Source organism: Acomys minous, assembly GCF_964271855.1.
Source record: "Acomys minous genome assembly, chromosome: 14".
In the NCBI taxonomy this organism is placed as follows: domain Eukaryota; kingdom Metazoa; phylum Chordata; class Mammalia; order Rodentia; family Muridae; genus Acomys; species Acomys minous.
The window spans coordinates 3,825,527-3,895,347 of record NC_140496.1 but is presented as its reverse complement, the minus strand read 5'-3'; the positions used below and the strand labels follow the sequence as shown (position 1 = coordinate 3,895,347).

At 52.3% G+C, this 69,821-nt stretch overlaps 1 protein-coding gene and 1 long non-coding RNA gene across 3 annotated transcripts; one reads left to right on the top strand and one right to left on the bottom strand.

Annotated features, from left to right (window-relative positions):
• The first annotated feature begins 31,208 nt into the window (after positions 1-31,208).
• On the top strand, positions 31,209-61,648 carry TRIM67 (tripartite motif containing 67). Of its 2 annotated transcripts, none has more exons than XM_084756302.1 (10): positions 31,209-32,267; positions 45,712-45,807; positions 47,414-47,536; positions 49,620-49,730; positions 51,057-51,210; positions 52,862-53,007; positions 54,442-54,580; positions 56,557-56,860; positions 59,927-60,089; positions 60,921-61,648. In XM_084756302.1, the coding sequence occupies exons 1-10, from the start codon at positions 31,257-31,259 to the stop codon at positions 60,984-60,986; spliced, it is 2,313 nt and encodes a 770-aa protein (XP_084612428.1). In that variant the 5' UTR covers positions 31,209-31,256; the 3' UTR covers positions 60,987-61,648. The 2 variants fall into 2 exon arrangements, with proteins under 2 accessions (XP_084612428.1, XP_084612427.1); XM_084756301.1 differs by having other exon boundaries at positions 51,057-51,216.
• A 38-nt stretch (positions 61,649-61,686) lies between these two features.
• On the bottom strand, positions 61,687-64,983 carry LOC311582970. Its single transcript, XR_014774336.1, has 2 exons — positions 62,231-64,983; positions 61,687-62,149 (listed from the first exon to the last, which is right to left on the bottom strand). It is a non-coding gene; the product is annotated as an uncharacterized lncRNA (long non-coding RNA).
• Positions 64,984-69,821: the final 4,838 nt, after the last annotated feature.

Here is a 69,821-nt window from a genome sequence, read left to right as displayed (position 1 = left end):
CTGACAAGAGCAACAGGAAGCGGAAGCATTTCAACTGCATCTGAGGCACTGATGTACCTCCTTCTGAGGAAGGAAGGCGGAAGCAGGCAGAAAGGGGGTGGGGGCAGCTAGAAGACAGCCTAGGGCCGCTGGTGTCAGGACAACCCGGTCAGGTCCAGTCGCAGGGTCTCAAGGCAGGCCGTACCTTCTGGCATGTACTCCAGGTAGTGAGCATATTAAAACCCCCATCGGAAAACAACACCCTGAGATGGATAGAAATCTCGACAGAATTTACCCAGTACTGATAAGGACGAACATGAACAAACCAGACACAGTTATGCAACAGTCGACCAAATATTTTGACAGCCCTGGGGAGTGCCAGCGCTTGCTTGCTTCACTTTTTATTTATTTATTTATTTATTTATTTATTTAGCCGTGCCAGGGATTAAATACTACTTGTACCTGCTGGAAGACTCAATTCTCCACCACTGAGCAATGTCATCAGACCATGTGTGTATGTGTTTGTGTGTGTGTGTGTGTGTGTATGTGTGTGTGTGTGTGTGTGTGTTAGAAGCCAAGGGTCAATGTCACGTGTCTCCACTGTATGTTGCTTTATTTTTGTGTGTGTGCACTTGCAGAGGTCAGAGGACAGCTTTTAGGTAGGCCACTGTGTGGTTCCCAGGCATTAAACTGAGGTCGTCAGGCCTGCCACCGGGCACTTCCACCTCCACCTTTTCTGAGACAAGGCCTCTGACTGGCCCTGGGCCTTAGCGGTCAGCTGGTCTAACTGGCCAGCAAGCTCCAGGGGTCCTTTTTGCCTCTGTCTTCCCACTGCTGGCTTTATGGGTGCTAAGGAATCCAAAATCAGGTCCTCTTGCTTATGTGACAAGGACTTTACTGACTGAGCCCTGCTCTTGGCCTCCTCCTACTGCCTGTTTCTAACATATGTGCTTATCAAAGGAAAAAGATAGTAAGGTAACTTCCGAGACTACTGGAATATGCGGCCTTTGCTTTCATCTCCTAGGACGCCTCGGTTGGCTGGAGGTGCTCTAGCTAAATACCTCAGGCTTGGTTACTTAGTAACAAGCAGCTTTACACTCCTAGTTCTGAGGTTGGGCATTCCCAGTTCAAGGCATCCAGAGAGCCCATGCCTCACACAGTGTCACACACAGAGGGCCTTGTGTGTGTCCTCGCAGGGCAGAGGGCGCTCCCTGGAGCCTCCTTCATGAGGACACTAGCTCCATTCATGAGCTTTCACCCTCAGAACTTAGTCACTCTGTATAGGCCATCCATCTTGCCCAAATACTACAGGCGTCTGCTCCTGAGGCCACCAGTGTGGCCACTGTCCTCTCAGGGAACAGCAAGAGCAAACACGGTCACATGACCAACCGGAAGCCCTACACTGTTGGTGATCTCTTCGCCTCCCTACTTTCTGGACACCAAGAGCTCACAGTGATTTGCTCAGGAGGCCAGGTGTCAGAAAGGCGTCAGTCAGCTGTGCTTGACAAGTCCTGAGCAGCCCCAGGTTTCTTCCCAAAAGTACCTCAGCTCGAGCTGGCTGCTTTCAAAGCTTCAGTTTGGTTTGTGAGCGAGGCTTCACACCCTGAACAACAGCAAGCTTTAACCCAGCTGCAGTTTAACCCTTTCCAGGGAAGCTGTACAGACCCAAAGGGTTAAAGCCTACAAAAGGCATAGCACTGTCATTTTCTATATTGACTTTCACCATTTTTGTTTGCCTTTATAGGGTCCTAACTAGACAAAGCTATTTAAACCTTATTGTTTTGTTTATGTCACCAAGCCCACCTAGAACTCACTGTGTGGCTCCGGGTGGCCTGGAACACCCCTTAACAGTGCCAGCAAGGCACTCTCACACCCTGAACTTCCACTTTTTTTTCTTTTTCTTTTTCTCCCCCCCCCCCCCAGACAGATTTTCTTTGTGTAGCCTTGGTTGCCTGGACCAAACTGGCCTTCAACTCAGAGATCTACCTGCCTCTGCCTCCCGAGGGCTGGGATTAAAGTTGTGTGCCACTGCCCGGCTGAACTGTGACTCTTCACCTATTTTCATTTTGTTTTTGTTTTTGTTTTTTGTTTTTTGAGACAAGGTTTCTCTGTGTAGCCTTGGCTGTCCTGGACTCGCTTTGTAGACCAGGCTGGCCTCGAACTCACAGTGATCCACCTGCCTCTGCCTCCCGAGTGCTGGGATTACAGGCGTGCGCCACCACGCCCGGTGAGTCTCTTCACCTATTTTCACACCCATACTCTTCTGAACTCTTGCCCTCTAAATTAACGACACCATCACCCACCATGCTGGTGATCATGGCAACACTGACTGCGTTAAGACTCACTATGCTCTGTGTGCTGTGTGTTTTGCAGGCAGCATCTGGTTCCCTCTTCGCGGTGCTCCTTGAGGTCTGTGAAATGATTCTCATTTGTACTTGATGAGACTGAGTTGAGAGAGCAAGCCTCCCCGGCCACGGCACTCCCAAAGCCATCGCCGAAATGGTAAGCAAGATGGGCCGAGGACGGAGCCGTGTGCGGGAGCCGGTGCGCTCCACGCTGGCAGCAATCTGCTGGTTCTTATCTCTTGAGTGTATTAGCTGTCGTTCGACTGTGCACAATGCGGGCTAAAGAAAAATGCCCCAAACGGAACCATGCAAAGTGATGGTGAGTATCCAGGGGACACAGCTGAGTCCCAGAGATGTGGCCGGTTCCAGTGCTGCACACGACTCATGGTGGTCATCAAACATAAGATATCTCCTTAACACCTTTTTATACGGGTGGCATATTTTAATGCTGTTTAGAAATTCTCAATGTATATTTTCATCTCATCTGCCTTCTTTTAGTAGGTCCAGTTTCTAGTAAGAAAGGCTGGGAAGTCACGCAGGGTCCGTGTAGGAGCCACAACTGTGAATGGGGCAGGCGAGTGGATGGTCTCAGGGCTGGGGGCACCTACGGCAGGACGCATTCAGAGATGTGAGAATTACCCTCAGACTCTGCCTGTTAGCATCCTCTTTTTAGAATCCCAAATGAGAGTCCCGTACAAAATCGAAGTTGTTCAGTTGACCCAAGGCCAGTCTTTGAAAAGTCCCCTCACTGACTACTTACTGAGTCCAGCTATGCTTTAGATATGTGACAACCCCTGTTCAGGTAACAGTTTTGCAGAAACTGAAAGCTTGGAGTTCCCCACCAGGCACCACTCACAGTTTCAATGAACGCCAGTCAGGTTACGGGGACAAATGTCCCTAAACAGGAGAAGACGGAGGAAGGATGGAAGGCCCCAGCCCCTGTGCACAGCGGAGGCACACTAACGCTTCCAGCATCCACCCATTGAGAATTTGCACACCGAGGGAATTGGGCTGTGAATAGAACTGCAAGGCTAGACAGAATTTATTCAGACGCGGTAATCAGAGCCCCACATGGCAAAGCAGAGGAAACTGTGCCCTGTGCAGTTCCACGGATTAGCCAGACTGGACTCAGCTGTCAATCGCTGGTGACAACAAAGACCTACGTGACTCGGCAAACAGGTGTCCATGGTTTTCATTCTTCTCCTTAGAAGTCTGATTAACGGGATTGGGGATTTAGCTCAGTGGTAGAGCGCTTGCCTAGCAAGCACAAGGCCCCGGGTTCGGTCCTCAGCTCTGGAAAAAAAAAAAAAAAAGAAGTCTGATTAACTAGTGCCCTGGCTAGTTTTGTGCCAAAAGATACTCGCTAGAGTCATCAGAGAGGAGGGAGTCTCAGCTGAGAAAATGCCTCCCCATAAGATCAGGCTGTAGGCAAGCCTGGAGGGCATTTTCTTAATTGCTGCAGGAGGACCCACACCATAAGGCGGGGAGGGGGGCAGGGGGGAGCCGTCCCTGGGCTGCTGGTCCTGGAATCTATAAGAAATAAGCCATGAGCCAGGCGTGGTGGCGCACGCCTTTAATCCCAGCACTCAGGAGGCAGAGGCAGGCGGATCGCTGTGAGTTCGAGGCCAGCCTGGTCTACAAAGCGAGTCCAGGACAGCCAAGGCTACACAGAGAGACCCTGTCTCAAAAAACCAAAAAAAGAAAAAGAAAAAAAAAAAAAAAAGAAAGAAGCCATGGGGAGCAAGCCAGTAAGCAGCAGCCTCCATGGCCTCCTCATCAGCTCCTGCCTCCAGGTTCCTGCCCTCGCTGCATCATGAACTGTGAGTGAAATAAACTCTTTTCCTCCCCAAGTTGCTTTGGTCGTGATGTTTCACCACAGCCTTAGTGACCCTAAGACAACTTAGCGAAAGGAAAAGAAAACTAAAGAGACTATTAAGGTCAGATGTGACGGAGAAGGAGCGGAGGGGCGGGGGGCATTGTCTGAACTCACTAATGTGTTTGTGTGTTGTGCCGGGTGAAGGTTGGGATCTTTTGCCTTTGATGGGACCACCCATGCCTCACACTGAGCAAAACATAGAAGGCAAAAGCTCTTATCTGGAAGGTAAAGAGCAGCGAGTGGCTGGGCTTCCTGACAGAATAGGAACAAATAAAGTCCACCCTACCATGTGTGCTGACTTTTTGCCTGGAGAGCCACCCCACCCCAGAACCCAGGTAGAGCCTGCAGGGATGAAAGGCTGTCCATCCCCCCCCCACACACACACACACACAGGAGCGGGAAAGACCTGAGCAAACACTCCAGGAACCTTGGGAGAAGCCAGGCTGACTTGTTAGCAGGGCCCTGGTGTCCCAGTTAAAAACACATGATGCAAAAAGTGAACCAAGTCTCCAGGAAGTGGCTCTGTTTTTAGGACCACAAGAAATCCAATTTATATTTTTCTCTTTCTGAGTTCACAGCTTAGCTGTTTCTGTCCTTTCTTACTTTCTTGACTTGCCTCCCCACCCCGCCCACCCCACCCACCCCTGCAAGGTCTCATGTATCTCCATCTGACATCATATTCACTATACGACAAAGATTGTCTTTGAACTTCTGATCTTCCAGTCTCTACCTCCCCAGGGTTGGGATTACAGGTGTGTACCATCACCCTGGGCATCAAACCCAAGCTTCCTGCATGCCGGGCAAGCACCGCACCAGCTGAGCTGCACCTGGCCTCTAGGCTGACTATTTTCTGTGTGTTCAGATAAACATTCTTACAGCATCAGTTGGAGATCTAAAATTAGCAATTTTTTATTTTATTAGAAAAACAGCCAGGCAGGGGTGGCGCACGCCTTTAATCCCAGCACTTGGGAAGCAGAGGCAGGCGGATCTCTGAGTTTGAAGCCACCCTGGTCTACAAAGTGAGTCCAGGACAGCCAAGGATACACAGAGAGACCCTGTCTTGAAACACCCCCCCCCAAAGATAAAATTAGGGCTTAACATAAAAATAGAACTTTCTTTCTTTCTCATTCACTCATTCATAGACAGAGTCTATGTTTCTCTGGCTGATCTAGAACTTGCTGTGTTGACCAGGCTGGACCTCAGCCTTGTGGAAATGATCTCCTGCCTCTGTTGTTCAGGAGTAAAAGTGTGGACCATCATGCCCTACTAAAAGAAGATTTTTAAATGACACTTAATATGTTTGTTATTACGTACATTCTTTGAAAAATATGTACCTTTTTTTAAATTACTTTTTTTTTAAAGTGCTGGTCACAAATAACAGGAAGAAAGCAAAGGCGGCCTGTACCATCTGCATGCGTGCAGCCACTCCTCGGTCCCGATGCGCTTTTAAGGGCCACTTTCCATGCATTATCTCCGCCGCTCATCACAGTAATGACGGGAAAGCACAGTGCAGGCTATTATCCACATCCCGTAAGTGAAGTTATGTGGTTGTCTGCGCGCACACAAGATTTAATGGCTGGGAAACTAGATCTGGGTCCCAGACACCCTGACTACAGAAGCTTCCAGGCTCTGGCAGGCACAGCCCCCAGGGGAAGCAGCCTAGACTGTCTTCGCTTGGCCACGCCCACAAGGTGCAAAGAGGCCGAGAATAGCAATTGAGCCCTTCAAGGGTTCCGCGGAAACTCTGAGGAGAGCATGAAGAAGCATCCTTAGTGAGCCGCTGCTGTGGGTTAACTCTGAAATGTCCCCACAGGCTCAGGGGTTGATTCTTGGTCTCCAGCTGGTGGCACCTTTTGGGAAGGTTCTAGAAACTCTTGGATGTGGGGCTTTACTGGAGGATGTAGGTGCGCGGGGAGGCCTTCTGTGGTCTCAGCGACCATCTCCTGTTTTCTGCTTCCTGGTCCTCCCTGACGAGACTGTCCTATCGCACACGGTCAACTCTGTGAACTGAACTGATGCACCTTGCTGCCCCCTCCACGACAGACGCATGCGCCTTGCTGCCCCCTCCACGACAGACGCATGCGCCTTGCTGCCCCCCGCCCCCCCCCCTCCCCAACACACGACACACGGAAGCCCTCCTGTCGTTGTGAGCCTGTATAAACTTTTCTGCCGTTATTTCAGTCAGGCGTTGTGGTCACAACACCGAAGCATCTAACACAGTCATCTTTCTCCAAGTCAAGCAGATACTGAGTCCCCTGCTCTTCCCCGTGGGAGATGCCCAGAAGGGCCAGAGGATAATACAGTTTAAACACAGGCCGCCCGGGGTGTAGCTCAGTGGGAGAGTGCTTACCACAGTGGCCCTGAGCCAGATCCCCAGCACCCCTAAAAATCACACTGAGATAATTTGGGGAGTGTCACAAGTTATCTGATAGGAGGCTCTTGGTATTTAAATGGAATTTTAGAAGTCTAAGAGAACTAGAAAATCTCCAAAACTGCATAAAAAAAAACTTTTAAGTTTTTAAAAACAATTTTGTGCACATCTGTAATGTAACATAGGCATATTCCTTCACATTCCATTACCCCCCTCCTTCGTCCCCTCCCCGACTAGTCCCTTTGTGCCCGGGACAGTCTCACTTCTACTTTCAAATCTGCTTTTTAAAGCTCTTTCAAGTCATTCTTTTAATAGTATTTAAGTAGAATTTTAATCTTCATGACCTTTGAAGTACAATACGGGGAATTCTGAATACCTCAGGTCCTTCCAAGGCTGTGGTTTAAAAAAAAAAAAAAAGACAAAACAACGATTTGTTTGTTTGTTTTGAAGTCAAGGTTTCTCTGTTGTAGCCTTGGTTGTAGCCTCTGTTGTAGACCAAGCTGGCCTCTGTCTCAGAGATCTGCCTACCTCTGCCTCCCAAGTACTCAGATTAAAGGCGTGGGCCACCACCACACAGCAAAAAGATACATTTTTACTATTGAGTGCTTATGTTTGTGTGTATGCCTGTGCCAATGGGTTCAGGTGCCCACGGAGGCCAGACAGGGCAGCAGGTGGGTGCTGGGAACCGGACTCTGGTCCCTCCGTGTTCTTGACTTCTAAGCCTTTTCTCCAGCTTCAAGCCGGTGACGCTTTAAGTACTTAGAGCCTAAAACAGGTTCTCAACTCGTGAGGCTATGCTGCCAGCCAGCGTGAGTCAGTTCACAAAGGCCACAGAGAGTTTCAGCTCTCTTCAACCACTTCCCCTCCCCTCCCCCGCCGAAGCACCATAAACTAGCAAGCCCTTAGGTGGAAAGTCAACAAGTGCCCTCTGCTGGGGTTCAAGGTCTCCACGTCCCCCTAGACTCCACTACCCGGGGCTTCTTCCATACCCACAGACTAACCGACACGTCCTCTGCCTCCCGAGGAACGCCGGGATTGCAGCGGAGAGCCACCGTGACTGGCCCACTGGAATCCTTGCTACAGGTTGGAAGTGGCCATGGATGAGGACTTTTTTTTTCTCCTTTGTTTGATTTTCAGCTTCTGGCTTTAGTCTTTCTCTAGCTCCTGGTGTAACAGAGAGTCAGATCCAGGGTTCTCGGCCTCTCTGACGTGGGGACCCTGTAATGGGGCTCCTCACGTTGTGGTGACCCCCCAACCGTAAGATTAACTCGTGCTAGTTCATAATTGTAATTTTGCTGCTAATATGACTTGCTCCTGGGGTTTTATGAGCCTGAATAGAGAAGTGTCATCAAGAAGGAAAACAAGCAGCCGGGCGTGGTGGTGCACGCCTTTAATCCCAGCACTCCCAGGGATGTAATCCCTTCAAATCCCAGGAGGCAGAGGCAGGAGGATCGCTGTGAGTTCAGGGCCAGCCTGGTCTACAAAGTGAGTCCAGGACACCCAAGGCTACACAGAGAAACCCTGCCTTGAAAACTGAAAGAAGAAGGAGGTGGAGGGAGAAGAGGCGAGAGAGAAAATTAATGTCTCTGAAGCGGAGGCCCTGCCACTCACAGACAGACTCACAGACAGACATCTGTTCAGACCCACAAGCTGCAACTTCTGAGCCTGGTGTGCACATCGGGTGGCTTTTCCAGGCTTTCTGTCTGCAGAGGCCTTAAGTGCTCGCGGGATCCACTTAGTCTTTATCCAATGTTTCTCTGTGTTCTATTGATTCCTAAGTGTCAACAGGAAGTGATATGAGTGCCACGAGAGAAAATGCATCTCCGGGTTTACCATAGCTGGAGTCCCCCAACAGTGTGTGTGTGTGTGTGTGTGTATGTGTGTGTGTGCGTGTGTGTGTGTGTGCATACGTGTGTGCGCGCGTTCGTGTGTGTGTGTGCGTGCGCGTGTGTGTGAGTGCGTGCGTGTGTGCTGCGTGTGCATGTGTGTGTGTGTGTGTGTGTGTGTGTGTGTGTCCCTGCCCTTATGTGTGTCCATGGGTGGAAGCCAGAGATCAAGGTCAGGTGTCTTCCATAGTCATTGTCCACTTTCTGGGTCCCCTCCCTGAGCTTACCAGTTTAGCTATGCTGGCTGGACAGCAAGCTCCAGAGCTCCCCCTGTCCCTGTGTCCCAGTGCAGGGACAAGCTCTAGGGCTCCCCCGTCACTGTGTCCCAGTGCAGGAGTTATAAACATGCGCTGCCATGACCAGTTTGTTACATAGGTTCTGGACTTTGAACTCAGGGTCTTCTGTTTGCACAGCAAGCACTTCACCAGCTCAGCCATCTCCTCAGGCCTCATGCGATGCTATGACAGCTGGTTCCCACTGGACAGAGGGAAGGCTCCTCTGCTGCTCAAATGGGCTTTTGTTTTCAGCTCTCAAAGGCATGCTTCATACCAGAAAGGGCTAAAGTCAAAAAGACAGCTCAAACTTTCCTGAGGTCAGGGTTGGAATTCTATCTCCCCCATCAACTTCCTGGTGAAGTCATCACCCACTTCCTCAGTGTGGAACGGCTCTGGGAGACGGGAGACCACCGAGGTGACGTCACCCAGTAGGACTGGGGTCCTTCCGGGAAGGGGGAACTTGGGTATTGCAGAGAGAAGACCCTGTGCAAACAGCGAGGACCACCCCCTCCCCCCCACCCCCCCACCCCCCCTCCCCCCCCACCCCCCATCCCCCCCCACCCCCGCGAACATCACCATGGAAACATACCTGGCTAGGCCTGCGAGGGCGTCTCCAGAAAAGCTTGCTGAGGAAGACCCACCTGAATGTAGGTGACACCATAGTCTGGGGCCTCCGAGTGGGTAATGGGAGACAGTGAGGTGAGCACAGCGCTCATCTTCCTCCTCCTCCTCTTCCTCCCCCATCATCATCTCTGCTTCCTGACTAAAGACATCCCGCCGCGATGGATTGCGTAGCGGGGCCTGTGAGCTAAACTGGACCTTTCTTTGCTTAGGTTGCTTCTGCCTTGGTATTTGGTCACAGTAATAGGAAAACTAACTGACAAGGCTTCTGTGGCTGCGCTGGGGGTGCAGTCCAGCCGGCTATGTTTTCACAGCGTGGTCTATTCAAGGGGAGCCAGCTTAGAGATGGCCGCCTTCCATCCTTATGTGACACAGGAAGTGGCTTCTTGGGTCAGGAGAAAGACAGAGCTGCCTTCAAGGGCTGGCAGGCAGTCATCTGTGCAAAGGCCGCGGACAGAGGTGGCTGTGTTTTCAGCACAACTCTCCTCCTGCCCCAGTTCTCAGATTTCCTTCAGTGGAAGCTTGGTGACCTGTCACCTCAGAGTCTGAGCCTCATGTGAACAGGCCCACATTGGGGGGGGGGGGAAGGGGGAGGGGGGGAAGGGGGAAGGGGGAGTGGGGGAGGGGGCTGGTGGTAGGGGAGGGCATAAAGTGGCCAGTGAGCAGTGCCAAGATAGTCTCCGTATCTGCCTGGCCTGGGGTGAATACCCTGCTGACAGAGGGCTCTGTGCATCTTCTGCCTGGCGTGATAAAGTCCCTTTTGGAAGCCAAGCCGGCAGCAATCTAACTGACAGTGGCTTTCTGTGAGTGTGCTTGCTAGGGGAAAACCGGGGCCTTTGATTTCAGAAGGCGTGCACAGGTGTGGTCATCTGGGATGTAACGGTGATTCCCCTCTATGTAGTTCATAATTCTGGACTCATTTCCCTTTTCTTTTTTCTTCCTTTTTCTATCTCTTCCTCCTCTTCCTCCTCCTCTGTTCCCTCCTCCTTCCTGGGCGACTTTAACAGTCCCATCCAGAGAAGTAAGACACCACCCTGCCCGGCTTCCTGCTGTGCTGTCTTTTAATTCTGCCCAGAGGTGGGGTCTCAAAAGCAGCTGTTGCCCTTTGACCTGATGTCCCAGAATATTGACACAAAGCCCTGAGGTCTTAGGGACGCTGAAAGGGTGGTAACCAAGGGTCACTTCTGTTGTTGTAGCCATTGGGACACTTCTCTCTCTCTCTCTCTCTCTCTCTCTCTCTCTCTCTCTCTCTCTCTCTCTCTGTCTGTCTTTGAGAGAGGCCTCATGTAGCCCAGGCTGGCCTCAAACTCACTATGTAGCCAAGAATGACTTTGAACTTCTGACCCTCCTCTCTGCACCTCCCAAGTGCTGGGATGGCAGACATGAACCCCCACCCTGCTTTAGGCAACAGAGCAGGGATAGATAGACCCCAGGGCGTCATGCATGCCAGACACCACATGATGCAAAGACACAGCAGTCACATCAACGTGGATGACAGAGAGTCCATTCTGGAACCAAATATGAGTGAGAACACAGATTCAAGCTTCCCCAGAATTTCACGTTCCACCGTAAAAGGGGTCACGTAGATCATGTTGGCTATAAAAGATAGACAGTCATAAGTCAAAGTGTTTGCTAAATATATTGGTGGATGGGGGGACAGGGGTAGGTAAGTTACAGTGACACAGGGAAGTCTCTGTGGTGGTTTTGATGAGATGACCCTCCCCCCATATTCTCAGGTCCTCAGTTGCTGATGTTCTCTGAGGAGGCTTCGGAGATGTGCTCTTGCTGCAGGAAGTATGTTACGCAGGCAGGCTTTGATGTTTCAGAGTCTCCCACCATCCCGTCTTCTCTTTTGGCTTCCCACGCTTCCCCATCTGGAACTGTGAGCCCCCGTTAAACCCTTCCTTCTGTAAGTTGACTTTGTCATGGCTTTATCATGGTTTTAACACAGTGATAGAAAAGTAATGAAGACACTCGCCCTGTGGGTTCTGGGAATTGAACCCGGATCTTAACCACCGAGCCATCTCTCCAGCCCCCAATGAAGACATTCTTGTTCTAGGTTTCGGATGCTACATGATGGCCTCCTTGCTTCTGGACTGTTGGAGAACTTCCCGTCTGCTACGAATGCAACAGTCACAACAGTGCATCAGACATAGAAACAGGCAGTTGAAGGCTTTCAAAGGACTAAAAATGGCCCCCAGACACCTTGGCTCTGGTTGGAAACAGTTGAATCCCTGGAATCTCTAAGTTCAGTCATTTGATTTTATAGAATCTTTGACGTGAGTGCAGCTCTCCCTCTCTCCCTCCCTCTCTCCCTCCCTCCCTCCCTCTCTCCCTCCCTCTCTCCCTTCCTCTCTCCCTCTCTCCCTCCCTCTCTCCCTCTCTCCCTCCCTCCCTCCCTCTCTCCCTCCCTCCCTCCCTCCTTCCCTCCCTCCCTCCTTTTTCCTCTTTTCGTCCTCTATCTTCTGGCTCTTTGGTTCATATTCTATCAGCTGAGCTATATCCCTGGCCTCACTGCTGTTTTCTAATCTAGGCCAACACCCTTACCTGAGTTCTGAAACCAAACTCCTGTTTGCAGCGGCCTTTTTCAGTATTACCCCATCCCGCTCCTGGCCTTGGACGATCTCTCTTAGAACCAGGCAAAGGGCCGGTTGTGGACAGAAAGCTCCCAGGGATGACCCACGACACGTTTTTGCAGGAATGGATGCACAAGATAAAACTAAGGTCAGGCCCCACAGGACTCTGGAGGAGCCCAAGAGGGAAAGGCTCGGGCTGGGCCAGCTATTGTGAGGAGAACAAAGATCCAGGGCTGGATCCCTAGTCTGCTCTTCCGCAGAAGCCCAGCCAGCTGGTCTGAGGGACTTCCTACTTCAGTTAATGCTCTCGGCAAACACCTCCACAGCTACACCCACACCACAGCTCAGGCTCTTCCGCTGCTGGGAATAAGGAAGCCAGCCTTTCCCTGGAGATTGCACAGTGGGTTCAAGGCATTTGCCACCAAGCAAGACCACTAACTTCACCCTCCAGACTCCATCCCCAGACTGGAAGGAAAAGCGCTGACTCCTGAGAGGCCTCCTCTGGCCCTCAGATGCTTCCAGGGGCAGGTGGCATGCCCTCTCCCAAACAAACAAACAAACAAACAAACAAACCCCAGCCTTTGTTTCTGCCTCCCAACAGTGAGTGGCCATACAGAGTAAAGATAGGCCTGTGGGGAGGGAGGCCAGGGACCCACAGTACCTTGGGCAGAAAGGACCCTCAGGCAAGGAAAGACCGTGGACAGTGCAAACCTGGCCTTACTAGTAGGGGAGAGACTTGGGCATAAGCATCTTCTAAGCCGCATATGACCCCCAGATGCAGGAGAGTGAGACAGCTTTCCACCCATTTCTTCTTCCCTCTAAGGTGCAAAAGTAATGCTTAGGCTGCGCGGTGGTGGTGCACTCCTTTAATCCCAGCACTCGGGAGTCAGAGGCAGGTGGCTCACTGTGAGTTCAAGGCCAGCACGGTCTACAAAGTGAGTCCAGGACAGCCAAGGTTACACAAAGAAACCCTGTCTCAAAAAAACAAAACAAAAAAAAGGAACGCTCGGGCGAGTAATTGCTGTCCAGGCACCCTCCAGGACAGCCCAGTATTTTCTTTAGTCCCGGGTGGTACTGGGAGATTGGCACTGCAGAGGAGAGCAGCTGTAAATCCCCCACAGCCAGAAGCAGACAGACAAGATCTGTTGGTCAGTGCACGTTCTGGGCAGCCGTCCTTGTCAAGCTCCTGAGTCACCTTCACAAGTGACCAGCACGAGAACCATGGCTGGCTGGCAGCTAGTCAGATGGAGGAAGCCCTGGCCTTTCCTTCTGTAGGTTGGTTGATTTTTCTATTGTAGCCTCTGATGTCAGTTGGCTGGCTGCCTAGAGAGCTCCAGCAAGTGTTTGTGGGCGCCCCCTGCTGGAGCCTCAGGAGGATGCTGCGCTCACAACACACATCCATAGCTCGGCACTCCCCCCTCCCCCCCTCCCTGAGATGCGCAGTCAAGGCTTTCCCCTTGGGATGTAAGAGAGCGGGCTAAGACTTCTGTGTCCGAAGGGTATTTAGAATAGCCAAGGGGTTTCATATAAGTCCCGGTGTGTGCATGAGTGCAGTCAGACCTAGCTGATGTGCCAGGAGCCACTCCACTTGTGATTACCCTGCTTTCTCCGTGTGCTCTCACCAGGAGTGCTTAGTGTGTGCTCTGACAACTATCACCTCTAACATTTAGAACCACTGGGGCAGATAATTATCTCCATTCGTCCCCTGGACCTGGAGTCACAGTCCTTGTGAGCCACCCAACATGGGTGCTGGGGACCAAACTCAGGTCCTCTGCAAGAGCACCAAGCACTCTTACCCACCAAGCCGTCTCTCCAGACCCAAAAGCAAATCTTCTCTTCTTTCTTTCTTTTTATTATTATTATTTTTTTTTATACCCCCACCCCCACCCCAACCAACGCCGAGACAGGGTTTCGGTTTCTCTGTGGAGTTTTGGCTGTCCTTGCTTTGCAGACCAGGCTGGTCTTAAACTCACAGTGATCCACCTGCCTCTGCCTCCCAGGGGCTGGGATTAAAGGCATGAGCCACTACTCCAGGCTATGTTCTTTCTTTCTTTCTTTCTTTCTTTCTTTCTTTCTTTCGGGGGAGGGGGTTGGAGACAGGGTTTCTCTGTGTAGCCTTGACTGTCCTGGACTGGCTTTGTAGCCACCATGCCTGGCTCTGGCTATGTTCTTTCAGTGCAATTCTTTTTTTTTTTTTCCCAGAGCTGAGGACCGAACCCAGGGCCTTGTGCTTGCTAGGCAAGTGCTCTGCCACTGAGCTAACTCCCCAACCCCTCAATGTGATTTTTAAAGTATCAAGAGGCCTCACAGTGGAGCTTGGTGGTACAGAATGTACTTAGTGTACAGAAAGCCCGGGCCTCCCTGTGTATATGGGTGCAATTTAAGGCACATTGTGTGGATGACCAGGTAGGTGGGTGACCAGGTGGGTGGGTGACCAGGTGGGTGGGTGACCAGGTGGGTGGGTGACCAGATGGGTGGGTGACCAGGTGGGTGGTTGACCAGGTGGGTGACCCGGTGGGTGGGTGACCCGGTGGGTGGGTGACCAGATAGGTGGGTGGGTGACCAGATAGGTGGGTGGCTAGGTGGGTGGGTAACCAGGTGGGTGGGTGACCCAGTGGGTGGGTCACCAGGGAGGTGGGTGACCAGGTGGGTGGGTGGCCAGGTAGGTGGGTGACCAGGAAGGTGTTTCCAAAGACTTGGATTACAGTGCCCAGATCTCTGGTGACCTCCTAGACAGAGGCTCTTAAGTAAGTTCCATTATAGAACATTTCTGGGCGGTGTCATGGTGGTTGTTTGAATGAGGATGGCCCCCATAAGCTCACGTGTGTAAATAATTGGTCCCCAGTTGCAGAAACCCTTTGGAAAGGGTGGAGGTGTGGCCTTGTTGGAGGAGGCGTAAGTGTGGGTGTGATCCATGTATCTGCACATGCGTGTGGAAGCCAGAGGTCAAACTCAGGTGTCATCTTTCCTTCCATTTCCCCCTTTGCTCAGGTGTCTGCAGAGAAGCTCAGGACCACTCAGTGGTGGCTCCAACCCACCCGGTGGCCTGCGCTGTGGGAGCTGCTGACCAGTCTTCAGTGGTTGGCTGGGCGCTCCAGTCCTCAGTAGGAACTGCTGGATGGGTACGGAGGGCACCTGCTCACCCTCAGACCAGCCTGTGCCACCTCTGGCAGCGCAGCGGTGAACTCAGGAGATGGCGCAGTCCATTTGCCCTGAAATTCCTCCTTGGTCACGGCCTTCTCAGCAGCAGCCTGCTCCTCCTCCTCAGTCTCCTCTGGGTGAGCACCCATGGGAGGTTACGCCTGATCTTTACTTCTACAGAGACCCAGGTGTCATCTCTCACAAGCTGTTCACCTTGTTCTCTGAGACAGGGACCTGGGATTTGCCAATTCCACGAGGCTGGAGTCCCAGGGCTCCTCCTGTCTGCCTTCACAGTGCTGGGACTGCAAGTGCACAGCGCCATGCCCAGCTTTTTACAGCAGTGCGAGGGTTTGAGTTCAGATCCTCAGGCCGTCACAGGAGCCATCTCTCAGGTCCTCACGCTGTCTGTCACAGGAGCCATCTCCCGCCCTGCTACTTTATTGTGCAGTTCTGGAGGTCAGATCTGTGGGCCGGCACACTTCCGCTGAGCCACACCCCGGCCTGGGGCCCATTCTAAGGATTCTGCTTTGCTGTAGCTAAAGGAGTTCATTCCTCCCCGGTTTTCTTTCTCATCCTGGAAGGGAACTGCTGCATAAATAATGTTGCTAAAACCATCACGTGATTCCCTTTACTTCTGTCCCCTTGAAACCTCCTAACTGGGTCATCTGACTCCTAGATCTAGGGGAAATGTCATGTCAGGACAGCAACACTGGGAGAGCCATCCCCCAAGGGCATCTTCAGAGAAGACACAAAGAATAAAAGAAGGGGAAAACCCACTTGGCTCACCAGACCTGCTGCCGTCTCCCGGGTCCTCTTCCAGGGCACAATCAGCCAGTCCCTGCTGACTGCTCCTTCCGTGGCCTTGGTGGCAGCCATGAGATGCTGGGCAGGGGGGAGGGGCCTGGCTGGCAGGCACCATGCTGGGCTGAAGCTGTCTTGCATTCTGCAGCATGTTGATGGATGCCCGGATGGGGAAATGATCTTTTAAGCACCCAGATTTCTTTGGAAAGGCAGTGCAGGCAATGTGACGGTTTACGTGCTGGAATATGTGTGTGTGCGTGGGTTTAAGTGTGCATGAGTTTGGAGGAGTGTGTGTGATCATGTGTGAAGATACGTACTAGCATATATGCAGGAGCATGTGTGAACATGTCTTTGTGCAGGTGCTCACGTGCATGCACATGTATGTATGTATGTATGTATGTATGTGCACATATGTTCTTGCATGAGAGTTTGTGCTTGAACATATGTGAGAATACATGCATGTGTGCGTTTGTGTGCTATTTGGGTACATACATGTACATTGGTATACATGTATGCTTCCGTGCATGTATGTGAACATGTGCTCTTGTATATGCACAGCTATATAAACATGTATGTGCCATGTTGACCGGGCTGGTGCTAAAGTGAGAGGGTGACTTAGAGCAAAGTTCTCCCCTTTCACCTTGTTGGTCCCAGGATTGAACTTAGGCCGCAGGCTTCACGCGAGAGCCCTCGCAGGCTGCACCACCTCCCAGCTCAGCCTTTTCTCTTGGCCTCTGCAGGTGGCTCTTCAGGATTTCTCTTTTCCTGCGGACATGGTTTTGGATAAGTTTCAGTGAGAGTATGAGGTTATTGAAAATGACTCCCCAAAGGAGTAGTCACGGCCTGACCCAGGACAGTCAAGGCTGGGGTGCACTATGGAGCGCACATGCGCTCTTTTTAGCTAAGGCGATAGGCAGAGGGCCTTTTATCCTCTCATTTCAGTGTAAAGACTACATACATCCCCTGGGTATCATTTCGGGCAGAAAAAAGGAGTGGCCTGTCAATCAAAGAGAGCTTGGCTGCACACCCAGCGTCTGGCTTGGGAAGCACACTTGGCCTCCCTGGTGACATAGAGGCTGCAATTTGTCTCCTTGTCAGGAAGGTTCAGGCGCGGCTATAAATAGAACCCGGCCTCAGACAGCAGCTTCTTAATGAGGTCATCCCCCAGTCAGCAGCATTTCTTCTCTTGGAGGCTCTGCTGCTCTCATCCAGATTCGGTCCTTCTGTGATGCTGAGGCTGCTGAACGGAATCACTCCAGACTTCCCAGAACGGGCCCCGTCGTCACCCTCCTGGCCTTGGCCCGCTGTTTCCGTCTATCCCTGCCTGTGTACATATCTCTTTGTCTCTTTCTCTCTGTCTTTATTCTTGTCTCCATCTGCCTCTCTCTTTGTCTCTTTCTCTGTGTGTTTCTTTCTGGTTTTGTGGCTTTGGGAGCGGAGCTCAGGGCCTTTGCAAGCCAGACAAGCCCTCTGATGCTGAGCTGCGCCCTGCCCCTCGCTAGTTCTCTCCCTGTGTGTCCTGGCTTCTGTGTCTCTTCTCTGTGTGTCTCTATCTCTCTGAACTCATCTCATTGTCTCTATTTCTTTCTCTTTCTCGTTTTCCCGCTCTCTCCCTCTTTTAGTGTTTCTGTCCCAAGGCCTCTGTCTGTCTGTCTGTCTCTGCTCCCCACCACCACCACCACCACTTTCTCCCCCATCTGCCTCTTTCCTTTGCCATCATTTGCATACCTGCTCTCAGACTTCTGATGATGTGGGCCTGAAGGCTTCCATCACCTGTTCGACCACAGATGGGGGCCTCGCCTCATCAGGAGGCATCACAGCTGGCTTTCCCAGGACATTGTTCATGGGGCAGGAAGAAGGCTTGTGACAAGAGCGGGGAGCAGCACAAAACAGTGTAGGGAATGCAGCTGAGTGGGGAGGGCACCCCGTTACACACATACGCTGTGCCAGCTCCACACTGGGTTTCCGAGGCTCACGGGAGTCTCTCAGTCTGTGTGACCAGCGTGGTGCTGAGGAGGCCCCTCCCACCCAGGTCCCAGTGCCTACCTCTTTGGTCTGTCTGCCGTTTGTCCAATACTACATTGTTTTGACTTCTGTAGCTGTGTAGTACGTTTTGAAATTTAAAAATGTGAGACATCAAGCTGTTCTTTTCCAAGATTGTTTTGACTGCTCAGGATTTCTTGAGATTTCATATGAATTTTAGATTATTTCTATTTATGTAAAAATGCTTCTGGGTAGAGGGAGCCTGGAAATATGACTCCGAGCTTAAGAGCACTTGCAGCTCTTGAGGGGACTGGAGTTCAGTTCCCAGTACCAAACTGGGCAGCTTACAACCACCTGCAATCCTGCAATTCCAGTTCCAGGAGACCTAGCACCCTCTTCTGGCCTCCAGGGCCACTGTGTTGAACATGGACACACACACACACACACACACACACACACACACACACACACAGAGATACACGCACAGACAAATAAATAAATAAACAACAAACAAATGCAAACACAATTAAAAAAAAAAGAAATGTAACTGGCTATTGTGTGTTATTTTGTATCTTGCAACTTTGCTTAATTTCGTTGTTGTTGTTTGTTTGTTTTTGAGACAGGGTTTCTTTGTGTAGCCTTGGCTGTCCTGGACTCACTTTGTAGACCAGGTTGGCCTTGAACTCACAGAGATCCTCCTGCCTCTGCCTCCCGAGTGCTGGAATTAAAGGCGTGCGCCACCACCGCCTGGCAATAATTTTATTGTTTTTAAATAAGCAACAATTTAAACATAGCCTACTATTTAAGGAGAGAGTTAGCCAGTTATTGTGGCAGGCCAGAGAACCCAGGCAAAAGAAAAAAAAAACCCAAAACCCAACAATAACAACAACCAAAAACCTATAACTGAGCTGGAAAGTTGTGCCCTCATTTCTACGCTTGGAATAACTTTATAAAACGTTGCTATTGTCTTTTAAAAGTTTTGGTGGCCTTCAGTAGTGAGGCCACGCGGGAGTGCGGGGTCCCCGTGTCTCCCAACCCTCCTGCCTCCCCTTCTCAGGACACTGGGATTAGAGGTGTGTGCCACCAAGTCCAGTTTCTGCAGTGCAGGGGCTCCATCCCTCAGCGTCCTCCAGGCTAGGCCAGCGCTCGGCCAATTGAAGTCCATCTCCAGCCCTGCCTCATCCTCTAGATCTGAGAGTTCTGCAAAGACAGGAAGCGTGTTTGCCTCCTCACAAACGCATCTTACATGTGGCAGGCCGGCGCGCAGTTCCAAAGACTGTGTGATGGGAAATTAGAGGTGTAGGCCACACCCGCGTGTACTCAGGATAGCTCAAAGCTGAGCAGACCATTGCTGCCTCTTTCCTCCTCACTCCTGTCCGTGAAGTGGAAAGGTCAAAATCTACTGTGTGGTTATGCTAATTAAATAGTGGAAGATCAGGGCTGGAGAGATGGCTCAGTGGTTAAGAGCACTGACTGCGCTTCCAGAGGTCCTGAGTTCAATTCCCAGCAACCACATGGTGGCTCACAACCATCTATAATGTGATCTGATGCATACTGTATACATAATAAATAAATCTTTAAAAAAATAGTGGAAGATCTAGGTCAGACATGAACTTCACACCACACGCTTAGGGGAAAAACCTGTGTGTGTGTGTGTGTCTGTGTGTACAAGTGTGTATATGTACAAGTGTCTGTGCAGGTGCATGTGTGGAGGCCAGGTGTGTCATGTCAGGTCTCTTCTATCTCTCTTCACCTTATGTTTTGAGACGAGGTCTCTCCGTGACTTGTTTAGACTGGCTGGCCCGCCATAACGCCCCAGGGATACACCTGTCTGTGCCTCCCCGGCACTTAGATTACAAACATATATGACTGCTCTCCCTGGTGCCAGCCAGCAATCTATGCCAGGACCTCATGCTTGCCCAGGAAGTAGTTAGCCTCTCTCCAGCCCTGTAGGAGAATGCCTCATTGTGTCCTTAAGTGGATTTAGCCCTCACCAGCTGCCATTCTACGGTGTGGTGGTCGACAAAGTGTTCCCTGGGTCTTTGCCAGTAAAATCTTCCCCTCCCCCCTCCTTCTGGGACAAGTCTCCCGTCTGTAGGGTTTTCCTCTGTGACAATGTGTGTCTGTGTGGGTGGGCTAAGGACTCGGGCTTCTGCTACTGTCACCTTCATACATAGGCATCTGCTGAGACAGCTGGCTTACAACATGGCTTCTTGTCACGTGATTCCCATAGACTCCAAGTAGAAAGCCATTCTTGGCGTGTCAACTTTCTGGGCTCTGTCTGATCTACACAAAAGACATTCTGGGCTTTCTGGGGTATGTGCAGGGAGCATGCAGGCCCACCTGGACCCCTTGGCTTACCTGCCTGGATCTGGTCTGCAGTATTTCAGTCCAAAGGTCTCAGAGCCAGTCAGTCTGGCTCCCTGATGGAGCTTGTGACTCCATAGGTCCCACAGTGACAAGGGAGCCTAGGGCTTTCTGATTGGTGTCTGTGGAGTGGACAGGGGACAGGTGTTTTCATGTTCTGTATCATAAAGACATGGATACCTCACATTGTAAAAAGGAGCTGGCGCACAATGTTATTAATGCTTAGTTTGCGGTGAGTTAACCCCTGCAGCTCAGATGCTACTGGAGGAGTACAATTTGTCACCAGCGGGAACTAACTTGACCCATGGTTCAAGAAGTAACACAGGCACCCAAACACCCATAGAAAGAGGGAAGAGGGAACGAGAGAAACAAACAGGGACATCGTAAACGGTCCCGGCTGAGCTCTGGAGTGATGGTGCGTTTGTGTCCGCAGAGCCCTCCTCTCCTTATATGATCTGCAGGCTGGAGATGGGATTTGAGACGGAATGTGGACCTCCTCAGAGTGCAGCAACTCGGAACAAAGCTGAGTGACTCAGGTCCTGTCGCTCCTTGGCTTCTGAAGAGGCCACCTGAATGAACCCCAGTTTAAAGGAGCTCCCGGGTCGCGCCCCTTCCCAGGGCCCCTGTGAGGATGTGTTCCCCCGACACAGCTGTCTAGCTCTCCTGCCCGTTTCCTCTTCTGCCAAGGAAGTGTTGTTTGGTTGGTTTTTGCTCTTGTTGCTCTGGCTCTGTCTAATCTTGCCACCCGGCCTCTGGCTGTTGTTCATGACGTAGGCTGCATGTACATGAACTCAGGGTGTTTATTTACTCACACTTCAGGTTTTATTAAAAGTATTTCTTGTTGGTCTGATGTATTTTGATGCTATTTAATAAAAGGCTGTCACATCTGGGCAGGGCAGTGAGGTAGGCGTGGCTACAGTTCCTGGGCTTGTGGGAGACAGAATCCTGGGAGGAAGAGAGACCAGAGGAGAAGGGAGGAGGAGAGGAAGGCCGCCATGGCTTAGATGGAAGAGAAGCAGGTGGCTGGTGTGGACGGAGGATTCAGTCCTGATGAAGAGCATTAGCAAGTATATGGATTATGGATGGGAGGGAGCTTGATAGAAGTTATTAGAAGCAGATGGCGTGGGATTGGGACAGGGATCCCATAACTGCCTCACTATGGGAAGTAGTTTAGAGGATTGATGTCTGCTCTGCCCCAGGTTAACTAAGGATATTTTTAAAATATAACAGGTGTCTGTGTCTTGATTGATTGCTAGCAGGTTAAACTGCCATAATAATTATAGGCCTGATAATAAACATTACTAAGCAATAGTGGTAAATTAATAACTACAACAATTTCTTCTAAAGTCTCCTCCATTAGCCGGGCGTGGTGGTGCACGCCTTTAATCCCAGCACTCAGGAGGCAAAGTCAGGTGGATCACTGTGAGTTTGTTCAGGACAGCCATGGCTACACAGAGAAACCCTGTCTCAAAAAACAAAAAAAAAAAAAAAAAAAGAAAGAAAGAAAGAAAGAAAGAAAGAAAGAAAGAAAATCTCTTCCACATTATAAATTTGAAGAGCACACTAGGGCGCCAGGACGAACTGTCCTTCCTTCTCCCTGGTTCTGTTCAGACTATTTCCTCTATAATAGGTGCTGAATATAAATGGAAGGAGGGGAGAGAAATCATTGAAATTTTAAAATTATCGAGACTATTTTAGCATATGAACTCATTGCCCTGTTCCATATATATAAAATATGAACAAATATTAGTTGGGCAAAATTTCTTTGTGTAGCATTCTTCCACCAAATGCTTTATAGATCAATGCACACAGTCCTTAGTCCATAGATAGTGCACTCACTCTCTGTCTTCTCTGTGGTTGTGCTTTTGTTCTGTTTTATTTGTTAAAATAATTAATTCCGAGAAAGCATTTTGTGTAGCCCAAGCTGGCTCAGAACCTAATATGTAGCCAAGGATGACCTCGAACTCCTTGGGCCCACCCCATCTCCACTTTCCAAGTGCTGGGATACAGTTATCTGCTACCACACTCCCATGTCTCATTTCTTTCTTTTTAAAAATCTTTCTCCAGCGCCAGTGAACTGGCCAAACGGCTCAGGTGGAGGAATCCTATGGCCAAGGCTAAGGCCTTGGCTTCAACCCCTGGGACCCACATAGTGAGAGAGACCAGCTCTCATGGGCTCCGTGTGCCCGCTGCCTATGTACCATGACTCGTGAGCACCCTCTCCATGCACACACTAAGCAAATGCAGCAATACTAATAAACCCTTGGTCTCTAGTGTCAGAAAGTCCATCACTTCGCTGTCTTTGTCTCTCACTAGGGCACCTGCAGGAGACACTGAGCGTTTCCTGAGCCCAAACGGTCTTTTCTCCACGTCCTGACATGGCGGCCTGCCACTGGCCCCTCCCCTTCTCCCTCACCAGGTGGTTTACTTCTCCTTGACCTGGACATGCAGCACTTAAGTCACACATGGCTGTAGAACTCCAGCCATTCGGCAGCTGCCACCACACGAGTGACAGGCCTGGGGTGGAGAATTAAAAGGCAATTCCTTGCCCCCACAGAGCACTCAGGTTTGATATCCATGTTTGTTATTGTTTGCATTTCATAGCGGAGGAAGCCAGAGCTCTTAGAGGCTCAGCATCCTGCCAGAATGTTCCTGGCCAGTGAACAACAGGGCCAGAGTTCCAGTGGTCCCCACCTCCATGTCACCTCCAGACCCGGCGTAGGGGGATAGGGTTGCCAGGCTCTCAGTCTCAAGGTTTGCCCTTTGTTTCAGTGAAGGTGCTGCTGTTAGACTCAATCGCATCCTATCATCCCATTGATTTCCTGTCAGAGGACACTGAGTGGAGACAAGGGCGTGGCGAGGCCAGGTGTGGTCAGGAAGAGGAAGCCGGAAGCCCAGACCAGACCAGCAAACGGGTTTCCATTAAAGCAAATGGTCAGATGGAATCAAAGGGGAGCCAGAGAGCTGTGGGCAGGAAACAGCATAGGAGAGGAGATGGGCAAACCATGCATGAGTCAAGGTCAAAAACTAACCGAGGCAGGCTGAGCAGAGACAGACATACAGTCAGAGTCGGGTAGCTGAAGAATCTGACAGCAGGGGACCCCTCGGTTGCCTGGATGGGCGAGTACACCACCACATAACCCTGAGTAGGTTTAGGAAAGCAGGGGAGGGGAGGGGGAGCAAGGAAGAGGGGAGAGAGATCATGAGAGTGAGAGGAGGCGTCAGAGAACCCTTCATGGTCCCAGAGACAGGCAGCAAAAGGTGGCCCGTCTCTGACTGACTCAGCTAGACTCAACTGGCCACCGAGCCCCAGGAATCCCCCTATCTTTGCCTCCTAATACTTGGATAGAGGCATGCTCTGCCACGGTGACACTCCTCCTGTCTCAGCCATCCGAGAGCTGGGATTACAGTCATGCACCACCATGTCTGGATTTCCTCTACTCCCCACCCTCGTGACAGACAGCATTCTGACTGGACCACTAGTGGTCAGGTCCCCATCCATGAATGAAACCACCCTGCCTAGGTTGCCTAGGTTGCCTGGCCAGAACTTACCCGGAGTCAGGGCCCATCCATCGCCATCTCCCAGGCCAGACTGTGCTGCATGAAGATCAGACAACAGAAATGAGAGGATGCCACAAAGACACCGGGCAGGGGGTGGGGGGTGGGGGATGGGGGTGGGGGAGGGGCTACTGCAGTTCCTCTAGCCCCAGTTTGATTCCTAGGACCCACATTAAACAAACAAACAAATAGGCACAGTGACACTCTTACGATGCCAGCACTGGGGAGGTGGAGACAGGAGCACACCTGGAGCTCATTGGCCAGCCAGCATAGCTGAGTCTGTGATCCTGGGGCCAATGAGAGATCTTGTCCTTTTTTTTTTTTAAAGTAAGGGCTGGAGAGATGGCTCAGAGGTTAAGAGCATCGGTTGCTCTTCCTAAAGGTCCTGAGTTCAATTCCCAGCAACCACATGGTGGCTCACAACCATCAATAATGAGATCTGGTGCCCTCTTCTGGTGTGCAGGTGTACATGCAGGCAGAGCACTGTATACATAATGAATAAATAAATCTTTTTTAAAAATCATGATGGACTTGGGAGGCAGAGGCAGGCGGATCTCTGTGAGTTCGAGGCCAGCCAGGTCTACAAACCGAGTCCAGGACGGCCAAGGCTACAAGAGAAACCCTGTCTCAAAAACAAACAAAAATCCTCAAGATGGAGAGCAACTGAGAAAGATAGCGAGGTTCATCTCTGCCTCTGTGAACACGTTACACACCAGCTCACACGGTATGGACACATACACACAAAGCTAAAATATGATTCTTGGGGCTGGAGAGATGGTTCATCAGTTGAGTTGTGTCTGCTCATGGGGCAGTGGTGGCATGCACCCTCAGCCCGAGCCCTTGGGAGGCAGAGGCAAGCGGGTCTCTAAGTTTGAAACCAGCCTGGTCTACAGAGTGAGTTCCAGGAGAGCCGGGCCTATGCAGAGAAACCCTGTCTCAAAAACAAACAAACAAACAAAGCCAACAACAAAACAGTGTGGTGTGTCTGTTCTCAAAGAGGACTTGAGTTTTGTTCCCAGCACCCACATCAGGCAGCTCACAGCTCCGGGGGACCCAGTGCCTTCTCCTGGCACCTCCAAGCAGCTGTATTCAAGCAGGTACAGACACACATGCACACACATAAAAATTCTTAAATATGATCCTTATGCACCAGACGACAATGCTTCGGGTAAGTGGCTAGACTTTAACGTTACTAACTAGCGACTGTTCTCTGGAGAGGATGTCGGCTGCTCGTTGTGTGGACACTGATGGTGGTCCCTCCTCAGCCCTGCCAAGAGGAGCTCTTGCTTACAAGGTGCAGACATGAGACAGGCACCCATGAAGAGCTGCGGAAAGCCACTGGCTCCTGGGCTATCCGTGTCCGGTTTCCCCGAACCCTCCCACTTTGCAACAGAACCAAACAATAACTATTAAAAAAAAAAAAAAAAAAAGAACTCAGAGTGATTCTACACATTTTCACTTAAAATTTGTTTTAGAATTTAGTTGAGAATTTAGAATTTATATAGTTGAGACCACAACATCAACTTTTACTGAGAAAGCCTTAAATTCTGTTCAACTGCAGCTTGAATTTGAAAAGGTTTTGAAGGCAGCACAGTAGGGCCACTTTATCTCTACCTTGCTGTATTGGCGGGGGTGGAGGGTGGGGGTGGGTGAATTATTTAAGTCATTTGTGCTGTCTTTATAGGGGAGGTAACACGAGCCGCCTCTTGAGGGTTGTTAGGACACCTGAGAGTAAAAGCCATGGTATCTGAAGTGCTCAGAGTGGCAGCCTACTTTCCCCTCCTTTCGTGGCTATGGTTTGTGAAGCGTTGACTGCTAACATGCTCAGCCCAACTGTTCACCAAGAAATGCCCGAGATAAAAGTGGGAAGACAAGTGTGGGGCTTTGGTTCAGTATTTCTCACTGTTAACATCCATATGTGTAAAAATGCGTATATCTGAACCCTTTGGAAGGACGGAGATGCCTCCTTCTCAGATCGTAAGGACTACACAGGGTTCTGTGTGACAATGTGATTTCATACTGTTAGTCCTAGCCATGTGAATATTGCTAACTTGCCTCAGCTGCTCCAAAGACCAGACTCTTAATTTTTTATTTATTTATTTATTTATTTATTTATTTATTTTTGGTTTTTTGAGACAGGGTTTCTCTGTGTAGTCTTGGCCGTCCTGGACTCGATTTGTAGTCCAGGCTGGCCTCGAACTCACAGCGATCCGCCTGCCTCTGCCTCCCAAGTGCTGGGATTAAAGGCGTGCGCCACCACGCCTGGCTTGACCAGACTCTTAAAAACGCACTAGACCAGACTCTTAAAAATGCACTAGAAAGACAGGCTGTGGTGCACGCCTTTAATCCCAGCACTGGGGAGGCAGACAAAGGCGGATCTCTGAGTTCGAGGCCAGCCTGGTTTATATAGAGTGAGTTGCAGGACAGGCAGGGCTACACAGAGAAACCCTGTCTCAAAAAACAAACACGAACACGAGGAGAGGAGCGGAGAGATTGCACAGCGGGTAAGAGCTCTGGCTGCTCCTGCTGAAAATGCAAGCCCAGCTCCTCGCTTCCACAAAATGGCTCCCAGCTGTCTCCAGCTTCAGTTCCAGGGATACAACACTGTCTTCTATCCTCCACAGATACGGCATGCATGTGGTGTGCTCAGACATGCAGGTAAACCACTCAGACACATAAAAAGAAAATAGAGACTTTTAAAAATACACAAGTGGTGACTTGGGAAAATGGATTATAGTACCGACACTGGGACACATTTCTTTATGAAAGTAACAATTATTGTTGTTTCTATGGTTAACTGAGGTAGAATCTTACGCTGTAGGCAAAACTAGATTGGAATTCATTATATAGACCATGCTGACTTCAAATTAGCAGCAAGCCTACACCCTCAGCCTCTGGAGTCCTGGCTTTTCAAGTGGGAGACTCCAACCCTGGCCTGAAGGTAATTCTTAAAGTGGGATAAATCATTTTTTTTTAAATTCTGTGCATGTGGGTGGGCACATGCGTGTGAGTGGAGGTTCCTGTAGATGCGGGAGGTATCAGGTCCCCTTGAGTTCTGTGGAGTTCTAGGCAGTTGTGAGCAATTCAGCCTGGTGCTGGGAACTGAACCTGGGTCCTCTGCAGAAGCAGCAAGTGCTCTTAACTGCTGAACCATCTCTCCAGCCCTTGGAGGAGTCACTCTTAGAAACAACAAATACACCGAGATTCTAAAATCAGAAGAAAATGAATTCTGTTTTGTTTTGTTTTGTTTTTTGAGACAAGGTCTCTCTGTGTAGCCTTGGCTGTCCTGGATTCACTTTGTAGACCAGGCTGACCTTGAATTCACAGAGATCCACCTGCCTCTGCCTCCCAAGTGCTGCGATTAGAGGCATGCGCCACCACCAGCTGGCTTCTGTTATTAATTTTGTAAACTGAAAAGAAAAGTGTGTGTGTGTGTGTGTGTGTGTGTGTGTGTATACACTGTGTGTGGAAGCACTTTTGTGGATGTCAGAAGATAACTCTGTGGAGTTGGTTCCCTCTGTCCACCTTTCCCAGGGTTCAAAGGTTAGAGTTCAGGTAGCCAGGCTGGCTCAGCAAACGCTCCTGCTCGCTGCCACCTCACCGGCCCGCAGAAGTGTGGCGGTAATGTGTGAGACACACCAGAGCTGGCTGGAACTGCGTGCGCTGAGCTGCCCTGGGTGGGCTACAGAGTGGTGGGGACAGAGGACATGGGGAGACTCCCGAGTGGTTTTTGTCTGTTTGAGGAGTCCGGGTTCCTCTCTGTGGCCCAGGCCGCCTTCTTACAGCACCTTTCCAAACACTGGGGTTTTACAGTGTATGCTACACACTCGGCCAGGCTAGGAGTGGCCTCACACTAAGTCTTGCTTGTGCAGACACTTGGCTAGAAGGGCCACCTTGACCAAACCTAAGCAGGATGCCTTGGTCTGAAAATGACAAAGTGAAACAAGTCACTTACTATGCTTACTATGGAATCAGGAGGCCTTTAAGAGGTCTGACTTTGCTGGGCGGTGGTGGTGCACCCCTTTAATCCCAGCACTTGGGAGGCAGAGGCAGGAGGATCACTGTGAGTTTGAGGCCAGCCTGGTCTACAAAGCGAGTCTAGGACAGCCAAGGCTACACGGAGAAACCCTGTCTCGAAAAACCAAAACAAACAAACAAACAAAAAGAAGTCTGAATTCCAGTGTGGTATGGGGCTGGGCTAAGCTGGACAGCTCAGTTTAATTTTAGTATATGTGCTGCCGAAGCGAGCACAAGGACAGCTGAGTTCAGCAGAATGGATTTTTTTTTTTCTTCTTCAAGACAGGGTTTCTCTGTGTAGCTCCGGCTGCCCTGGAACTTGCTCTGTAGACCAGGATGGACTCAAACTCAGAGAGTGCTGGGATTAAAGGCCAGTGCCGGGGCTGGAGAGATGGTTTAGTGGATAAGAGCAGTGTCTGCTCTTCCAGAGGTCCTGAGTTCAATTCCCAGCAACCACATGGTCGCCCACAACCATCTATAATGTGATCTGGTGCCCTCTTCTGCCCTGCAGGTGTACATGCAGGCAGATCACTGTGTACATAATAGTAAATAAATAAAATCTTTAATAAAAAATAAACAAATAAAGGCCTGTGCTACCACCTTACGGCTGAAAGGGTTTTTTTTAAAAGGTTCTTTTTAAAAAATATTTTATTAATTTGTTCATATTACATCTCAATTGTTAGCCCATCCCTTGCATCCTCCCATTCCTCCCTCCCTCCTGCTTTCCCCTTACTCCCCTCCCCTATGACTGTGGCTGAGGGGGATCTCCTCCCCCTGTATATGCTCATAGGGTATCAAGTCTCTTCTTGATTGCCTGCTATCCTTTCTTTGAGTGCCTCTAGGCCTCCCCATCAAGGGAACATGGTCAAAAATGGGCCACCAGAGTTCATGTGAAAGTCAGTCCCTACTCTCCACTCAACGGTGGAGACTGTCCTGTCCATCGGCTAGATCTGGGTAGGGGTTTGAAGTTTACTTCCCGTATTGTCCTTGGCTGGCGATAGACAAGGTTCTTAAAGAGCCTTCAGTAGCCAATGCTGTGCTTTCCTAGGCTTTGGGTTCGATGGTGACTTTCTGCAGGGTTTTCCAATGTACTGTGACAAGGCTAGGTGACAAAAAAAAAAAAAAAAGACTAGGTGACAGAGGCTTCATCTAGAGAGCAGTTGAGGGCATCAGGACAGGGCTGCCCTGATCCCTACCTGGGAACAGCACTGCTTCCCAAGGAGCAACTGTGGCAGGGCTCCTGTGACGAGATGTCTGTTATTTAGCAGGGGCTTACCCTTCAACATGGAGCCCTCCCTGGTCCTGTAAGCTTAGAAAGCACTCCCTGGCATCCACGGGAGCAATTTTGCTCGCACACTCAAGTGTTATTATAGTATTTTCAAGAGTAGGCCAGTGGAAACAAGCTGCAGGACCCAAGGGAGTCCTGTGAAGATTTGGGCTTCATTGGGATGTATTGCCATGCCCTCCCTCCCGACCTCCCTCCCGCCACAGGCAGGCCAAGGCAGCTGTCTGTCTGTTGCTTCGTTCTCTCCCGCTGACAAATGCTGCCAGTGGCTTGGCCCCCGCCCCTCCCCGCCCTGCCCCCCCCCGCCCCCCCCCCGATGCCACGGTTGCTGTTTTTGTTTGTTTTTATCCGGCAGAGTCTTACTATGCAACCCAGACTTGCTGGGAAATTACTATGCAGCCCAAGCTGGGCTTGAACTCACAGCAATCCTGCTTCGGTCTCCCAAATGCTAGAATTCACAAGCATGAGCCGCCACACTGGCTGACACATTCTTTTTTAATGTACAGTTTCCCTTTCTTTTCCAAGCCAGAGTGAATCCCACAGGAAGAGAGGGCCGCGTGGCCCGCCTTTAGCTCCACGCGCTCTTCCCTGCCCAGCGGGGTCTTCCCTTTCTGGTCCCGCCGTAAGCTCCACGCCCAGCCCGCCCTTGCTTTCTCTGAGCAGCTCGTACTATCGGCGTGGCGGAGAGGAACAGCAGGGCGGACGGCGGCGGGAAGAGCCCAGCAGACAGGCGCGCGGGCGGCGACATTGCAGGAAGCTCCCATTCATAAAGCAAACACCTGCTCGCTGCCTCTAGTCTTTCCCCACCCGCGAGCAGCCTGGGGAGGTTGTATTTGGCAACCTTCACGGTGTCCCCGCCAAGTCCTCGCCGCCGCTCCCAGCCTCAACGTCCACGACTAGCCTCGGTAGAACCGAGGGGACAAAAAGGCTTGCGGAGCGGTGCGTAAATCAAACCTCGCCCTTTGGCGAGAGGCTGTCCGACATTTTGTGCCTTGAAAGCTTTTGCGGGGGAAATAGATTTAGGAAGCGACTGTCGCGCTGTGCTGGGGGGGGGGGAGGCTTCTCCAAGCGACTGCCCTTTTAGGGGCTGCTGTTTACGCTTTCATGGTGGCCGGGAGTGGGCAGGGCGGGAGTCCGCCAGGGGAGCTCTGGCAGGCGGGGCGGGGCGCCGTGATAATTCACCACGCTGTCTCCATCCGAATCACGAGCTGCTCTCCACAATGATCCTCCCTGCGAAGCCCTCCGACCGGCCCCTGACTGCCAGCAGCGAGAGGCGAGCCCTCATTCGCTGAGCTGACGCCTGGCTCCCCGCCCCCCGCCCCGTTACTCTCGCTCTGGAAATTACAACTCCTGGGCGCACGGCGCGGCGGGCGCGGGAGGCGGCGGGGCCGGGAGGGGATTCCCGAGCCAGCGGGCGCTCGCCCCCCGCCCGCCGCTGCAGCTTGGTGCGGCCAAGGTCAGGGGCGCCGCAGGAACCGGAGCAGGCGAAGCGAGCCGGGGACGCGGGTTAATACCGGCCTGCGAGGAGGCAGCTGCGAGAACAGCAAGCGGGGAGCGGGACGACGGAGCCCTCCGGGCTGGGGGATGCCGAGGTGGCCAGGGCAGCACCGCGGTGCGCACCGGGAACTGGTGCGGACTCCTTCTCCACGCGCTCACGGGCGCTGTCCGCCGTCTGGTGTGCTGAACCAACCCTGGCCCTGCCGCTATTGCTCCTGCCAAGAGCTGGGTAGGGGCGGGGCTCCTGCTCTCAGAAGGAGCAGGGTAGCCGCGCTGCAGAGCCCGGCTCAGTAGCCTAGCTGACAGCATCCGGTCACTGGTCCTTCGTGGAGTGGAGGCACGAGGTACCCGGACGGCGCCGTGGCTGCTGATTCATCACCCAGGCAACCTCGGAGTCCACCGCGAGGGCTGCTGGCCACCTTCAGACGCTTGCCTCTAGTGGGGAGCCTCGCCCTCAGGAGGTGAGGATCCCTCCCTTCTCTGGCGGCCAAGCGTCTTAGGGCGGTGGCCTGAGGACAGAGAGGGGCGTGCCCCCCGCGGGTGAAGACAGCATGCTGGTGTAATACCCATGCCTCTAGTCTCAACAGCGCTGACCTCGCCCGCCCCGCTGCGCTTGGCTTCCTAGCCTTGACTATTATTCTTCGCTGGTCCCGAGCGGCTCCGGCCCCGGGCGCGGCGATGGAGGAGGAGCTGAAGTGCCCGGTGTGCGGATCCCTGTTCCGGGAGCCTATCATCCTGCCCTGCTCTCACAATGTCTGCTTGCCTTGCGCCCGCACCATCGCGGTTCAGACCCCGGACGGCGAGCAGCACCTGCCCCCACCACTCCTTCTTTCGCGGGGTGCCGCTGCCGCCGCGCCCCCTCCGGATCAGGACGCAGCCGCCGGCGCGACTTGCGGAGGCGCCGGAGCTACCACAGCTGGAGGCCTAGGCGGCGGGGCGGCCGGTGGCGGTGGCGGGGACCACGCGGACAAGCTGAGCTTGTACAGCGAGACTGACAGCGGCTATGGCTCCTACACCCCCAGTCTCAAGTCCCCCAATGGAGTCCGCGTGCTGCCGATGGTGCCTGCGCCCCCGGGCTCTTCTGCCGCCGCGGCCCGGGGCGCCGCCTGTTCCTCGCTCTGTTCATCTTCCAGCTCCATCACCTGTCCGCAGTGCCACCGCAGCGCCTCTCTGGATCACCGCGGCCTGCGAGGCTTCCAGCGCAACCGGCTGCTGGAGGGCATCGTGCAGAGGTACCAGCAGGGCCGTGGGGTTGCTGCAGGGGCGTCTGCAGCCCCGGCGGTGGCCATCTGCCAGCTGTGCGACCGCACCCCACCGGAGCCGGCAGCCACTCTCTGCGAGCAATGCGATGTGCTCTACTGCGCCACCTGCCAGCTCAAGTGCCACCCGTCCCGGGGCCCCTTCGCTAAGCATAGGCTAGTTCAGCCGCCGCCGCCGCCAACACCCCCAGAGGCTACTCCCGCTTCAGGCGGCCCGTCCACCGCGTCCAGTGCAGGAGGATGCAGGAGCCCAGGGGGTGCGGGGGCTAGCGCTCCGCGAAAGTTCCCCACATGCCCCGACCACGAAATGGAGAACTACAGCATGTACTGCGTGAGCTGCCGGAGCCCCGTGTGCTACCTGTGCCTGGAGGAAGACAGGCACGGCAAGCACGAGGTGAAGCCGCTGGGAGCAACGTGGAAGCAGCACAAGGTGAGCGAGCGCTGGCTGTGCAGGGATGCCAGCCTGGGCAGAAGTCAAGAGATTCTCCAGACCACTTCCCGGGAAACTGCCAGAGGGTAGGCCTGAGGGCCAAACAAGGAATCACTCCATCCACCCGTCCTTCCATCCGTCCATCCATCCACTCATCCATCCATCCATCCATCCACCCGGGCATCAATCCATCAATCCACCCATCCATCCATCCATGTGTTCATCTTTCCATCCATCCATCCGTCCATCCATCCATCCACCCATCCATCCACTTGTTCATCTTTCCATCCATCCGTCCGTCTGTCCATCCATCCATCTGTCCATCCATCCATCCATCATCCATCTTCCCATCCATCCATCCATCCATCCATCCATCCACCCGGGCATCCATCCATCAATCCACCCATCCATCCATCCATGTGCTCATCTTTCCATCCATCCATCCGTCCATCTGTCCATCCATCCATCCATCATCCATCTTCCCATCCATCCATCCATCCGTCCATCCATCCATCCACCCATCCATCCACTTGTTCATCTTTCCATGCATTCGGCTATTCATCCACTCATGTTCCGATCTTCCCTCCACCTATGCACCTATGCCTCACACGGGCATGCATGCATCTGTGTACCCATCAGTACGTTCATGGATCCTTGCATCCATGTGTTCTTCCATGCATGCATGCATCCATCCATCCATCCAAGGATCCCAGCAGTCACTCCATGTCCAATGCTCAGTGGATGAGGTACTCTGCCTCTGGTTGTTGGATTGCTGGGTTATGGAAGTGAGTTACTTGTTAAGTTTCCTTTCTGAGGCAAAGGGTTGTTGCCAAAGCACAGAACCTGCTTCTGCTCTCATTGAACATGTAAGGCATCAGAGCTCCCTTCCTCCTTCTAAATGAGAAACAGGAGTTTAAAGTGAAACTGTGACCGGCTGGCCATAGAAACCCTTGGCAGTGCCCCTGCTCAAGCACCCTGGAGCACCAGGTGCTCACCTTGTACCACATAGCCTCTGTCAGCTTCACCTCACTGAGCAGACAAGATTTTTTTCCTTTTCAGCTTCCAGATTTCAATCCCCCCTTTAATTAGTTTCCAGCAAAGTCTATGCCCAGAATTCCTCTCAGCCTGTAGAAAAGAGGTGATGTCTCTTGGGCTATGCAAGAGCTTTTGGGTGTGTGTCCTTCAGAGAAAGGGATGCGGTTCCCCCAGGCTCCTTCTCTTGCCTGCAGCTCTGCTACGGAAAGTGTGGAGGAGTGGCAGACCAAGTTGTGCGAAGAGACCAAGCGCATCTGCCTACAGCCCCTCCCCCGCACTGGCCTGGGGTAGTGCCACTTTTAGCTACGTACACCTGGCACTTTGCTCTTTCCTCTGACACGAGGGGAGAGGAAAAGCCGTGACAACCTGCCTGGACCCTTCACCAGCCCTCAAGGCAGGGTCAGGTCAGTTCTGCACCTGACATTCCGTCCCGTAGCCTTGTTTGACAAGCCTCAATGCCTCCTAACAGGCCGGTTAGAGTCACTTGCTCATGGACCCTTAAAGAGGCTGTGTTTCACGCATCCCTCCTTCAGAAACCGACCCTGGAGGATGTAAGAGGTGCCCAGACTTTCCAACGAGAAATACTGCATGCATTTGGATAGAGTGGAGCCATAGGAAAATAAGGCAGCTGGCCAAAGTACTTCACCACACAAACTACAAACAGCCCAGAGCCACCAGACAGAGAGTTCATCTGTGTGGAACACATGGTTACTTTATATACTTACAGCTGTTACAATAAGCACATGTTGCTATGATAGTTTAATACCTGGAGGAGTTTTTTGATTACTTATTTATTTTTGTCTCATGTGCACTGGTATTTTGCCTGTATGTATGCCTGTGTGTGAGTGTCAGATCCCCTGGAACTGGAGCTATAGACAGGTGTGAGCCGCCATGTGGTTGCTGGGAATTGAACTCAGGTCCTCTGGAAGAGCAGCCAGTGCTCTTAACCACTGAGCCACCTCTCCAGCCCCTTGGAGGAGATTCAGATCCTCTTTTACTGATTGGGTAGTTCTGGCTGGCATTGAACTCATAACAATCCTCTTTCTCAGCCTCCCAAATGCTGGGGTTATAGACGGAAACCATAACACACAAATGTACTTTTAAATGAAAAAAAAAAAAAAGTAAGTAGAGAGCCTTTTGAATTAGACCTTGGAGTAGAAAACCTGTTCAGGACAGAACACTCTCCACAGTAGAGTGGAGAGTGGGATATTACTTTCTCACATACTCTGGTGCCTCACCTTTGACCATGTCCCCTGGACGGGGAGACCTGGTGGCAATCAGAGGAAGGACAGCAGGTTACCAAGAAGAGACTTGATACCCTATGATCATATAGAGGGGGAGTTAATCCCCCTCAGGAACAGTCATAGGGGAGGGGAATAAGGGGAAATTGGGAGGGAGGGAAGAATGGGAGGATACAAGGGATGGGATAACCATTGAGATGTAACAAGAATAAATTAATAAAGGAGGAAAAAAAAAAGAAAGAAAACCTGTTCAATGCCCTAGAGCAGAGACTCTCAGCAGTGCCACTGTGAGCTCTCACCACAGCCCCTCCCCCCCACCCCCCGGCACTCTGAAGGGGTTGCTCCACATCTGGAGACCCTGCAGTGGTGCAGCCCCTGCTGTGAACTACACCCCTGCAGAGAAGCCCTGCTCTAGGGTCCCACGGCCTTGGTTCCACATCTCAGCTTTGCTTAAGCTGCCTTAACTGTGAACCCATGGGAAGCGGCATCTAGTTTGGATTCTTGTGGGAAGGGGTAAGGATGATTCTCTGTGCGTAGCCCCCAGAGTGGTACTCAAGCAGTTTAAGTGTTAATTGCTATTTTATGGCACTTGTGCTTAACCCATGAATTTGCAGAAGGCTGCAGGGCAGCAGCAGCCTGCTCTTTCAGCCCCTTGTCCTGGAGAAAGCAGCAGCTGGTGACTGTAGATATAATTTTCTCGATTTATTTCCGTTTTCTTTAATTGTTATGTTTCTTAAACTTACATCTATAGCTGGGCGGTGGTGGCGCACACCTTTAATCCCAGCACTTGGGAGGCAGAGGCAGAGGCAGGTGGATCACTGTGAGTTCGAGGCCAGCCTGGTCTACAAAGCAGGTCTAGGACAGCCAAGAGAAATCCTGTCTAAAAAAAAAAAAAAGCGGTGTACCGGTGTGCGCTTGTGCATGCACTGGTGCGAGTGTGTTGCTATGAGGCCAGCTTTTAGGAGTTGGCTTTCTCCTTCCACCAACTGGGTTCCTTGGACGGACCTAGGTTGGGTTGTCAAGCTTGGTACCAAGTGTGTTTACTCACCAAAACATTTCCCATCCCATTGGTCTTCATGTGCTTCTTTCCAATTTTTGTTTCATTCATTTTATTGAGTTTATGTGCCTGTGGTGCTATCTGTGTGTGCACATGTGCATGTGTACACACCTGCGCATGCCCTTGTAGAGGGCAGAAGTTCATGTCCAGTGTCTTCCTCCACTGATGTCCACCTTACATTCCAGGACAAGGTCTCTCACTGAATGAAGTTTACCGATGATGAGCCAAGATGGCTGGTCACTGAGTCCCTGGGCTCCTCCTGTCTCTGCCTGCCTGTCACCGGGATCACAGGCATGTGGTGATCCCATACGCAGCCTGTCTGGGTTTGGGGACGTTGACTGGGCAGCAGATTCTTTCCTCATCTCTTTTGGGTATTGATTTTACTTTAATGCCTGAGAACCTTTGTCCAGGATGACTGTCCCCAATACACATTCTGTTGTAGGTTGCATGGTAGTGAGTGTAGCTGCCTTTCCTGTTTGAGTCTTGAGTAGACAGCGTTTTATAAATTAAGAAATCTGGCATGGAGAGGTGGCTCAGCAGTTCAGACTACCTGTTGTTCTCGCAGAGGAGCAGAAGGAAGTTGGTTTAGTGGGTAGGAACTCATTGTCTTTATAGAGGATCAGAGTTTGGTTCCCAGCATCTACAGGATGTGGTCTTCAGCTCCAGGGAACCCACTGCCCTCTTCTGGCTTTCTCAGTGACGTGTGTGTGTGTGTGTGTGTGTGTGTGTGTGTGTGTGTGTGTGTGGACTGAGGTTTGATCACCAGCAGTAAGCATAAAAAACAGCCATGGCGGTCTGCACCTTATCTCAGCCCTGGGGGCGACTGGAAGACAGAGACAGGAAGATCCCAGGGGCTCCCTGATCAGCCAGCCCAGGCTACTTGGAAAGCTCTAGGCTAGTGAAAGAACTTGTACACACACCCAGACACACCCAGACACACCCAGACACACACACACACACACACACACACACACACACACACACACACACCCCTCCACCACCTGCATGCATACACAAATGCAGATATACCCTTCCTTGTGTGCCTATATACACAAACACACAAAGAGTCCAAAACAGAGCAAAGGGCTGGAGACATGGGTTTGTGAAGTCATGAAGATTTGAACTCAGATCTTCAGCAAATGTACGGCAGCATACGCCTGTAATCTCTGCACTAGGAAAGTAAGCATATGCCTGTAATCTTTGCACTAGGAAGGTGGAGTTGGGAGGTCCCGGGGCTGGTTTGCCTGTTAGCCAAGTCAACCCAGTTAATTCCGGACTCTATGCCCCACAAAAGTAACATGGAGCACAGACAGTCAAGGAAGACGTCCAGTGTTGACCTCTGGCCTCCACACACATTTTCATACACATATACACACCCACGTGAAAACGCACACACTTCCTTGTATTAAGCAAAGCAACATAGAAATCTTCCTCGGGGCTGGAGGGGGGGGATGTGGAGAGAACACAGCTGACACAGTTTCCGGCTTTGACGCTGGGCGTGAGACCAGCAGGTGCACAGTGGGAGGGAGGGCTGCTCTAGAATAAACCAGAACCTTCGCTTCAGACTCCGCACTGTAGTGTGAGTTCCTCAGCAAGCCTGAGAGTCTCGGGCTCTTTCCGGTTCTTGCCTAAACAGAACCCACACCCCAGCCTCGGTGGGCTGCGGGCGGCGTGTCCCCAAGCTTCCGAGGCTGGAGATGCCTTCCGCGCATCTGATTAGTGGTTCTCAAGCAAGGAGACATTAGGTGACACTGAGACCGGCTGATTCTCACCTTTTAAAAGTAGTGTGGGAACCTGCAGGTCTTGTCTAAACACATTTTTATATGATTCTCCTGGAAGCGGATTAACCCTCGCAAAGGACTCCTGATGCGAAGGCGTTCTCAGGAGGCATTCTTTAGTCTACCGGTAGCAGCAGCAGCAGCGCTTTACCCTGCACCACCACCCCACTACAACGAAAGGTGGAAGTCCCTTGTGGGTTGCAGCGCTTCCTGGCCTGTGTGAGAGTCCTGCTTCAGGGCAGCCAGCGCCCTGCCTGAAAACATTAGGTGTGACGGGTGCAGTGGTGCAGGCCTGTGACCCCAGTTCTCCAGAATTCAAGCCAGCCTGGGCTATACAGAGAGGAGAGAGAGAGAGAGAGAGAGAGAGAGAGAGAGAGAGAGAGAGAGAGAGAGAGAGAGAGAGAGAGATCCCATAATTAAACTATCCTCAGCTGGCATAATCTCACCATTGCCAGAGCACACATAAGGCAGATAGTCTGCTGCTGTGGACAATCTGATGCAGCCCCACAGCCCACACCTGGATAAAAACAAAAACATATTTACATAACAGGGCTTCTCCATGTAGCCTTGGCTGTGCTGGACTCGCTTTGTAGACCAGGCTGGCCTCGAACTCACAGAGATCCACCTGCCTCTGCCTCTCCAAGTGCTGGGAGGCGGGAAGCCACCAAACCCGGCTTCATAACTGGGGTTTTAAAGACACCAAAGTTCTCACTAGAAGGACCATCCCAGGCAATTCAGGGTTAGGCATCAGGCAGACTTTGTTAGAACAGCTACGCTTGTTGACCTTGACCTTTGACCACCGATGTCTACTTTTGGAGGGATCGAGTGGTGCAGTAGATGCTAGGTTGCCTATGAAACCGAAACACGTCAGGGCCCGGCCTTTTCAGAAGAACACCTTTTGACCTGGCTGTTGGTAGTGCAGCCCGCATTTCTGCACAGTTCCCTGTCCTGGGAACTAGATGGACAGGGCCCAGTGAGCCCCGGTCCAGTCAGGATCTGTGTTTCAGAAATCTTAATGGGGCTGCATTTGGGGCTCTGAAGCTCTGGGTTTGTGACTGTCACTACAGGTCACATGAGAAGAATGTCCTTTGAAAATGGACTCCTCGCAGCTGGGCTTCTGGGAGTTTTGACCCCATATTCAGCTGGCTCTGGGTGCTGGGGGTAGCTAGGAGTTCAGGACCTTCTGGTTGGGAGAGGGTGGGCTGCCGCTGCTAGGCTGTGGGAGGGCCTGGGGTGGGGTGGGGTGGGGGTGCTCCTGCACCAGTGACTTCTGTTGCTGCCTTCTTGGGATTGAAAGGGAATTGGCTTGCTGATGGTGCTTGGGTTTCCTTTCATTTGCATCTCAGCTGTCCTAGAAAGCAGTGGAGAATAAGCTTCACCCTCACCCGAGAAGATAACAAATGCTAAAAGTCTCAAAAGTCACATCCCCAGTGGAAGGTCAGAAAAGCCCTGCAGTGGAGAAGTCCAATCCCTCTGCCCCACTTAGAGCCCCACCTGCAAAGTCCTTTACCACACAAACTGTGGAAAGCCGGAGTCTCTTGTGTGTCCCAGGCTGACCTCAAGCTGTTGCTGAGGATGACCTTGAACACTTGATCCTCCTGCCTCCACCTCTGAGTGCTGGAATGACAGGTCTGGGCCATCACAGCTGCCTTTTGGGGTGGGAGGCTTGAGCCCAGGTTTTTGTGCTGCTGGGCAGACATGGTTCCAACTCGGCTGCAGCTCGTTAGCTTTATTTTCTAGTCAACTATTTCTGAACGTATAAGCCACAGCCTTGTCACTTTCAGTCAAGGGAACTTGGGGCTTAGTAAGCTTGAATAGCAAGTCATAAAACAGGTCTGTTTAAAAATGGCCCGTCAAGCCGTGCGGTGGCTACACACCTTTCGTCTCAGCACTCAGGAGGCAGAGGCAGGCAGATGAGGCCAGCCTGGTCGACAAAGCAAGTCTAGGACAGCCAAGGCCACACAGATAAACCCTGTCTTGGGAAAACAAAAACAAAAACAAAAACAAAAACAAAAAAAGAGCTTGCCTAATTAATTAATTAATTTTTTTTTGCTCTGACAGAGGACCAGAGCTTGGTTCCCAGCATTTCCATCCCGTGGCTCCCAAACATCGGTCACGCCAGCTCTTCTGCCCTCCTTGGGCACTCACACTCACTTGCACATAAACACACTCAGAAACGTACACTACACATTAAACATGACAGTCATAATCGCCATCCATTTAAAAAAAAAATCAGGTCAGGCCTGTGCTAGGCAAGTACTTGGGCTTAACCCAGCCCCCAATCTTTGATCCTAGTTGGTTAGGTAATGTCTACAAAACTAGGAGATTAATGAAATGTGATTAACTAGGAAGGTTTCCTAGAGGGAGAACGAAGCCCCGTTGTCACTGCAGATCAGCGCCATCTGGATGCTTGCTTAGGCACCGAGCAGTGAGTCCACACAGCTACCAGCCGCTGCCTGACTTGAGCGGAGCTGATTGTAGCTCTTCACCGTCACGCCCTTCTCTGAGGAGGGTCTGTGATACAATCCGTCCATGAGAGAGTTGTGACCTCCCTTCGATGCTTCAGGAGTTGTCATCTTCCCTCTGCACAGGGCCAGGGAGGGAGGTGGCTCCGTCAGTGATGTGCTCACATTGCAAGGGACAGCCTGAATTTAATCCGCAGAATCCACATCAAAAGCTGGCACGGGGGCTCCTTTGTAATCCTAGCAGTCGTGAGGTGGGAGGCTGACATACACAGGTCCCTTAGCCAGCCTAGTCCGGACAAAGGAGACTGTCTCAAAGAAAAAGAGTGGAAGGAAGGTGCCTGAAGAATGACACCCAAGGTTGTCCTCTGACTTCTACAAATGAGCGCGCACACACACACACACACACACAGAGAGAGAGAGAGAGAGAGAGAGAGAGAGAGAGAGAGAGAGAGAGAAAGAGAGAGAGAGAGAGAGAGAGAGAGAGAGAGAGAGAGAGAGAGTTTAAAATAAAATAAATTAGTAAACACTGCCCAGCCTCTGCCCTCCAGTGGCTCCCATGATCCCACCGCTCTCTGTCTGTCACCCACCTGCATGTGCACATGCACACACGCACGTGTCCTACCTGTGTCTCTGCTCCTGGCCCCTGTCTGCACACACTGCTGTACGTCTGCCCACGCCCTGTCCACACACTGCTGTACGTCTGACCACGGGCACCGCAGACATCTCCCCACCTCTGCTTAGGTTCTTGCTTCAGCATCCCTGCTGCTGTCCAGTGGGCAGAACTCCTTTTTCTTCCACCTTCAAGTCCCAAGTCCCTTGTGTGTATGTGTGTGTGTGTGTGTGTGTGTGTGTGTGTGTGTGTGTGTGTGTGTACATGCAGGTGGGTGCCAGAAGAGCGTGTCAGGTTCCTTGGAGCAAGAGTTATAGACGGTCGTGAGCCATCCTACGAGGGTGCTAGTAACAGAGCTCTGGACCTCTGGAAGAACAGCAGGCGCTCTTAATGGCGGAGCCATCTCTCCAGCCCTGTGGTGTGTATTTCCAACAAGGTCAATCTGGCCTTGTTTGTGAGCAATAAAGAACAGGAAGCGTAGTTAGAGGCTAGAAGGAGGGGAACTGAGAGGCAAGCCCTTGCTTTTGTGTTTGTCTGTGCTGGGATGCTCTCAGCATCCCGTGCGAGCGCTTTGCCGTCTGCTGTCCTGTTGTAACAGTGTCGCCTGCCCTGTCTGCACATTCCTCTTCTACATGCATCTCCCGTCTTTCCTGGGTCCCAGTGGCATGGATATCAGGTTATTTGGCATTGCCTTGTGCTCCTCAGGCAGGCAGTTCTGTTTTCCCTTGTGTTGTGGTCAGGGTAACACCACACAGCCCCATTTGCCCGGCCATGTTCCATATCTGTAGCTTACTAGAACTCACCTACTGGCAGAGTACCTGGTGTTGATATGCTGATGCAAATCCGAGTTATTAAAATATGACATTGTGTCTTCTAATGAAAAATGAGAAAAATTGAGTTATTAGCCATCCTTTTCCCACCTGGAACTTATAAAAGCACCTGCAGACAGCGGGGGAGACTGATGGGACAGAGGGACCAAGGGGCCACATGGAAGGGGCATCTGTCTTGAGAGGGAAAGACAGATTGATCTTTATCCCCATTTAAATGTCACTGGAGAGCTATAGGCAGGGTGGCGCACGCCTTTAATCCCAGCACTCAGGAGGCGGAGGCGAACTGAGAGACGAACTGAGAGAAATTCTCACTAGTCGGTGTTGTCACGGAAGCCGGTCTGCTACAGTTTCCGAGGCCTGATCCAAGTGGGTGTTTGGGTTTTGAGAGAACCAAGACTTGAGGTATCCTAACCATAGACAGCTCGTCTTGGTTTTAGGACGCTAAAACTAAAAGCTGCCTGGTCCCAAAGATGCTGCTTTGGTTTTGGGTTGAGGAGGACCTTGCCTGGCTCGGCTTGGCATGTGGCCTAGCTACATGACAAAGGTTGAGAGTCTGTTTTTGGGTTTGTGCCCTCCACTGCCCCCCTCCCTGCCAGGCTTGTTCCTGTCTGGTGGGGTGTGACCTGAGCTACTACCTGGCCTGCAGCTGTGACTTGGGCTTGTTTCCTCGTTGCTTTCCCACCGGTTGGATATTCTCAAGGTCTCCAATGGACATTTATACCAGAACCGGCTTTGAAAGTGGAAGTCTGTCTCAGTGAGGCTCTTACCCATGCCTGTCCGTGATGCCACGTGGCTGACCACGCCTGTCTGTGATGCCATGTGGCTGACCACGCCTGTCCGTGATGCCGCGTGGCTGACAGAGTGAGCCATCTTCATATACCACACACAGAAATAACAGCGTAATTTAAGGGTCCTGTGATTAAACAACTGGCCAGGCCTTATTATGTCTTCATACTCCCAGCACCCAGCAGGGCAGCCGGCACCCAGGAGGCCGAAAGGACCTTTATTGAGTAATGAATAAGATGTGAGCCTGGAGTGTACGCTAATGCCAATACCATAGATTACTGTTTCAGAAAAGACACTATTAACTGCTCATTGACTGGCGGAGCAGAGAGACCCACAAAGAATAGGTCACTCCAGGGGACGTGTGCGAAAAGACAAATACAACAGTCACGTTTCTTTCCAGGCACACATTTCAGAGCAGTCTGAGCTCACTGCTGGATCACCCTCCCCCACTTCCCCTTCTCCCTCCCTCTCTCCCTCTCCTCTATCTCCCTCTCCACCTCCTGCCTGCCTGCCCCCCTTCTGTCTCCCCCCCCTTCCTCCCTCCTTCTATTCCTGCCTGCCTGCCTCTGATTTCCTCCTTTTTCTGTGTCAGAAGCAATCAGCTGATCTCACAGGATGACAGAAGCCAGCTGGGAAATGCTGATGTGACTTTTCCTAGATGTGGCATGCATCTTCATGACCCAGGGAATACACTGGGTGTAAGTTTGCTGTACCAGCTTACTGGAATGCCTCACAGATCCAGGATGTGCAGAGGAAACAGGCCACAGAGACGGTGATCCTAGAATATGGTCACTTGCCATTTATATCAAACGTTGTGCACTTTTTTCTTTGCATATGCACATGTGTGTGAGGGTGTGTGCACGTGTGCATTTGTGTACATGTATGAGTACCCTTGTGTTGGGGGAGAGTGTAGATACGGAGGTCCATGCCTTGTATCCTCTTCAATGGCTCTTCACTTTGTTTTAGAGACCACGAACCGATTGATCGGGCTGGCTGGCCAATGAACTTTGCAGATCTGGCTTCATGCCCCGACCCTAGCCCCAGCACCAGGCTTACTTGGTTTTTACATAGGTGCTGGGCACTCAAACTCAGGTCCTCATGTTTGTACTGCAAGAACTTTATTTACTGAGCCCTGGCCCCTGACTTAACACACTGTATGCCACATGTCACAAGGAAAGCCACTGGCACTGTCATGAAACACACTGTGTGCCACATATCACAAGGAAAGCCACTGGCACTGTCATGAAGCACACTGTGTGCCACACATGACAAGGAAAGCCACCAGCACTGTCATGAAGCACACTGTGTGCCACACGTCACAAGGAAAGCTGCCGGCACGGTCATGATTATGCACGGACAAGTACTAAAGGCCGAGAGTGGTGAAGCACGCTTCCCCATCCAGGTGGTGCGGGAGAGCACACTCTCGCCTCTGCACCCTACTGTGGTGGGGCTTGGACCGGACATCTGTCATAGCTGTGCCCTTTTGTGAAAATTACAAGCATGGTGGCTTGCCCTAATTGTCATGTTCCCCTGGCTGGCTCCAGGGCCATGCCACATTCAGTAAACACCTAGACCAGTGGCTCTGAACCTTCCTAACACTGCGGCCTTTTAATACAGTTCCTCATGTTGTGGTGACTCCCCAGCCATAAAAGTATTTTTGTTGCTACTTCATTTTGCTACCATTACGAGTCATAATGTATATATATCTGTGCTTTCTGGTGGTCTTAAGTGACCAGGAAAAACCTCCCCCCCCCCCCAAAAAAAAACACGTTATGACACACAGGTTGACAACTGCTGGCCTAGACAGAGCTGTCCCAACCTCAGGTTATATTGCTGAACAAAGTGATGGAAACAGGATTGAATTCAAAGATGTGGTTCATTTGGAACTGTGTCCTCAAGTAAGTTCCTCAGCCTCTGTCAGCCTCAGGAGAGGCTGGTGTGTGTGTGTGAGTGTGTGTGTGTGTGTGTGTGTGTGTGTGTGTGTGTGTGTGTGTGTTAGTCTAAAATAGTTGTCAAGGGGCCGGGCGTAGTGGTGCACACCTTTAATCCCAGCACTTGGGAAGCAGAGGCAGGCAGATCTCTGTGAGTTCGAGGCCAGCCTGGTCTGTAAAGCAAGTCCAGGACAGCCAAGGCTACACAGAGAAACCCTGTCTCGGAAAACCAAAACCAAAACAAAACAAAAATAGTTGGCAGGGTGCCATCACTCTATAACTCAGGCTAGCATTGAACTCGTGGCTTTTCTCCTGTCTCAGCTTTCTGAGTGCTGTTTTTACAGGTGTAAACCACCATGCTCAGCTCTTTCTTTTCTTTATTTTATTTTATGTGCATTGGTGTTTTCCCTGCATGTGTGTCTGTGTGAGGGTGTTGGATCCTCTGGAACTGGAGTTACAGACAGTTGTGAGCTGCTATGTGGGTGCTGGGAATCGAACCTGGGTCCTCTGCAAAAGCAACCAGTGCTCTTAACCACTTAGCCATCTCTCCAGCTCCACTCAGCTCTTCCTTGCGTCTTGGTTCCTGTGTTGGCTCCTCCAAACACCTGCACTCAAACCTCAGAACTGGCCCCCTTCCCAGCCTGCCCTGTGACTGCTCTGCCCCACAAGTCCCTTTCAGTGGCACAAAGGGTGACTAGTCTTAGAGGCTGTTGGGCATGAGATGGCTGCTGTTGAGACCGCATGAGGAGGCTGTTAGTTCCAGTTAGCTCGCAAGTCTTTTTTGTTTGTTTGCTTGCTTGGTTTGGTTTGGCGTTTTTTGAGACAGAGTTTCTCTGTGTAACAGCCCTGACTGTCCTGGACTTGCTGTGTAGACCAGGCTGGCCTTGAACCCACAGAGATCTGCATGACTCTGCCTCCCAAGTGCTGGGGTTAAAGGTGTGTACCACCATGCCCGGCAGCTCGCTAGTCTTTAATGCAGCTTTGGGATCAGCTGACAGAGTGTGGACTAAGTGTCAATTTGACACACTTAGAATCACCAGAGGAGAGAGTGTCAGTGAGGGATTGCTTACATTTGGCCGGCTTGTAGGTATGTCTCTCTGTGTGTGGTGGTAGTGTCTTAACTAACTAATTAATTAACTAAGTCTAGTTAGCTAATTAATGTGGGAGGCTTGGTCCACTGTGGGCAGCGCCATTTCCTAGACAAGTAGTCCTGAGCTATAGAAGAGAGGAAGAGGCTGGGCCGAAAGCAAGTGGGCGTAGCTCCTTGCATTTATTTTCCGTGTGTTTAACTGTGGGTGTGGTGTTCTGAGTTCTGGCTTCCCCCACAGAAACAGGCTCTAACCTGGGATTGCCAAATGCATGCTTTCTCCCCCACACTGCTTGTTTTTGGTTATTTTATCACGGCAATAAAAGTGAAAGTAGAACAAGTTACCAGGACCTGGCTGGAAATAGGTCTGTGTTGGTCTGGACACGTGGCTCAGTGATAGAATGCCTACCTGGCATGGACAAGGTCCTCAGTTTCCCTCCCAGCCCCTCAAGAAAACAGCAGCAACACCAAAGGGAAAACAGGCACAGAGTCTGGCCTGTGAGTCCACCTGCCTCCTTTTAAGTCACGACAGGTTCTCAGTGGGACCTGTTTGGCTCTCGTGACGGGTGCAGGCGCACACTTTCCACGCTAACCAAATTCTCCATCATGTGATGTCTTTTCCAGGCCCAGCTGTCTCAGGCCTTAAATGGGGTTTCAGATAAGGCCAAAGAGGCAAAGGAGTTCCTGGTTCAGCTCAAGAACATACTGCAGCAGATCCAGGTGAGCAGACCCCGGGGCGGGCTGTCTGTCTAACACAGGAAGAAAAGGAGGGCAGGTCTTGGGATTTTCAGCAATGATTTTTTTTTTTTTTTTTAGAGGCTTGACCTGTCTGGTTGTACAGTTTTGGGAGCTGAAGGTGCCACTGTCAGTCGCTTGCGTGCTGGTGGCACCTTCTGTACTTAGACACGACAAACACTATGTCCCATACTAAGCCTGGAAAACATACAGAAATCAGCTAGTGTTGCTTCAGTGAGCTGTATGCAAGGGAGAGAGAGTGCAAGCACGCGCATACTCTCTGCACAGAGAAAGTCTGGTGCATTTGCATGATTTGCTGGAGAAAAGAACTGAGAGCCCTGAGCCTTTCTTTTTCTTTATCCTCTTCTTCCTTCCCCACCTTTCTTCATCTTTTTTTTTTTTTAATATTATTTTGGGGCTGGAGAGATGGCTCAGAGATTAAGAGCACTGGCTGCTCTTCCAGAGGTCCTGAGTTCAATTCCCAGCAACCACACAGTGGCTCATAACCATCTATAATGTGAACTGATGCCCTCTTCTAGTGTGCATGAAGGCAGAAAACTCATACACATAAAATAAATAAATTTAAAAAATATTTTATACAGGGTCTCATTACAAAGCCCAAGCTGGCCTCAGCCTCATGAGGGCTAAAATGATTGACATGTAATGCCCACTCCCGCCCAATTCCCCCGGGGCGTCTTAAGTCACAGAGCTCTGATGTTTCATGCACGCAAATGTATTCGCTTTCTCTGTATGCCACCGCAAGAGATCAGAGATGGGGCAGAGGCAGCAACAGACAGAATGGATTCAGTTCGGTGGCTGCAAGCACAAGGTCACCTGCTGGCTCCTCCCGAGGCGTCTCTGCCTGGCTTGCAGATGGCAGTTCTCTCTGTGTCCTCGTGTGATTGTCCCTCTGTGTGCATCTGTGTCCTGATTTCTTCTTATAAGGACACCAGTCAGGTTGGACTGGGGCCACCCTGATGGCCTCGTTTTAACTTCTGGCTTCAGACACAGCCACACTGTGTGGTCCTGGGACTTAAGATTCAGAACATTTCAGCTCACAGCCAGAAGTCAGAATCCACCCAGGTCCTAGAGACCTGGAAACCGAGGCACAGACTCACTCACACTATTCTGTTTGATCCCCCGCCCCCCCTTTTTTTTTTCCAAGACAGGGTTTCTCTGTGTAGCCTTTCCTGTCCTGGACTCACTTTGTAAAACCAGGCTGGCCTAGAACTCACAAGATATGCCTGCCTCTACCTCCCTGAGTGCCAGGGTTACCAGCATGGATCGCCACACCCGACTTGATTAAGTTTTTCTGATTATTAAAAAAAGCAAAGCTTGTGGTACAGAGAGTACAGAAGACAGAACTGATAAAAAGGTCACTAACATCCCTCATCTGAAGCGAGCATGCTTGTCACACACACATATGTAAATACATATACACACGTGCACATGTATATCCACACAGACACACACGCACGGCACACATGCTGCCCCCCAACTTGGAAACAGCACAAAGAGCTCTGGCAGGAGCTGTCACCTCAGGACCACAGGTGACAGACAGCATCTCCTCAGAGTTCTCTGCTTCCCCCAGGAAAACGGACTGGACTATGAAGCTTGCCTGGTCGCACAGTGCGACGCCCTGGTGGAGGCGCTGACTCGGCAGAAAGCGAAGCTGCTCACCAAGGTCACCAAAGAGAGAGAACACAAGCTGAAGGTGAGAGCTCGGTGTCCCACCCCCCACTCCCACACCCCGTCTGCACCCCGCTGCGGTGGCACCAGCCTTAAGCACTCTGTGGTCTTAGATGGGTGAGTGGATGGACGGATGTGGCCGGGAGGCTCCCAGTTGGCTGGTCCAGTTACACGCCGGAGGCAGGAGGCACTCTCAAGCGTCTCCAAAGTCAGATGGCCTGCGGCATTCTGCTGTCTCCCCTCTCCCATTTGCTCTGAACTCCTGGGTCTGCAGAGGTGGGGATGGGGGGCGTGGGGGGTGGGAGGGAGGGATGGGGAGGAAGGGAACGTCGCCCATCTTGCCCAGCAGGCGTGGACAGTGATGGACACACTCTGGCCCTGCTCAGGTCTCCAGCTGTGTCTCCTTCTCCAGACTCTGACCAGCAATGGTGTGTGAAGCCAGGTTCCGCTAAGGGACACTGGGTCCTGTCCCTTCTTTGGCAATAAGTTCCTGGCCTGGAGGCTGAGAGCGCTCTGAAGTGGTTCCTAGGAGCTCTGTTCTAGGGGTATCTGATGGAATCAGCAGACACTACTTTTTTTTTTTTTAAGAGAAGGTCTCAGGTAGTCGTGATGGCTTCAAATTTGCTACACAGCTGAGAATGACCTGCTTCCGCCTCCCACGTGCTGGGATCTTAGGCATGTGCCATTGTTCCCAGGCTTATCAGGTGCTTCGGGCATGCTAGACAAAGCCCTCTGCCAACTGAGCTACATCCCCATGTCGGGAAACACTATTTCAGTGTGTATCTGTTTGGTTCTTTCAGATAGGTGCTTGCTATGTAGTCCTTGCTGGCTGCAAATGATCAAACTCAGTGCCTGTCTCAGTCTTCCTGAGCACCGCACCTGGCTCAGGAATCAGGACTTTAAGGAGAACAGGTTGTGTGTTGGAAGAGAACCCTGTGTACTGGGGATGGGGGTGCAGACAAACCCACCGAGTTCTCCCTGATCAGTGGCAGGTCAGAGGCTGACAAGGAGCTAGCCCCACCACACAGGGACAAGGAGCTAGCCCCACCACACAAGGACAGGGAGCTAGCCCTGCCACACAGGGACAGGGAGCTAGCCCCACCACACAGGGACAGAGAGCTAGCCCCACCACACAGGGACAGGGAGCTAGCCTCACCACACAGGGACAGAGAGCTAGCCTCACCACACAGGGACAAGGAGCTAGCCCCACCACACAAGGACAGGGAGCTAGCCCTGCCACACAGGGACAGGGAGCTAGCCCCACCACACAGGGACAGAGAGCTAGCCCCACCACACAGGGACAGGGAGCTAGCCTCACCACACAGGGACAGGGAGCTAGCCCCACCACACAGGGACAGGGAGCTAGCCCTGCCACACAGGGACAGGGAGCTAGCCTCACCACACAGGGACAGAGAGCTAGCCTCACCACACAGGGACAGGGAGCTAGCCCCACCACACAGGGACAGAGAGCTAGCCTCACCACACAGGGACAGGGAGCTAGCCCCACCACACAGGGGCAGGGAGCTAGCCCCACTACACAGGGACAGGGAGCTAGCCCTGCCACACAGGGACAGGGAGCTAGCCTCACCACACAGGGAGTTGTCATTGTGCTCTTTGTGTGTGCCTGGCTGTCCAGAGCTCAGGAGGCTTTGCTGCGCTGGAGGTGGGCCCATTGCTATCCCAGTGAAGGCTGCAAAACTCAGGAGCACAATAGTGTGGTGGCTGTGGGGTGGGGCAGAGCAACACTGCCCTTCCCAGCTCAGGCACCCCACTCTCACTCTGTTGTAACCTGACATTTCCCCTCATAACCCCTCTCTCTTCCCCTCTCTCTTCCCCTCCCTCTCTCCTCCCTCCCTCTCTCTCTCTCTCTCTCTTTCTCTCTCTCTCTCCCTCCTCCCCTCTCTCTTCCTCCCTCCCTCTCTCTCTTTCCTCCCCCTCTCTCCTCTCTCTCCCTCCTCCCTGCCCTTTCCCCCCTTCTCTCTCTCCCTCCCTCCCTCCCTCTGTCTCTCTCTTTCCTCCCCTCCCTCCCTCCCTCCCTCTCTCCCTCCCTCTCTCCTCTCTCTCCCCTCCCCCTCTCTCCTCTCCCTCCCTCCCTCCCTCCACTGCAGATGGTTTGGGACCAGATCAACCACTGCACACTAAAGCTGCGCCAGTCCACGGGCCTCATGGAGTACTGCCTGGAGGTGATCAAGGAGGATGACCCCTCTGGGTTCCTGCAGGTGAGCATCCCCGGGGCCTCCTGCAGGCAGCTTCCTTCAGTTCCACCAATGCTCCCTGCTCTTCCTGAACCGGCTCCCGCTCTAGCCCCTGTCCCTCCCTGGCTGTGTGAAGCCAGAAGGCCTGGCCTGGCATCGGGGCTCTGACCCTCCCTAGCAGGGACCCTAACCCTGCATCAGCCATAAACAAGAGGTGGAAAGGTATCCATCCTCTCTAGGGACTAAACGCTGTGCTCCCGTATTCTCCCCAGGAATGGGAAAACACATTTCATGCCACATGAGCTGGACAGACTGCACAGGGAGGCCAGGGGCGGAACCAACCTTCCCCCAGAGTGGGTGCAGCCTTGTCAGGGCCACTGCTCCACCAATCAGGCTAACTTGAGGGTATGCACTCTCAGGAAGATGGTCATGTGGCAACCTACCTGAGGAAGTGATCAGTCCCATCGCTTACTCCCCAAGGAGGGTGCATGAGGGGCTGAAGTGATGCCTCAGGGTTTGAGAGCATCTGTTGCCCTTCCAGAAAGAACATCTGGGTCTGGTTCCCAACACCCACATGGTGGTTCGCAATGCTCCCTAACTCCAGTTTCAGGAGATCACGTGCCATTTCTAACTTCCTTTGACACTAGGCAAACACATAGTGTACAGACATACACGCAGGCAAAACATCCATACACATAAGATTAAAAATAAATCTAAAAGAAGAGGAGGAGGAGGAGAGGAAGACAATGAAGAAGATGAAGGAAGAAGAAGTGAGCATCACGGCTTTTTGGGGACAGGTGCCAGGTCTCAGAAGGCAGAGCCACAGGCGTGATGCAGCCAGTCAGGGGATGCAGTGGGAGCTCTGGAATAGCTGGGAGGTGACACAGCGGGAGGACATGGGCTTCCGAACTGCAGGACGTGAGAAGTGCTTTATTCACACTAAGGGACAAATTGCTATTGTGTTTCACTCTGCAAAGTAAGAGGCCTGGCCAAATAGATGTGTGACAGATAGGTTTGTGTAGCTGAAAAAAGTCACCATGACGTCATTAAAGAATTTACCCACATAAAACAAAAACAAAAACACCTCCATGGTGGTTCTTTACACCAACGTGATCACAAAAATTAAAAAACAAAAACATATATAAGAAATACAGAAAAAAAAAAAGAAATACATTAACATGATTGTGTGATTGAACTCTGGCTGAAACAACACAGCTTGCCCAGGGCTCAAAGGTCCAGGGTCAATCCATCCCTAACCTTCACTGAGCTATGGACAAAGCCGAGCCCTTCCCCACGAAGGCTGGGAGCGTCCTCTGCAAACCCAACCCTTCTGTCTCTGCTTCCTTTAAGATCTCGGATGCCCTGATCAAGCGTGTGCAGGTGTCTCAGGAGCAGTGGGTCAAAGGTGCCCTGGAGCCCAAAGTCTCTGCGGAGTTTGACCTGACTCTGGATAGTGAACCCCTGCTGCAGGCCGTCCACCAGCTGGATTTCGTCCAGATGAAATGTAGGGGTGAGCCGTGGTCGGACCCAGTTAGTGGTGTTGCCTCCCCAAGAGGCACACTGACTAAGGACAGCTTGGAGGTGGTGGCAGAGGAGTGAGGGTTCCAGGTCCTGGACAGGCAGCGTGAGCCGCAGCTGATCCTGAGCTCCCTTTTGTAGGCCAAGGGTCAGGGGCAGCGTCCTCATCTTCAGTCTTCCCAGGACAGACACAAATGAGGCTGCAGAGTCCCGCCAGAGTACACTGCCAGGCTAGAGAAGCCGCAAGTCAACAGCACAGTGCTGTCCGCAGCAGGAGCTAGGGAGAGAGGGCAGAGGATGCCATGGAGGTCTGTGTATGTTCTTAGGGGAGGAGGAGGAGGAGGAAGGGGAGGAGGAGGAAAGGGAGGAACAGGAGGAGGAGGAGAAGGAAGAGGAGGAGGAACAGGAGGAGGAGGAGAAGGAAGGGGAGGAGGAAGAAGAAGAGGAAGAGGAAGAGGAGGAGGAAGAATCCAGTATGGCGGTGCTCCTGTAACCCAAGCAAGGGGAGGGGACAGAGAGGAGGAAGAGGAGGAGGAAGAAAAAGAGGAAGAAGAAGAAAAAGGGGAAGGAGGAAAGAGGAGAGTAATAAGGAGGAAGAAGAGAAGAAGGGAGACGGGAAGAGGGAGGAGAGGAAGCTGGGGAGAAGGAGGAAGGAGACTGGGGAAAGAGGAGGAGGAAGAGGGAAGGGAAGAGGGAAGGAGGGGGAGGGAGGAGAAAGGGGGGAGGGGAGGGAGGAGAGAGGAAGGAAACCGAGGCTGCAGGGAGGAGGGCCTGACTGGGCTCCATGGGTTGGCCACTCAGCCCTCTGAGGTCACGTCTGGTGCCCGTTTCCTGACCTTGCAAAGCTACCAACAAGGTTCCAGCCACCTGTGCGCTTGTTCCTCACCCGTGTCAGTCATCCATTTTTTCAGGTGTGTGTGTGGGGGGAGTGGTTCAAGACAGGGTTTTTCTGTGTAATAGCCCAAGCTGTCCTGGAACTCTCTTAGTAGACCAGGCTGGCCTTGCAGAGATCCTCCTGCCTCTGCCTCCTTGAGTGCTGGGATTAAAGCGTGCGCCATCACACATCACGTCGGTGATCTTTCTGTCATACCTGAGATCGTCAACCTATAAAAGATGGAGGGTTTATCTGGGCATGTGGTTTGGGGGGTGTTAGTCTGTGACTGGCCTATTGTCCTGTGCCTGTGGTGATCTTGTCATGGTAGAACCCATGGTGGCTCTCCCTCAGCCGAGCAGTGTCAGAGCAAGGCCTCGGGCCCCACATCCTGAGGCCAGGAAGCAGAAAGGAAAAAGAAGAAAAAGGTAGCTAGGGTCCCGTCGTCTCCTTCACGGGCACACCGCCAATGCGACCCTTTGTTCCCACCTCTTAAAGGCTTTACCACTCCCCAGTAGTGCCATCCTGGGGAGCAGGCATCCAAGGCACAGCACCTCCACTCCCAGCTCAAGTGTACGCTGCAGGCCGACTCTCCAGACATGTACAGTAGGGACTGTACTGAGGTCACTTGGGTATGCCTCGTGGCCCAGGAGAGAGAGAAGACTTCCTTCCTCAGGGCATGGGTCCCGGGGGTTTGGTTGGGTTGGGAGTGGACCGGGGCCTGCAGGAGGGTGCCGCACGCTGACCAGAATGATCCCTGTCACAGTGCCACCTGTACCCCTGCTGCAGCTGGAGAAGTGTTGTACCCGCAATAACAGCGTCACCCTGGCCTGGAGGACACCGCCCTTCACCCACAGCCCTGCCGACGGCTATATCCTGGAACTGGACGATGGTGATGGAGGGCAGTTCCGGGTGAGCGAGCTGCTGCTGCTCAGGGGGCAGTTTCCAGTGAGGCCTGCTGCTGGGGGGGGGGCAGTTTCCAGTGAGGCCTACTGAGGCCTGTTGCTGGGGGGGGGGGGCAGTTTCCAGTGAGGCCTGCTGAAGCCTGCTGCTGGGGGGTAGGTAGTTTCCAGTGAGGCCTGCTGCTGGGGGGTAGGTAGTTTCCAGTGAGGCCTGCTGCTCTGGGAGGCCGTTGCTGGTGAGGCCTGTGTTGTCTGAGAACTCTAACGCGCAGGCCCACACAGGACTGGCCTGTGACGTTGCTTTGAAACCTGATGCTACCTTCACTACAAAGACAAAGAGGGACAGGCCAGCCTGGGTTCCTGGGAAATTATACTTCCTGCAGTGGCCGCTGTGGCCACATCCTCGAGGAGAAGTGTCTGTCAGAGAATTCTGGGTGGTCCCACAAGGAACTTCCCAGGTGTGAGCTGATAGCTCAGAGAGACCACTGCCTACGTGTGTACACTTTTCACAGGCCATCTCACACCTTACACACTTCTCACACAATTCTTTACTAGACTTTCCAGCATTGCCTTTAGCCTGGCTCTCTGGCTTTGGCACTAGGGTGGTCGGGGGTACAGGCTCCTGTCTTGGAAGCTCACAGGTCTACAGTGGAAGGTGTTCTCTGGGTCCTTTCAAAGCCTGGCAAGCAGCTGGCTCCTGAAGATGTGTGAAAATGGATGCTAGGTAGGTAGGCAGAGGAGTTGAGTGTTTGAGGCCAGCCTGGGCTACAGAGTAACATCATGTTTAAACGAGCCAGCCCAGACTGGGGCTTAGTAGGACAGAGGAGCCTCGGAAGTGAATGGGGAAAAAAGCAAAACCCTAGAAAATGAAAATCAAGGTTCAGTGCAAGGAAGCACACTATCTTGGAGAACCAGAAACCAGCGGGGGCCACAGAGCAGGAGATGCTGGTCTCAGGGGCAGGGGCCACAGAGCAGGAGATGCTGGTCTCAGGGGCCACAGAGCAGGAGATGCTGGTCTCAGGGGCAGGGGACCACAGAGCAGGAGATGCTGGTCTCAGGGGCAGGGGACCACAGAGCAGGAGATGCTGGTCTCAGGGGGGCCACAGAGCAGGAGATGTTGGTCTTGGGGGCAGGGGCTTCACGGGCACCCCCTTGGCTTCTGGCAGTCTGATGGTGGAGGCAGGGAGCTCTCAGGGAACACCCTAGCTATCGTCACACCTGAAGCCCCGTCCTCTGAGAGCCCCATTCCTCTTACAGTGCCCCAGACAGAGGGGCCAGCAATTTGAGAGGACAGGGCAAAGCCTGAGCCCCACCAGAGTCACTAGCATGGGTTGCAACATCTCCCATCTGGTACTGCAGTTGGCGTGAGGGCACTTCTGGTGTTGTGCGCCTCAGGAGAATTTCCGGAAGCTCTGAGCCTTAACGAGTGTCCTCACTCTTTCAGGAGGTGTATGTTGGCAAGGAGACTCTGTGCACCATTGACGGGCTTCACTTCAATAGCACCTACAACGCCAGGGTCAAAGCCTTCAACTCCTCCGGTGTTGGGCCCTACAGCAAGACCGTGGTCCTGCAGACCTCTGACGGTGAGGACCCCTCAGCCAAGCAGTGTCCAAGCAAGGCCTCAGGCCCCACATTCCTGCTGGGGGGGCAGGTGGGCACAACACAGTGCCATCACTCAATGGGGCTTGAGATTTGTGCCCTTGGCCACATCGTGCCACCTCTTTGTGTTCAGTTTCTTGCCTACAAGGTGGGCCATGGATAGCCACTTCCTCCGTCACTTCTAACAGTAATCATGTGGGGAGATGGTAGGGAGTAGGGATCCAGGCTGTGGGGCCAGTGGACCTGTGTGTCTGTGTGCTCCTTAGCAAGGCCAGATCCATGGAGGGGAAACACAGAGCAGGGAGTGTGTGTGTGTGTGTGTGCACGCGCGCTTGCATGTGTGAGAGAGAGACAGACAAACAAAGACACACACACACACACACACACACACACACACACACACAGAGTTAGGTTTCTATTGCTGCGATAAAGCCTATGACTAAAATCAACTTGGGGAGTAAAGGATTTGTTCGTCTTGTAACTCTCAGACCACACGACATCACTTGACAGAAGTCAGGACAGGAACAGAAACAGGAGCCATGGAGGGTGCTGCTTGCTCCCTTGCTCCTCATGGCTTGCTCAGCCTGCTTTCTGATACAACTTGGTACCACCTGTGCGAGGGTGGCACTGTCCACCGTGGCCTGGGCCCTCCCACAGCCATCATTAGCCAGGACAGTAGCACCGGAGGCTTGCCTGCGGGCCAGTCTTACAGAGGCGTTTACTGGATCAAGGTTCCCTCTTCCCGGATAATCTATGTTCCTGTCAAGTTGACAAAAACCAATCAACACAGAGTTGGCTGTGGATGTGTGAGTGTGTGTGAGAGTATGTGTGAGTGTGTGTATGAGTGTGTGTGTGAGTGTGTGTGTGTATGTGTGAGTGTGTGTGTGAGAGTATGTGTGAGTGTGTGAGTGTATGTGTGAGTGTGTGTGAGAGTGTATGTGTGAGTGTGTGAGTGTATGTGTGAGTGTGTGTGTATGTATGAGTGTGTGAGTGTGTGTGTGAGAGTGTATGTGTGAGTGTGTGAGTGTATGTGTGAGTGTGTGTGTGTATGTGTGAGTGTATGAGTGTATGTGTGAGTGTGTGTGTATGTGTGAGTGTGGGAGAGAGTATGTGTGAGTGTGTGTGAGTGTGTGTGTATGTGTGAGTGTGTGTGTGAGAGTGTATTGTGAGTGTGTGAGTGTATGTGTGAGTGTTTGTGTGTATGTGTGAGTGTGTGTGTGAGAGTGTATGTGTGAGTGTGTGTGTGTATGTGTGAGTGTATGTGTGAGTGTGTATATGAGTGTGTGTGAGAGTGTATGTATGAGTGTGTGTGTGAGAGTGTATGTGTGAGTGTGTGTGTGAGAGAGTATGTGTGAGTGTGTGTGTATGTGTGAGTGTGTGTGTGAGAGAGTATGTGTGAGTGTGTGAGTGTATGTGTGATTGTGTGTATGAGTGTGTGTGTGAGAGAGTATGTGTGAGTGTGTGAGTGTATGTGTGAGTGTGTGTGTATGTGTGAGTGTGTATGTGAGAGTATGTGTGAGTGTGTGTATGAGTGTGTGTGTAAGAGAGTATGTGTGAGTGTGTGTGTGAGTGTGTGTGTGTATGTGTGAGTGTGTGTGTGAGAGTGTATGTGTGAGTGTGTGAGTGTATATGTGAATATATATGAGAGTATATGTGAGCGTGTGTGAAAGTGTGTGAGAGTGTGTGTGTGAGTGTGTGAGAGTACATGTGTGATAGTGTGTGTGCATCTCACGATCACTGGACACAGTGAACCAACTCTGAGAGTGGCAAGTGAGTCTGTCAATCGCAGCTATACAGCAAAATTCATGTGGGGGCGCGGTAGGGAGGGAGGGAGGGAGGGAGGGAGGGAGGGAGGGAGGGATTGGGTTTTTTTTTGGTTTTGTTTTTCGAGATAGGGTTTCTCCGTGTAACAGGAGGGAGAGACTCTTGACTCTGCTCTTTTTGACTTCTTCCTTTCTAGTGGCCTGGTTCACGTTTGACCCCAACTCTGGCCACCGGGACATCATCTTATCTAATGACAACCAGACAGCCACCTGCAGCAGCTATGATGACCGGGTGGTGCTGGGCACAGCTGCGTTCTCCAAAGGTGTGCACTACTGGGAGCTGCACGTGGACCGGTATGACAACCACCCGGACCCTGCCTTTGGGGTGGCCAGGGCCAGCGTGGTCAAGGACATGATGCTGGGCAAGGACGACAAGGCATGGGCCATGTACGTGGACAATAACCGCAGCTGGTTCATGCACTGTAACTCCCACACCAACAGGTGCGTACACCCTGCCCTCGCAGCTGGTTCATGCACACTCTAATTCCCATACCAACAGATGCGTACACCCTGCCCCCGCAGCTGGTTCGTGCACACTGTAACTCCCACACCAACAGGTGCGCACACCCTGCCCCCGCAGCTGGTTCATGCACACTGTAACTCCCACACCAACAGGTGCGCCACTGAGGTTGGGGGATAAACATCTTGCAGACCCTTTGATTGTCTCCAAGTTGGTAAAGGAGCCATTTTTAGGCACTTTGTTCTCCGGGTCCAGGGCCCTTGGACAACGGCAGGGAGGAGTAAACCATTTGCCTGTGGCATAAATGAACGGACTTATGGCAGGAAGATTCTGGCTCAGTGGTCCTGCGCCCCAGCTGGCCTCACACTGGCTTTCCGCTGGGAGCTTAATTTGTGATTTTCCTTACTGGTCCTGCTCCAATTTTCTTCACAGCCATCAAGCTAAGCCTGAGTCACTGCACAGAGCTAATGGGATGCTTGTTTCCCACAGAGGGAGCAGAAGTCTTGCCATGGCTGGTGGTTTGCCTGGAATGACCCTGCCACTGCCCTGGGGAAAGAGTAAAGAACGTCAGTCTCAAGGGGCTGCCCCACCCCCACCCCGGGCTCCTGGCAGGGCCAGTCTGTCCTTGAGGCACTTATGTTCTGAGCTCTCTTGCAGGTCATGCAGACAGTTCTGAGAGCTTTCCTCACAATGAGGAAAGCCAGCTCTAATTTGGCCAGGATCTTGCCTGAGGGCCTCCAAGGTCCATACCTGACCACTGTCTTTTCACTGGTAACGTCCTCTCCAAAGGCCTATGGGAGGGGCAGCAGCTGTCCCTCTAGACTCTCTAGCTGGACCATGGACCTTACCAGGCACTACAAGTTAACCAAGTAAAACAGTCTGGCCAGGACTGCAAACCAAGTGATGCGGGCTGCTGACTGGGTGCTGAAGGTTAACCAGGTGGTACAGATGACCAGGTGATACCAGATGGTGCAGGATAATCAGGTGGTGCAGGCCAACCAGGTGATACAGGCTGACCAGATGTTGCAGGCTGACCAGGTAGTACAGGCCGACCAGGTGATACAGGCCGACCAGGTGATACAGGCTGACCAGGTGATACAGGCCAACCAGGTGATATAGGCCGACCAGCTGGTACAGGCCGACCAGGTGATACAGGCTGACCAGGTGATACAGGCCGACCAGCTGGTCCAGGCCGACCAGGTGATACATGCAGACCAGGTGATACAAGCTGACCAGATGATACAGGCTGACCAGGTGATACAGGCTGACCAGGTGATACAGGCTGACCAGGTGATACAGGCTGACCAGGTAATACAGGCTGACCAGGTAATACAGGCTGACCAGGTGCTGTGGATTAACAGCTACCAGCTAACCTCCCTCCACCTCTAACCCACAGAGGGGCAGGACAGCTCTGGCCTATCAGTTCCATGTCTGTGTGCTTGAGCAAGCCCAGCACCTAGACACTGTGACAGCAGCAGTCACAGCCTGTGCTAGGTATAGTGGAAACACAGGGGCTACAAGAGCTCCCTTAAGTTTTACAAAAGCCCTGTTTCTGTTGCAGACTGTGAAGCAGGTTCAGGCAGGCTGGACTTCACTCACACATGGGGAGAATGAGAGGTGCTGTGGGATTTGGAGCAAACACCAACGGAGTCTCCTGTGGTGGGAACCCCTCAACCCCAGGGCAAAGGCTGCCATGTTCCCCAAAAGCTGTGGAGCCCTTGATAGCCAGCCCCTTGGCTTCCCAGTAGAGGACCAAAAGGAACAGGAAGGTCAAAGCCAGCAGAGGGAGGAGATGCATCTGTGTGCACTCCTTCCATGGAGGAGGTGTGGGCAATGCTTCCTCCCAGAAGACATCAGATACTGCATCCCGGCCTGACCTTGATCCTGTGGCACGGGTGTGTAGAAAGCTGGCAGATCAGACTGATTACTACTGCCCCCTAGTGGTCAGTACTAAAATAGCACCGGCTATCCAATTCTGGTCTGTTGGCTCCTTCTCCACGTGGCCCTAAGGCACCTCCAGGACACCTGTTCTCTCCCAGGGAGCAGCATCCGCCTGGTCGACCCATCAGGTCCTTCATGTCAGGAGCTTTTCTCACTTCTCACCTCTGCCCTTGTGTCAATCCTAACCTCTGACTCAGATTCTTCCCAGGACTGAGCAAGGAGCCCTTAGTTAATGCAAGGAAAGTGCAGTGGAGAAGGTTCAACCCAGAGGGTTCAACACAACGTCTTCCAGATCCATTTCTCTTTTTGTTTCCTTTCTCTTTCTTTCTTTCTTTCTTTCTTTCTTTCTTTCTTTCTTTCTTTCTTTCTTTCTTTTTTTTTTTTTGAGACAGGGTTTCTCTGTGTAGCCCTGGCTGTCCTGGACTCACTTTGTAGAGCAGGCTGGCTTCGAACTCACAGCGATCCGCCTGCCTCTGCCTCCTGAGTGCTGGGATTAAAGGCGTGTGCCACCACGCCTGGCCAGGTCCATTTCTTAAAATTCCTCCTCACTCAAAGATTTTTTACCATGCCAGAAGTGCCTCTACCCCAAGATTTGTCAGGCACTTCAAAACTAGAATTTTCACCCGAGGAGTGACAGTACGGGGGGGGGGGGGGGTGCGGCGCATGGCTCCTCTCCCATCCTGAGCTGGCAGTTCCCTGGGGTGGGGCTGGGCAAGCAAGCTGAGGGGGCAAGTCCTTCCAAAATGCCTCTGGGCCTTGGTATCTGCCTCTCCATCTGGCTCAGTGCCATCACCGGACTAAAAGCAGAAAGATGGCTGGGTTAACTCTCCTCTGTGTAATGGTTGGTGCCCTGTGGTTTCAGGAGGGGACCACTCAGCCAAAGTCTCATTCCCTGGTGTGCAGGTCTCAGACACTATGGATAGGAAAAAGCTGAGCAGCCTTGGTCCCTGAGAGCTGCCTTCTCCAGTGACACACACACGTACACCCCCCCCCCAACTTTGGATGCTAATTTGAATAAGGGTGTTCTTAGCATCTTATGGGGCATTCTGAGTTCCTGGTATGTCAATCTGGATGTGGTGACAGGTTTTCCTGGCTTCTGTCCCCAGGACTGAAGGCGGCGTGTGCAAGGGGGCCACTGTGGGTGTGCTGCTGGACCTGAACAGACACACACTCACCTTCTTCATCAACGGGCAGCAGCAAGGCCCCACAGCCTTCAGCCACGTGGATGGTGTCTTCATGCCTGCCCTCAGCCTCAACCGAAATGTGCAGGTAACTGTCAGAGTCACAGCTGGCCTGCCCAGTCCCAGCTACTTCTCCGCTTCCTGAGCAGTGTGCGTTGTAATAAAACTGGCCACTTTGCCCGCCAGGTAGGCAGTCTGCCTGCTGGCTTCTGTGAGCACCCATGGAGGAAGTCCTATGTGCTGCACTCAGTTCTTACAGGATTGCTTGGAGCAAAGAGGCTCCGTCGGGCTCCCGGAAGGGGCTCAGTGTCCCAGGGGGATGGATGGTCCAGGAGCTGCTGCCTCAGGCCACCTGAGAGGCTAGAGGACATCCTTTGCTTCGGACAGATTCCTTCTGTCCCTAAAGCCATCCAAGGACCTGTCTTGTGTCTACTACCATCCTGAAACTGGGTCCGCAGCAGTCTAGTGTTGGTTACTTGAAAAGGGGATCTGAGGAGCATAGTGCAAGCTGCCAGGTCCCTTCAGGAGACAGCAGGCGCAGACTCAGCTGTGAGAACCAGCCCCTCCTGTACAGGGCTTGGTGGCTCTAGCCAAACCCGAGACCCAGATGGTCATCAGTGTAGCTCCCACTATGAGGCAGGAAACACAAGGTGCCTCGGGCCTTAGCAATGGAAAGCGGACAGATGAGAAAGGAAATCCATAGCATAAATTCTCAAGCAGGTGGTCGCAGTGCTGCTCCAACGCTCCTGGCGACAGATGGCCTCTCCTTCGCTTCCTCTCCCCTATCTTCCTCTGCCTCCGGCCTCTTTCTCCTCGTTCTCTTTTTCCCCTGTTAGGGATGGGACCCAGGGCCTTGTGCGTATTCTGCGAGCGCTCGGCCACCGAGCCAACCCCTGTTTGTTTCATCGTCTTTTTTCAGGTCACCCTGCACACAGGACTAGAGGTGCCAACAAACCTAGGACGGCCAAAGCTGTCAGGCAACTAGCCTGGTGACTCCTGCAACCTAGCTGGCTGTGACGCAGGCCCCCACAGAGGACAAGGGCAGAACAGAAAGTTCTGGGTGCCAGCAGCCAGTGAACATCGGAAGATGCTTTTTTTTTTTTGGTGGGGGGAAGTTATTGAGAATGAATGAGTTGTGAGCCACGCGACCATACTGTGGCTGCCCATGTCGAGAGTGGCCTCTCACCTCTATGCCACAGAGCTTATAGTCCCCACGGCGCCCTCAAGACAGCGCTCCGGACACCTTTGGTTCCGGCTTATGTTTTTTTGGCATCTGTTTGAAAAGTTTCATTTCCTCTTAAACATTTTTTTCCCCCTGGAGGGAGAGAGGAAGGCTTTGAGCCCAGTGTCCTGAGACAGGCAGCGCTGTGATGTCCCTCCGTGCCTGCATGCAACCCACTGGTAGGACGCTGCTCCTTCCGGAGCCCCAGGCTGGCAGCTTGTCAACCTCGCTGGGAGCAGCTGACCTGGATCATGGGCTATGCCGTCAGTCTTCAACACGTGGCCAACTAACTTGGAAGGGGCACTAATCATTAGAGAACATGCTGTCAACCTCTCTCCCTCTCTCTCTCTCTCTCTCTCTCTCTCTCTCTCTCTCTCACACACACACACACACACACACACACACACACACGCATGCACACACACACACGCGCACGCGCGCGCGCGCACACATACACGGTATGTACAACAATCTGTTACATTTTATTCATTCCGTCAGTTCTTAGTTATGAACAGAAACACTGGATTCCAAGCCAGTGGCATATCCTTGCACAGTGGTGGCTTTTTCTAGAACCTGCTTCCACAGAAATTGATGCACATATATCTACACTGTCTTCCTGGGCTGCGCCTCGAGCACAGAAGCAAGCCCCCCCCGTGCCCTCTCGGAAGCACCCTAAACATGAGGAGTGGCTCTGGTGGCAACAGGGCAGCCTCTGTGTCATGACAGGAGAGACGAGACGCCGGAGAAAGGTTGGAACTAGCCGAGGACAGCCTTCTCTTTCCACATGAGCCAGGGTTCCTCTCCCGGGAGCTCTGCCCTTGCTGGTGAGGTCCATAGGGAGTCGTCCTGCCTTCAGGCCAGTGTCCTCGCTCGCTCCCTGACTCCCGCAGCCGGCCAGACCTGTCTGATGGCAGCCTTGCTCTCTCCTTTGGAAAGAATTCATCTCGTCGGGCATTTCATTTTACATGACTGCTTTGCGGCCAGCTGAGCTGTTTTATCAGACTCACCTGCACGCCGACCCCCAGCTGTGCTTCCTCGCCGCCTTTGTGCTCAGGCCCTGCACCTGTTCCCTCTGGCCCACACAGACCCTCCAGTGCTACCTCAAGAGTTCTTGCTTGTGGCCTCTGTTTCCTCAGATACTGCGACATCACCAGGAGCAGTTCAGCACCGCCCAGCCTCCACACTGAGGCCTGGACCCGCCTTCGTGGCAGAGGCACAGCTTTGGCCTTTCTGGACTCTTCCTGCTAAGTGGTCCCTGGCTCAGCTGCTCAGGACTCTCTAGAGCCCTCGGGGCAGCCCTCGGGACCCTGGCCACCATGCCCTCAGTTGCTCCGCAGCTCCTGTTGTCCCTTTCCTACAGCTTTGGCCACAGCCACAGGGGTAGGTGCTTCAAAGTGAAGAACTTGGAGGAGCGGCTGCCTGCCTTTCTGAGCCCAGGAAGCCACCTGTGGCCATGGTCAGGCGTGATGGTGGGCCAGGTGTCGGTCTCTCTTGTGGGAAGAGAGAAACCAGAAGCCCTGGATTAAGAATGAGGCAGAAAGGCTGCCCAGGGGGGTCCTTACACTCTCAAAACCTGGGCCAGTCACCTGCCTGGGGAGCGGGAGTCACTTGGGCAGACCCTCACCTGTGGGCAGCTTTGGGGAGATAAGGAAGTGGCCACAATCCCGGGTGACTTCTTTATTACTATTATTATTATTATTATTATTATTATTATTATTATTATTATTATTATTATTAGTTTTTGGTGCTGGAGAACCCAACCCATGGCCTTGGTCTTCCATAGGCTGGGAAAGTGCCCTACCACTGAGCCCCAGGTGGCCACTTTCCTCCTTTCTTCTTCCTCCTTTTTTTTTTGTTTGTTTGTTTGAGACATGGTCTCGCACTGTAGTCCAGGCTGGCCTGGAACTCAATTCTAGCTCAGGCAAGCCTTGAACTCACAGCAATCCTCCTGCCTCAGCCTCCTGAGTACTGGAATTACAGAAGTGAGCACCACACCCAACTCAGGTGACCCCCCTCTTGAAGGAAGGGTTCCCTGGAGTTGAACAAGGAAGGGCCAGCTCCCCATCCCCCACAGCAGCATGCATGGGGGCCTGGGGGCCTCCCTTTGCTCACTAGAGCCCAGAAGCAATACGCTAGTGCCAGGGACAGCCTAGGCAGCCCTGCACAGCCACCTCCCCCACCTTCTCAGTACAGGGCGCCTTTCAGGGACAAGACTGCAAATGGAGGTGAGCAGGGCGGGGCAGTGCTCCACCCTTGAGGGTCTGAGTCGATTGGAAAAGCAAGGGAGCTTAACTCCTCTCAATGGCAAGGCCCTGGAACTCTGAGTGGCAGACAGATCATGAGGTCTTATCACACCGAGTCCTTAGCAGCTGGCACTGAGGGGGCACTGCTGTATGTAAACAATATCAAGATGAGGCCTTCCTTGGTGGGCCACTGAGAAGAAACTCAGGGTGCTGCATGCTTGTGAGAAAAAAGTTCAGCTCTGAAGCCTGTTCTCTGGGTGGGTCAGTGAATGCCAGTCCCCTTTAAACCTGTGTCCTTGACAAGTGCCCGCTGGCACCTACAGTACACACAGCACCCTGTCCTTCACAGTGGAATGGCAGCACCCGCGGTCCAGGCTTTCCCGCTTCTGTCCTGTCTGGGAACAGGACCCCAGTTGTAGAAGACAAGGACCTGACCTTGGCACTTCACGCTGCGTGTGGTCCCTTGTGTGCTCCCTCTGCGCTTCCAAAAGCACCCTTAGCTGCCCTGTAGCCCCAAGCAATCCAGAGCCAAGAAGCAATATGCTAATACCAGGGTGAGCCCTGAAACTCGGGTGAGCTCTGTGAGTTGGGCAGTGCTCACTTGACTGAGTGCTTTCTCCTGTTCATGGTGCCCTACCCCGTCCCTGTCCTGGTCCCTCCCAGGTCAGGGCCAGAGTGCACTACCCACGTGTTCTTACTTTCCCAGGGGCATGTCGGCCTGTGTCCTGGAGTGGAAGGCTCCTCGAGTGAGGACATGATGCAGTCAGTGCAGGTGCTCTGGGTTTGCCTTTCAGAGGCTGTTACAAGAGGCCAGGTGTGGTGGTGCACGCCTTTAATCCCAGCACTCGGGAGGCAGAGGCAGTCGGATTGCTGTGAGTTCAAGGCCAGCCTGGTCTACAAAGTGATTTCAGGACAGCCAAGGCTACACAAGAAAGACCCTGTCTCGAAAAAATAAAAACAGAGGCCGTTACCAGTTCCTATGGCCTGTTGTTGCAGAGAAGTGAAAGGGTGGATAAAATTATTTGGGGATCTCAAATATGGGGGTGTGAAGAACAGCATCACAGGACTGCGAGAGTGACCCCAGGGCTTTGTGTCTCTCCTGATTTGGGGGTGGGGCCTGAGTGCTGGAGAGCCATAAGCACCACTGGCCTCTACTTTCCAGATGCCAAGAGCACCCCCAGCTAATGTACATCCGCAGACATCTAGAGACATCCAGATGCCCCCTTAGGGCTGACCTGCATCTGGGTCATACTGACTTGTTGGGCGTTGACATTCATAGTGTTGGTGGTGTCACAGAGGTCTGTGCCCAAGCCACCGGCCTCGTGTAACCCTGACGTAAGAATTCTTCACAGGTCTTCAGTGAGGAAAGAGGGGTTCACAGTCTGCTCACTGAAGACAGTGGCCAACCCTCACCTCCATTTTTGGAAAGGAAAAAAATCATTGCCCAATTTTTCTTGGCCACATTTTACTGGCAGAAAGAGAGACATCTTAACGGATTTGGGGCCCTTGGGGGTGGGGTGGGTGGGAGGGGGCGGGTTACATATATTGTTAGAAGACGTTCAAAGTCCACACTGGTTCTGGGGACTCTGGTACCCCGGGAACAGCCAGGTGTCACTGACAGTCTGGTATGGGCTCCTGGCTGACGGGGTGGGGGTGGGGGTGGGGGTCCTGACAGCTGAGGTAAGAGGTGAAGCAAGCGGAGGCTCAATGCAGACACCAGACAGCAGAGACTCCCCGGTACTTACCTCTCTTAAACTGGCTTTGATGCTGGCTCATGGCATGCACTGGACCAGGCTCTTAATTATTCTGTGCCTCGGTATCCCTACCTGCAAACAGGACTCGTCACACTAACCTACCTCCTCTCCGTATGTGCGGGCCGTGCAACAGGCTCATCAATAAGGTCTGGGCTGCGTGGCTCGAACCCGGGTGGTTTTTACTGTGTCCTCTCACCACCGCATCTTCACACAAGCTTCCTGTGACGAGGCAAGGGCTTTTCACATGGCCGCCTGGCTTTTCAGACAGTTCACACGACCGGGCACACCCTGCTAATGGAGAGCCTAGGTTGGTGGCACGTGCCATGGGCCTTGAACAGGCCCAGCCTGTCAGCAGCCTCTTCCCGCATCTGCGCGTGGTGTCCCCTAAGCCAAGAAAATATGTTAGCCGGCCTTTCGCCCACTGTCCCTCAACCTGGTCTCTAGGAATCCCCCAGCCATGGCTTTTTACTTTTGTTTCCGCAACACTGGCGGTGGCTCTGGAAGGCACTTGAGAGTGTTACGACCCAGAGGGGAATGATGGGTCACAAGTCCGGTTCAGACAACTGACTGCTGCGGTGACTTCCCGGCACAAGCTGAGAAGGGCGGGGAGCCTGACCTTTTGCCACCACCAGTGCTGAACTCAATGGAAGGAGCTGGGCCTTGACTCCAGGTGAGGTGGACCCTCAGGTGGTGGCGCTCGTTGACTTCCCAGTGTCAGCCCAGGCCCGGGAAAGGCCCCAGTTTAAGGGACTGCAGGGTGGCACGGGGGGCTAAACAGAACTGAGCTGGCTCCTGGAGTTCCTCGAGTGGCCTGTGGTGGCCTTTCCAACTCCAAGCCCTGGGAGACTGGACTTCCTAAGCCCCCATTTTCTCGGGCGCCTGTGGAGAGTGGGGCGCAGACAGCAGAAAATGTGAATGCATGATACAGAGTCGCCGCCTTCGCACTACGCTGCACGCTGAGCATGAAGGGTGTTTGTGTAATGTTGGCAGAGGAATTGAACAGAAACAGGAAGCTGTGTACCCTTGTTTCTGCCCGTTTTCCCGCCTTTCCTTGTCTTCTCCCCCCACCCCCACCTCCCCTACCAAATCAATTCTGTCCCCGGTGGTTGGTATTTGGTGGCGCCTCTTGGTCCCGTGGCTGTTCATGTCTCTCTGAAAACACGGAGCGGTGGGCAGTGGTAAGGAAAGTAATTTTTTCTAATTTTTGTATAGGTATCCACAAGCGTTTGTATTTTTTGAATTGCAAACACTGTGTTTTCTGGTCTCTTGAGGGGTTGGTTGAACTTCCTGTCTTAATTTTTTGAAAACTTGAGTTTTGCCACATTCTTAAACAGATTTGAAATAAATTCTTTTGACACTGCCGACAACTAGGAGACAAGTGTGGTCTGTGGTAGATGCTGAGAAGCCATTTCTGGGTTTCCACAGGCTGGCCCTGGTCAGCGGGTTTAGTTTTGTGGGACTCTAAATCTCAAAGTAAAGATGTGGTTTAAAATTACAAAGTGCCAGCCGGGTGTGGTGGCGCACGCCTTTAATCCCAGCACTTGGGAGGCAGAGGCAGGTGGATCGCTGTGAGTTCGAGGCCAGCCTGGTCTACAAAGTGAGTCCAGGACAGCCAAGGCTACACAGAGAGACCCTGTCTCAAAAAAAAAAAATTACAAAGTGCCGTTTTCCACAGTGAAGTTATAGTTTCATTTTAAAATGTTTGTGTGTGCACGTGTACGCGCACATGCATGTGCACATATGTGAAGGTTAAAGGTCAACCTCAAGGGTTGTGCCTCAGTTGCTGTCTGTCCGCTTTGTTTTTTGAGACTGGTTTCTTTCTTTCATTTGTTGTTGTTTTGTGTTTTTCCTTTTCTGAGACAGGGTTTCTCTACAAACAAAACTGACCTGGGCTCCAGGACAGCTCTGCGAAAGCATCCTAGGCTGAGCACCAAGGGTGACAATTGTCCTTTAGCACCATGACTGAGAAACAGACGCATACAGCCTGGAATCTTCATTGGCTTCCTTGTTCCATTGGTTTAAACTTTTAATTTTATTTATTTAATTTTATTTTTTGTGACAGGATCTCACTGTGTAGCTCTTGATGGTCTGGAATTCACTATGGGCACTAGACTGGCTTCCAACTCAGAGCTGTGCTGGCCTTGGCCTCCTGAGTGCTGGAGTTACAGGTCTGCGCCACCTTTAAGTAGCCCTTTTCTGTCCAGCTGTTCCTAAGACTGGAGAACAGAGCTCAGGGGGTGCCGCTGGGAGGCTGTGGGCTGGGTTCTGAGCAGGCAAGGTCTGGCGTTGGAGTGCATCTCCTAGGGCTGCTCCTGGGAGGAAGCAGGACCCAGCAAGGGAGGTGTTAAGACCCAATAAAAAGCTGGTCATGTTGGCTTATTCCTGAAATTCTATCACTCAGAAGGCTGAGGAAGAGGCTTACCGTGAGTTTGAGGCCAACTTGAGGTACATAATGAAATCCAGGCATCTTTAGCTAGTCGGAAACTCAGTCTCAAAAACCAAAGCAAAGCCGGGTGTGGTGGCGCAAGCCTATAATCCAGCACCCAGGAGGCAGAGGCAGGTGGATCAATGTGAGTTCCAGGCCAGCCTGGTCTATGAAGGGAGTCTAGGACAGCCAGGGCTACACGGAGAAACCTTGTCTCAAACAAAACAAACAAACAAACAGACATAAAAGGAAAAAGAAAAACCAAAGCAACCCAAAAAAGCTGAACAGAGTGTTCTCTCCTTTCTGGTCAGCTGCTAGCTCTAGGACGCCCTGCTGTTCCCTTGCTTACCACCCCCCTGCCCCGCCCCCTCCAGTCCAGCTCTGTCCCCTTGTTATCCTGGTTGATTGCTGATATGTCACCACTGTCCTCATGTTCACCATAAGGCGTCAGTGCTCTGCAGCACAAACACAAATAACCCAGTGAGTCATTGAAGACCAGGCCAGAGCTGTCTGCTGGTGAAGGCAGGCCAGGCACTTGCAGCAGAGCTTACTGGAGAAGAGGGCGCGGCAAGCTTTAACAGCAGGATTCCTACACTTACATGAGACTGAGAAAACAGATGAGGGGCTGGAGAGGCAGCTCAGCGGTCAAGATCTCTGGCTTCTCTTCCAGAGGACCAGGGTTCAACCCCCAGCCCCAAGTGGCAGCTCACAACGGTCTCTAACTCCACCCCCAGGAGATCTGACCCCCTCACAGGCAGGCAGACAAAACAGCAACGCACATGGAATAAAAATAAAGATTAAAAAAAAGAAAACAGGGCTGGGTGGTCATGGCGCACACTTTTAATCCCAGAATTCGGGAGGCAGAGGTAGGTGGATTGTTGTGAGTTCGAGGCCAACCTGGTCTACAAGACCAGGAAAAGAGAGAGAGAGAGAGAGAGAGAGAGAGAGAGAGAGAGAGAGAGAGAGAGAGAGAGAGAGAACAGAACAAGAAACAAAGCGACCAGCAAGGTGGAGAATACCTAAGGAATGACAGCTGAGGTGATCCTAGTCTCCACAAATGTTCACAGACTTGAACACATATATGTACCTGTGCAGCCATGAACACACACAAAGGCAGTCATGAGTTGGTATGCTGGGGGATACAAGAGCAGTGCTGTGGGGGACATACAAGATTTACAGGGCTTGGTGTGGGTTACGGGGACAGTATGGCAGGTTACAAAATGGTATGAGTTGCAGAGAAGGCTTGAGCTGACGTAGGTGGGTTGTGCAGAGGGAGAGAGGTCACTGCGTTCAGGAGGCAGGCACAGGACTACCAGCCAAGCATTGGGACAGGTGCTGCTTCTGGCTGCTGGTGGTGCGATAGGTGGAGTTAGGGTGATGTCACCTTCCCCACCAGGGGACAGTGCTTCTTAGCCATGTTGGTCCAAGTTGGCAGTGACTGAGGTCACCAGCGCCTGGCCACGCCCTCCACCGGCCCTGCCTGTCAGGAGCAAGCCTGAAGAGGTGCACTGAGGCTAGGGCCCTGACTTGGTGGCCGTTTCTCTGTGGAGCAGTGGTCCTCATCCATCCTAATGCTGTGACCCTTTGACACAGCTCTTCATGCTGTGGTGACCCTCGACCACGAAACGATCTCGCTGCTACTTCATAGTAACTTTGCTACTGTTATCAACTGTAACGTAAATAGCCAGGTGACTGCTGTGACAGGGGGCTCGACCCATAGCTTGAAAACTGCTGCTGGGCTGCGGGGTGGACTGATGTGAGTTCAAGGCCAGCCTGGTCTACAGAGTGAGTTCCAGGACAGCCAAACCTACAGAGAAACCCTGTCTCCCAGAGCGCTGACTTAAGCTTGACCTCTGAAGTTTCTCTAGAATACTTGTGGCCAGTACACGGAGCTGTAAGTATTTGCATAGTATACTTCTCTGCCTTTTGTTAAGGGTTGAGCATAAATATTTATAACAGTAAATTAAAAAGCAGAAACCAAGGCTAGCCACTTATACTGGGACTTTGGTCCAAGCTGGCCGAGTCCTTGGCTGTCTGTGCTCTGACGGCTCACGGAGGTGCGCCACCACTCCCTAGGCTCTCCTTGAAAAGGAGTCAGCTGGTGGCGCACGCCTGTAATCCCAGCACTTGGGAGGCAGAGGCAGGCGGATCTCTGAGTTCGAGGACAACCTGGTCT

What these genes read in the sequence shown, in the direction of transcription:
- TRIM67 (XM_084756301.1), top strand. Translation starts at nt 31,257, where the DNA reads ATGGAGGAGGAGCTGAAGTGCCCGGTGTGCGGATCCCTGTTCCGGGAG. An exon ending in CAACGTGGAAGCAGCACAAG is followed by an intron (nt 32,268 to 45,711) that starts GTGAGCGAGCGC and finishes TGTCTTTTCCAG; the next exon opens with GCCCAGCTGTCTCAGGCCTT. An exon ending in GTGATGGAGGGCAGTTCCGG is followed by an intron (nt 53,008 to 54,441) that starts GTGAGCGAGCTG and finishes TCACTCTTTCAG; the next exon opens with GAGGTGTATGTTGGCAAGGA.